Raw genomic sequence first — 72,089 nt, 5'->3', positions numbered from 1 at the left:
ACAGCATTGCATGCTGACTGTGGTCGTTTCCTGCTATGACTCAAGCATTGCATGCTGACTGTGGTGGTATCCTGCTATGACTACAGCATTGCATGCTGACTGTGGTGGTATCCTGCTATGACTACAGCATTGCATACTGACTGTGGTGGTATCCTGCTATGACTACAGCATTGTGATGCTGACTGTGGTTGTATCCTGCTATGACTACAGCATTGCATGCTGACTGTGGTGGTATCGTGCTATGACTACAGCATTGTATGCTGACTGTGGTGGTATCCTGCTATGACTACAGCATTGCATGCTGACTGTGGTGGTATCCTGTTATGACTACAGCATTGCATACTGACTGCAGTGGTATCCTTCTATAACTTCAGCATTGCATACTGACTGCGGTGGTATCCTGCTATGACTACAGCATTGCATGCTGACTGTAGTTGTATCCTGCTATGACTACAGCATTGCATGCTGACTGTGGTGGTATCCTGCTATGACTATAGCAGTGCATGCTGACTATGGTGGTATCCTGCTATGACTACAGCATTGTGATGCTGACTGTGGTGGTATCCTGCTATGACTACAGCATTGCATGCTGACTGTGGTGGTATCCTGCTATGACTACAGCATTGTGTGCTGACTGTGGTGGTATCCTGCTATGACTACAGCATTGCATGCTGACTGTGGTCGTTTCCTGCTATGACTCAAGCATTGCATGCTGACTGTGGTGGTATCCTGCTATGACTACAGCATTGTATGCTGACTGTGGTGGTATCCTGCTATGACTACAGCATTACATGCTGACTGTGGTGGTATCCTGCTATGACTACAGCATTGCATGCTGACTGTGGTGGTATCCTGCTATGACTACAGCATTGCATACTGACGGTGGTGGTATCCTGCTATGACTATAGCATCGCATGCTGACTGTGGTGGTATCCTGCTATGACTACAGCATTGCATACTGATGGTAGTGGTATCCTGCTATGACTACAGAATTGCATACTGACTGCGGTGGTATCCTGCTATGACTACAGCATTGCATGCTGACTGCCGTTGTATCCTGCTTTGACTTCAGCATTGCATGCTGACTGTGGTTGTATCCTGCTATGACTATAGCAGTGCATGCTGACTATGGTGATATCCTGCTATGACTACAGCATTGCATACTGACTGTGGTGGTATCCTGCTATGATTACAGCATTGCATCCTGACTGTGGTGGTATCCTGCTTTGACTACAGCATTGCATGCTGACTGGTGGTGTCCTGCTATGACTACAGCATTGCATACTGACTGTGGTGGTATCCTGCTATGACTACAGCATTGCATACTGACAGTGGTGGTATCCTGCTATGACTACAGCATTGCATACTGACTGCGGTGGTCTCCTGCTATGACTACAGCATTACATGCTGACTGGTGGTTTCCTGCTATGACTACAGTATTGCATGCTGACGGTGGTGGTATGCTGCTAAGATTACAGCAGTGCATACTTACTGTGGTACCTGCTATGATTACAGCAGTGCATACTGACTGGTGGTACCTGCTATGATTACAGCAGTGGAAACTGCTGTTGTGGTACCTGCTATGATTACAGCAGTGCATATTGTCGTGGTACCTGCTATGATTACAGCAGTGCATACTGACTGTGGTGGGACCTGCTATGATAAAAGCATTGCATACTGACTGTGGTGGTATCCTGCTATGACTACAGCATTGCATGCTGACTGTGGTTGTATCCTGCTTTGACTACAGCATTGCATGCTCACTGTGGTGGTATCCTGCTATGACTACAGCATTGCATGCTGACTGTGGTGGTATCCTGCTATGACTACAGCATTGCATACTGACTGCGGTGGTATCCTGCTATGACTACAGCATTGCATGATGACTGTGGTTGTATCCTGCTATGACTACAGCATTGCATGCTGACTGTGGTTGTATCCTGCTATGATTATAGCAGTGCATGCTCACTGTGGTGGTATCCTGCTGTGACTACAGCATTGCATGCTGACTGTGGTGGTATCCTGCTATGACTACAGCATTGCATGCTGACTGTGGTGGTATCCTGCAATGACTACAGCATTGCATGCTGACTGTGGTGCTATCCTGCTATGACTACAGCATTGCTTGCTGACTTTGGTGGTATCCTGCTATGACTACAGCATTGTATGCTGACTGTGGTGGTATCCTGCTATGACTACAGTTTTACATGCTGACTGTGGTGGTATCCTGCTATGACTACAGCATTGCATGCTGACTGTGGTGGAATCCTGCTATGACTACAGCATTGCATACTGACGGTGGTGGTATCGTGCTATGACTACAGCATTGCATGCTGACTGTGGTTGTATCCTGCTATGACTTCAGCATTGCATACTGACTGCGGTGGTATCCTGCTATGACTACAGCATTGCATGCTGACTGCCGTTGTATCCTGCAAAGACTTCAGCATTGCATGCTGACTGTGGTTGTATCCTGCTATGACTATAGCAGTGCATGCTGACTATGGTAATATCCTGCTATGACTACAGCATTGCATCCTGACTGGTGTTATCCTGCTATGACTACAGCATTGCATGCTGACTGGTGGTGTCCTTCTATGACTACAGCATTGCATACTGACTGTGGTGGTATCCTGCTATGACTACAGCATTGCATACTGACAGTGGTGGTATCCTGCTATGACTACAGCATTGCATACTGACTGCGGTGGTCTCCTGCTATGACTACAGCATTGGATGCTGACTGGTGGTTTCCTGCTATGACTACAGTATTGCATGCTGACGGTGGTGGTATCCTGCTATGATTACAGCAGTGCATACTGACTGTGGTACCTGCTATGATTACAGCAGTGCATACTGACTGGTGGTACCTGCTATGATTACAGCAGTGCATATTGCTGTGGTACCTGCTATGATTACACCAGTGCATACTGACTGTGGTGGGACCTGCTATGATGACAGCATTGCATACTGACTGTGGTGGTATCCTGCTATGACTACAGCATTGCATTCTGACTGTGGTGGTATCCTGCTATGACTACAGCATTGCTTGCTGACTGTGGTGGTATCCTGCTATGACTACAACATTGCATGCTGACTGTGGTGGTATTCTGCTATGACTACAGCATTGCATGCTGACTGTGGTTGTATCCTGCTATGACTATAGCAGTGCATGCTGACTATGGTGGTATCCTGCTATGACTACAGCATTGCATACTGACTGTGGTGGTATTCTGCTATGACTACAGCATTGCATACTGACTGTGGTGGTATCCGGCTATGACTACAGCATTGCATGCTGACTGGTGGTATCCTGCTATGAGTACAGCATTGTGATGCTGACTGTGGTTGTATCCTGCTATGACTACAGCATTGCATGCTGACTGTGGTGGTATCGTGCTATGACTACAGCATTGCTTGCTGACTGGTGGTATCCTGCTATGACTACAGCATTGCATGCTGACTGGTGGTATCCTGCTATGACTACACCATTGCATGCTGACTGTGGTGGTATCCTGCTATGACTACAGCATTGCATTCTGACTGTAGTGGTATCCTGCTATGACTACAGCATTGCATGCTGACTGTGGTGGTATCCTGCTATGACTACAGCATTGCATACTGACTGCAGTGGTATCCTGCTATGACTTCAGCATTGCATACTGACTGCGGTGGTATCCTGCTATGACTACACCATTGCATTGCTCGGGGCTGGTGCTGGAAGTGGAATCCCCGTCATGGTTGTTCAAGACCATTGTCATCGCCATCTCGTCGTCATCACCATGTCCTCGTTGTCGTCTCCGTCTTCACCATCCCGGGGTGCGGACATTATTTCCCCCTCTATCAGCCCATGGGGGGCTTCCATTTTATGGGAGTCTGCGATTTTGCATTGATTTCCGCAAGCAGAACACATTTTCTGTGGCGGACGCGTATCCACTCCCTTGGATGGATGACTCCTTTGATGCTTTGTTGTGTACACGGTTCTTTTTAACCCTCGATTTGTTTGTCCGAATTTTGGCACTTGCCTTTGGATGAAGAATCCAAGCCTAAAACCATGTTCCAAACACCCCAAGGATTGTTCCAAGTTAATTGCCTCCCTATGGGGCTGCATTTGGCTTCTGCCACATTCCAGCAGCTTATGGAAATGGTCTTGGCAGGTCTTCAATGGGACTTGTGCCTCATTTACCTGGACGATGGCATTGTATTCGGGGACACATTTCAGGAGCATATTCTTGGTTCTTTTGGTAAAATCACGTAGATAGAAAAATATAAATAAGAAAATTTTAATACATTTTTTTAAAAAATAATAAAAATAATGATGAATTAAATATTATGAAAGCAAAAAAACACAATAAAAAAAAAGTAAAATAAAATTATAAATAAATTAAAAAATAATAAATACAAAAAACCTAAGACGTTTCGATCGCAATACAAGTGGTCTTCATCAGGCAGAGAGAAAAGAGGTGGCAAGCCTCCAAATGTATAAGGGTTCCAAAGTGAGTGGGCGGGGGACGAGAGCTGCGCAAGCAAAACGAGCTGCACAAGCAACACGCTAATGCTTGTGCAGCACAAACAGCATGGGCGGGGCAGCCAGTCAGCCAGCGATAATGTAGGAGCAGACAATGGGGGGGAGGAAAGGGGCAGAGATAGGGGGAGAGGAGGGTGGAGGGGGGGTCAGAAATAGGGGGGGAGAGGGGGGTAGAGATGGGGGGGGGGGCATTTCAACTCGCTCCACACATCCACACTACTGACGGTAAAGGTTGACAAGAAAACACAAGTCATGACCCAAAGTGGTTGATGACATCTTTCCAATGATTGCTGGGTTTAAAACCGTCGTCTCGGTTGAAATTGTGACTGTGTCTGTATATATGGATGGCTTCGTGAACGAATCTTTGTTGATAGTCAGTCGGCTTGGAAAGTACCATTGTCTTAGAGAAATCAATTTCATGTGAGCCAGCTGCATTAAAGTAATGATCAGCCACGACAGAAGTATTGGTCCTGTCGTGTTTGAGATCTGCCTTATGTTCAAGAACACGGTCAGAGACATGTTGCTTAGTTTCCCCAATGTAAGTGCTGCCACAAATACAGCTTAGTTTGTAGACGCCGGGATATTGCATGTCAGGAATTTTGTCCTTCACAGATGGGATCAGGTCACAAATTTTATGCACTGTGTTAAATCGAACCTGGATCTTGTGTTTGTTCATTATTTTGGAAATATTTTTGGTTACCCCTGCTATGTATGGCAAGGTGATGGTTTTGATTGGATCCTCAGATGGCTCCTTCACGGTTGGGGTGATGGCTTTGTGGATAGTGTAGTCAGAATATCCATTCGCCTTGAGAGCTTGGTGTACGTGCTTGAGTTCACTGGTCAGGTGTTCATGGTCGGAGATACATTGAGCTCTATGGTGTAGCGTTTTGATGAGGGCATTTTTCTGGGATGGATGGTGGTGGGAATCAGGTTTACTTTCGTGTAGACAGAGTGGCTCATTGAGCCATCTGGTCTCATGCCATCCTTTTCTATCTCCATAGTGAATTTGTTTGCTGGGTGTATGGAATTGATGTGGTTGAGGAATTATTTCAGAGCTGGTCGGCCATGTGGCCAGATGACAAACGTGTCATCCACGTACGTCTTCCACAAAGACGGGCGTAGAGTGGATGCCTGGATGGCGTCCGTCTAAAATGTTTCCATTAAATAGTTGGCCACAACCGGAGATGAGGGAGAACCCATTGGGGTGCCTTCAGTTTGTTTGTAGAATGGTCCATTCCAAGTGAAGACTGTATTGGTGAGGCAATGTCTCACCAGGGCTGTTACATCAGCATTCAGTCCTTGTTGGACCAAATCTTCAATTATTGCAATGGTATCAGGCACAGGAACTTTGGTGAACAAAAAAAACTACATTGAAACTAACGAGCAAATCACCTGGGGACAGTGAAACCAGGTGATCTGAGTTAAGAATAGAAGAGGTGGTCTTGCCAGTGAATGGCTGCAAGGTCTCCGACAGATATCGGGCCAGTTTGTAGGTGCGTGAGTCAATGGTGGAGACGATGAGATGAAGGGGTATACCTTCTTCATGGATTTTTAGTAAGCCATATTTTAATTTGTAATTAACATTTTATTTTACAATTTTAACTTTTTATTTTTATTGGTTTTTTTGCTTTTATTATTTAAATTTTTTTTAATTTGATTTCTTTTTGTTTCTATATACGTGATTTTACCAATAGAACCAAGAATATGAATTCCTGCAGTCACGAACGTTTTAAGTCAAAGTTTCAGGAGCATTTATAAGCATCTGCGGTTCGTGTTTGTCTCGGAGTCCGTAAAACTTTGCTAATGCTGAAGCGTGACTTCTATTGGCCCGGTATGATGGATCATGTATACTACATGGTGAAATGTTGTACTGACTGCACACGCCACAAGCCACTATTACAACTATCACGGTGTCTCAAATTAACGAGCTAGTCAAATTAGATATTCTCGGGCCATTCCCACTACTCAGAGGGGAAAAAATGTCTCCTGGTCGGGGTGGAATATCTTTCCCGGTGGCCAATGGCATGGCCTCTGCCAGACCAGTCGGCCACATCCATTGCGGACAAATTTCTGCACGTCTACGTACTGGATAAGGGAGCTCCTGAACAACTTATTAAATATCAGGGGTGGAATTTTTCTTCTAAATCGTTATGGGAGGTGTGTGACTCGCTGGGTACAAGAAAAATTAGAACTTCGCTCTACCATCCTCAGACGGATGGGATGGTGGAACGCTTGCACAGGACTCTTATGTCCATGTTGTGCCAAAGAGTTAATGAGGTGCAGTTGGACTGGAATTTGCACATCCCCGGTGTCCTGGCTGCATATAGATTGGCCCCTCATGCTTTAACAGGATTCTCCCCGTTTAATATCATGTACAGGAGGGAGAGTGATCCCCCCATGGAAGCACAGTTGGGCATGGACTTGGGTAAAAAGAGGGCCGTCATGCCCATGCCCATGCAGGTCATGCTTAGGCGTTTGAAGGAGGCGCAGGAGGTGTCTCAGGAAAATTCGGCCAAACGGCAGCATGCAAATGAGAAGCTCTTGGGGCAACGGGAGTCCGGGGCCCCATGACCAACTGGGGACAAGGCGTCGTTGCATTGTCCCCAGGTGTCCCTGGGTATGTCCCCTAAATTATACTGGCCGTTGCAGGGCCTTGTTGAGGTGATCAAGGTCAAGAGGCCGAAGTTTGTGTATATGCAGGTCGGTCGCCGTCGCTATTTTGTGCACCCGTCACGGTTAAAACCCTATGTTCCACCTTATTAGATAGTTCATCTCCATCTCCAGGGTGGCGGGCGTCTGATGTGTCCGACGAGTCGGGGCGAGTGAGCCCAGAAGCTGAAGTCCAGGGATCCCCCGGCAGCGCTTCCGTGTGAAGGACCGTGCATGGAAGCCCAGTTGCCATCTTCTTCTCCCAGGGAGGAGCCGCACCCTTTAGGCCATTTGTGATGTTCCGGTGGTTCCCAGCGCGCAAGTTCCTGCTCGTGGTGGGGGACTGGCGTCGAGCACTCGCTCCAAGAGCGCTTCGTTTGCACTGAACAGCTCCCTTCCCATCATGACAATTGTGTTCCGATGTCGTCCGGCTGGTGGCCACCACCGCAAGCCAGACTGCAGCTTCCGCTTGATCTGGGATCCACCCCAATGCTCGTGACTGCGGCGTGCCTGCGGACGTCATGGATTGTTGCACGTCCCTCACGGTTCTGGTTAAATAATTACGGGGTCTTGTTGCTGATGTCCGCTAACCCCTGTTAAAGTAATTGTGTTAGCCGAGACAGCTGTTTTTTTTCATGGGGGAGGGGTGATGTAGGGGTATAGCTCTGGCTGCTGGTGGCCACCCGCGTGCGCGGGCGAAACAACCGCTGGTTCCCGCGTGGGCGCGGCGGTGGAAGGCGACCCATCTGCCTGCAGCCCCTGCTCTGCGGATCCTCCGGCTGGTGCAGCCAGCCCAATTTGGATGACCAGCTGTGCAGCAGAGGAGAACAGTTGTCAGAGGCACCCGGTGAGTTCGCGTGATCCCTCGTCGGCCGCTGCCTCAGGACACATGGCCGGGTTCCCGGATTCCGGGGCTGTTAAGGGGATAACGTTTCTGTTATCATCGTCCTCTGAGGACACTACAGGTGGGTTCTTCCACGTCGCTGCTTTCAATATCAATATTTTTTTTCTTTCCGTTTCTAGCACCAAATGTAGTGACTCAACTCGGAGACAGTAAGACTTTGAGGCACTTATTTTATTTCAAAAGGACCTTCAGGATAACACACACCTGACGTGGGTGAACACTATTATTATTAAGTCTGTCTATTGTCAGCAACCACTACTCAGTTAGAACTGTTGGTAGACTGTCTGACTAGCAGTGCCCCATGATGGTGAAGATGGAGACGACGACGAGGAGATGGTGATGACGACGAGATGGTGACGACGATGTACTTGAGAAGCACGATGGGGATCCCACTTCCAGCAACAGCCCCGAGGTCCACCACAGGGCCCCTCTTATACTCTCAGCGTGGTCTTGCTCCGACCCGGGTATGCCCCCTATCTGGAACCAACTAGCGAGTTCCCGGGGCTTCCCGATGGGCCCATTCTGTGACCTTTCCCCGAGATGTCTCCCTCTCGTGTATATCATGGCTTGCTGACTTGAGTACTGCCATACACCGCAGTTACCCTTTTTTGCCAGCATCCAGCGCTATGCCACTACACTTGTATAGCCTCTCTTCCCTCCCATTCCTATTGCATGCATGTGTGTTGAACTTCTTTCGCACCCTACATAGCCAACCTTGTTAATCAGAGGTGCGGGGAAAGGACAACAACACAAGCAGTCGTCCTAAGGCAGAAAAAATATAATCCAGCAGTGAAACTGCTGAACCAGCGAGAGAGCAGTTACAACAAGGTTATATATGTGGTGATGGGCAAGCAGACACCCGCTTGCTTACCCATTGCCACATATATAACCTTGTTGTAACTGCTCTCTCGCTGGTTCAGCAGTTCCACTGCTGGATTATATTTTTTCCTCCTGAGGACGACTGCTTGTGTTGCGATCGAAAGGTCGTGATTTATTTAATTTTATACATACTTGACTTTACCAAAATAACCAAAGCGTATGGATTCCTGCAGTCACGAAAACTTCAAATCAAGATTTAAGGACAACAAATTAAACACGAAAAACTCTTCAAAAGAAATGAGTTGTAAATAAAGTTGATGTAAAAGTGCAAAGCTCCAGTGGTTTTCTCATATCGGGAGGAAGAGCATTCCAGACGGCCGCAGAAGCGCATTTGAAAGCGCATGATGTGGTGACGGTTTTTGTTCGATGGCTAGCCAAAAGCCGCTGGGAAGATGACCGGAGTTCGTATAATGGTTTATGGTCATATTTTTTGGGTCCTTCGGTAAAGTCACATAGAACAATTTTTTTTTTTACAAAAAACTACGACGTTTCGATTGCAACACAAGCAATTGTCATTAGGAGGAAAAATGGAGGGGGAAAGCTGCTGAGGCAGGCTGTTTTAAAGGTTTGAAATGGGTGTAGCCCAAGGGTCATAAACGAAGTGGGCGGGGCTAGTGATGTTAATGTGAGAAATTTGCATGTTAATGTAAGATCAAAGGAGGACTTGTACGACGAGGGCGTGGAGGTGGCTATTGTAATGTGAGAGATTAGCATGTTAATGTAGGCGTCATCAGGATGAAATAAGAGGAGGGAAGGCTGCTGAGGCAGACTGTTTTAAAGGGTTGAAATGGATGTAGCCCAAGGGTCATAAAGAAGTGGGCGGGGCTAGTGATGTTAAAGTGAGAAATTTGCATGTTATTGTAAGATCGGAGGGCGACTTCCACGCCAAGGGTGCAGAGGTGGCTATTGTAATGTGAGAGATTAGCATGTCAATGTAAGATCACAGAGCTGCCGCCACGACGAGGACGCGAGCGACGGTGTCTGTGTTAGTGTGAGAGATTTAACCTGTTAAAGTAAAATCAGAGAGTCGAAAATAACAACTAACATCGGAAGGTAGGATGGAAACATCACGGCCAGTTATGACATAAACTGGTTAATAACGTCCTTCCAATGATTAGTCAGTCTGTACCCATCTTCTCGGTTGAAATTGTGTCTGTGTCTATATACAGTGGTACCTCGGTATACAACCGCTTTGGAATACGTCGAAATTGGTATACATCGTGTTTTTACGAGAAAAAAATGTCTTGGGATACGACGTCTTGCTTGGGATACGACGCGCTTGCTAGAACTTGTATGGGTCGGGATGAGTCACCGCGTACAGTACCCGCGTATGCCCCGTTCACGACTGAAACAAAGCGAGAGGGGCGGGATGGCGTGGGGGAGAGGGGAGAGAGGCGGGGGACGTGGGGGAGAGGAGCGGGGGGCATGGGGGAGATGGGCAGGGGGCGTGGCAGATAGGAGCGGGGGGCGTGGGGGAGAGGAGCGGTGGGAGAGGGGCGGGGGGGGGGCGTTGGGGAGAGGGGCGGGGGGCGTGGGGGGCTGCCCCCATGGAGGGTGGAGCCCCGGGTCGAGGCGCGCGCCCGCGTGCGTGGTTGAGGCATGCCACGTGACCAGCGCAGCTGGCAGCAACGCGGTCACGTTGCTTCTGTATGCATTTTAGTAATTAGTGTCTAAATTATTTTATACAACCTCATTAATGTATGATATGCTATATAAAATATCATTTGTTATACTCTGGAACAGATTATTTCCTTTCCCTTCATTTATTATGGGAAAAATGTGTTTGGTATACGTCATTTTCGGTATAAGTCCTACCTTCTGGAACGAATTAACGACGTATACCGAGGTACCACTTTACCTGGATGGCTTCATGAACGAATCGTTCACAATCTGGGTGATCTAGCAGCAGAGGGTTTTAAGGAAAACCGCTTGGTTGGTTCGATTAAAGATGTCGAATCAGTGATGATATTATTTTTTAACGAGGCAGTTGGTGGGATCTCTATTGATTTTTGTATAGCTACCATCATTAAGTAGGTCCTGAATTTTGTTCTTGTGTGTGGTTTTGTCCATGATGTCTGTAGGATTGCCCTTGTCAGCTGAGAGAATGACGATGTGCTCTATCTTTTTGAATTGAGAAAGCTCAAAGTGCTCATCCTTACCGATGTTGCTAGTAGGTGACTTAGCGTTTTTAAGGATTGCAGCGATTTCCGATCTTGCCACGTCTGCAGTAATATGTCCCAAACCCTTAAGGTCTCCTTAGACCTGGGCAATGATATCATCAACTGGGATGTGTTTAGGGGTGACTGCAAAATTCAACCCTTTGGCTAGAACCGATTTTAGGCTGTCGGAAATTGGACTGTTACTCTGATTGATAACAATCGTGTCAACCTCTAACTTTGTTGTAGCTGATGTTTTCACGGAAAAATTTGTCACAGATGCCATCCAGGCATGCACTTTATGTCCGTCCTTGTGGAAGAAGTACGCAGATGACACGTTCGTCATCTGGCCATGTGACCGACCAGCTCTGAACCAGTTCCTCAACCAATTCCATACACCCAGCCATCAAATTCACCATGGAGGTGGAAAAGGATGGCAAGTTACCATTCTTGGATTTCTTAATCGAAAAGAGACCAGATGGCTCAATGGGACACTGTCTACAGGAAAGCCACCCATATGGATGCCTACCTAAAACCTGACTCCCACCACCATCCATCCCAGAAGAATTTCCTCATCAAAACTCTACACCATAGAGCTCGATGTATTTCCGACCATGATCTCCTAGCCAGTGAACTGGAACACGTACACCAAGCTCTCAAGATGAATGGATATTCAGACTACACAATCCTTAAAGCTATCACCCCAACCGCTGAGAAAGAACGATCTGAGGACCCAATCAATACCGTCACCTTACCATACATAACAGGGGTCACCAAAAATATTTCCAAAATCATTCATAATCTGCGAAGGATGTGATCTCTGACATGCAATACCCCGGCGTCTACAAACTAAGCTGTGTCTGTGGCAGTAGTTACATTGGGGAAACTAAGCGACATGTCTCGGACCGTGTTCGGGAACATAAGGCAGATCTGAAACATGGTAGGACCAATACCTCGGCTGTGGCTGATCACTGTTTAAATGCGATGAGCTCACACGAAATTGATTTATCCAAAACGAAAGTACTTTGCAAACCCACCGGCTATCACCAAAGATTCGTTCATGAAGCCATCCAGATATATAGACACCGACACAATTTCAACTGAGAAAATGGGTACAAACTGAGCAATCATTGGAAGGACGTTATTAACCAGTTCAAGTCATAACTGGCTGTGATGTTTCCATCCTACCTTCCGATGTTAGTTGTTATTTTCGACTTTCTGATTTTACATTAATAGGTTAAATGTCTCACACTAACACAGCCACCATCGCTCACGTCCTCGACATCGCGGCGGCTTTGCAATCTTACATTAACATGCTAATCTCTCACATTACAATAGCCACCTCTGTGCCCTCGGCGTGGAAGTCGCCCTCCCATCTTACATTAACATGCAAATTTCTCACTTTAACATCACTAGCCCCGCCCACTTTGTCTGTGACCCTTGGGCTACACCCATTTCAAACCTATAAAAAGTCTGCCTCAGCAGCTTTCCCCCTCCTTTTTCCTCCTGATGACGATTGCTTATGTTGCGATCGAAACGTCATAGTTTTTTGTTTTATAATTTTGTTCTGCGTGACTTTACCAAAAGATACTCTTTGGTTCTTTCGGTAAAGTAACGTAGGTATAAAAATAAAAAATTATATATCACGACGTTTCGATTGCAACACAATCGGTCATTCTCAGACAGAAAAAAAAATCCAGCAATGGAATTGAAGAACCAGCGGGCCATACCTACGTGACTTTTACCGAAATAACCAAAAAGTATGGATTCCTGCAGTCACGAAAGCTTTAAGCCATGGTTTATGCTCCTTAATAAATGAAGACACCAAAACGTCTCGACCGCTTACGACGTATGGTGCCTCGTCAGCAGCATCGGGCTCCCTTGAATCAGTGTTGGTGAACTGCCGATATTACACGGACTCTCGTCTTGAAATGGGGGATGAGTTGATAAAATCTAGAAATCCCCGTGGAGGACAAATAGAGCGGACTTTGAACGTTGGAATGTAAGCTCGTGGATTATTGCATTGCGCGGGTGCATGGGGATATTGCGGCGACAGTGGCTTCCACACAGAACTTCGATGTGGGGTCTATCTCCGTTAGATTATTGGGCAAGTTGTAACACAGGGGCGCGTTGAATATGGAAGACTACATACTCTAATCTCCGCTAACAGATTATATCCTCATGTTTGCGTCAGGATAAACAATTCATACATTACAGCCTACGGTGCTACACATTTCAGGTAGCGGTAGTGCTATGGTTAACGTGCTGTGATACAAACCCGGCAATCCAGGTTCGATTCCCGTTCACGGTCAACACCTGCGATGGTTATCTGAACCGGTCCCGGGCCTCCCCTTGGTCGACTTAGCCTTAAATGAGTACCTAGTGCGGTTTGTAGTAAGCTTCGCCACTGAGGAGACAAAGGCGGCTGGGAATGGTGCTGTTAAGGCTTCAGCGGGGATCTTTGTCTTTGTTTGCTACACAGCATAGGGCGGCCTCTGTAGAGGAGGCAGAGGAGCAGGCTCGTGAAGGACGCTACTGGGCAGTGCCAGGGTAGGTGCACTGAGTCTATTGGGCAGTTGGAGGCCGTCACCCTCCAACAACAGCAGAGGTTGGAGGAGCAACGCTCAGAACTAGCATCATCAGGCGGCAGCAAGCATTGTGTATATATTCACCTGTTTTGGTCTTAAGGAAAATCGTGCAAAATATAGAAAAGGTAAGAAAGTCACAAAACATAAATACATAACCAAACAAATTATGAAGTCCAAATTTGCAACACTGAATGCATTCTTGGGGCAAGGCAGCAAAACAAAAAACAATAGTCCCAGATTTCGATTTAAAGCTTTCGTGACTGCAATGATTCATCTTCTATGGTTCTTTCGGTAAAGTCACGTAGAATGAGAATAAAATAATAAATTGATAAAATAGAAGGCCGATTGTGTTGTGGCCGAAACGTCGTGAGAATATTATTGTGTTATTTTATTTTATCAATTTATTATTTTATTCTCATTCTACGTGACTTTACCGAAAGAACCAAAGAAGAATAGTCCCAGACTTCACCAAAACAACAACACACTGCACATGAACATTGAACTATCGATGCATGAGGGGCAAGGATCAAGGATACAAATCACATCTGCAATTTCTTTTGTGTCCAGTAACTCCGATTATAACGTTTGGCTCCGTACTATGCAAAATTAGTTAAATGTACAACAGTTATAGATTGCAACGTCAAAGGCTTGGTCACCTATTCATATTTTTGTTTGAGGAAGAGTTAAATGGAAATTTGATGGACGTCTTATGTTTCTTGGGTTAATGAATTAGCTAAGTGCAACGCAGATTTGCCAATACGGGTTTTATGAATGACCAGGGCCCACTTTAGATGTCTTCTTGCATCAAGGCGATGTAAGACTGGATTGTAAGATGTTTAAATCGAGGGAACACCTAGCCTGGCATGCAATCGGTGTGTTTGGTAGCTGCACGACTATCTGATGAGCTCTCGGGTTGGAAAACGCGTGGCGCATCGTGCCAATGCGCGACGTTTCGCCTGCCCAGTTCCTCAGGAAGCTCGCTCGCTCCAGGCACGTGGGGCGCAACATTCATGCGGTACAACAAATAAAAGATCCCCCGCGTAGGCTTAACAGACCGTTGGGGCAAGTGCTGTTACGGAGCACCGCCTATGAAGGCCAGCACGGCACGTGGGGTTGGGTGGCCAGCACCACCCCCGGCCGCCTTTGTCTCTCCCGAGTGGCGATGTTTACACATCGCACCAGGTACTCATTTGAGGCTGAGTCGACCTAGAAGAGGCCCAGGACCGGTTCACATAATCGAACTCGGGTCACCAGGATCTTAGCGCAAAATACACTATTTTCAAATGAATATGAATTTTAGTCCATGTTAATTTATGGCCATATGTATGCCTATATATATTGATAAATATTAATAATGTTGTTCATTTACAGAGATGCAGAGTTAAATTGAGACTATATGGATGAATAAAACAAGATACAGAGAAGTCAGCAAAGTGACATTCTATCAGCAATGCCATCCATTCAGAGCATCGGCTCGATAACCGATGTGCCACCGCTCCCCACACGCGGTACAACGCACACCTGTGAACATCGATCGGAGAATTCGTAGCCTCTTTTTAGATGCCATTCCGGATAAAGCCCTCTCTCCATGAGTGTTACTGTGTTCTTTACTTTGCCACGGTTCGGTAAAGGGGTCGGTGCCTCAGGGACCGACCGTTCAAGTACTCACCACTGACGTTAGCGTTGCGCTCTCTTCCTCGTCACTAAGCGAGCATTGGATCCAGCAGCGGATTGACGAGATTGCCGGTGCGCCTCTCATTGCTGCCTCGGGTGTAACTGCTGCTGCATTCCCCATCCCAGTAAAAAGTCATTATCTTTGTTCAATCTATAACTATAGACTTAAAAGTTACAATGTAAATTCTAGATTTAAAGCTTTCGTGACTGCTAGGATCCATACTCTTTGGTTCTATTGGGTAAAGTCACGTAGGTGAAAATAAAATAACAAAAAATCACGACGTTTCGGCCACGACACAAGCGGCCTTCATCAGGTGAAGGGACGAGACTGTCTGGAGGACAGCGCTGGAGTGGAAGAAGCCACGCTTAGATCACGACCTTTAAGCTGTGTGAGAAGAAAAAGACCACGCGCCTTGACAAAGGAATTAGCATATAATTTAGCATTGAAATGGCTCATTGAAATAGCTAAGTTAAAGTATACACATCCGCAGAGGTACCCCTTGACAAAGGAATTAGCGTTGGAGTGGAAGAAGCCACGCTTAGATCGCGATCTTTAAGCTGTGTGAGAAGAAAAAGGCCAAGTGCCTTGACAAAGGAATTGGCATATAACTTAGCATTGAAATGGCTCATTGAAATAGCTAAGTTAAAGTATACACATCCGCAGAGGTACCCCTTGACAAAGGAATTAGCATCGAATTTAGCATTGAAATGGCTGAGTGATTAGCTTGTAACTGGTCACAGAAATAGCTACGTTAAAGTTAGAGCATATACGTTCACCGAGGCACCTAGTACTCATCAAACAGGAGAATTTAGCGAAACACAACCACGCTCAGACATCGGACCTGTGTGCGAGCAAACAAGGTGTTCTGACAAAGAAATTAGCATAAAAATTAGCATTTGATTGTCGGATTTTAGGAAAGAGGTGGTGTACGTGCCGGTGGACTCGCAGTTTTGCGCGGGGGGGGGGGGAAGGGGGGAGGGGGGAGTTTACCTATTGACGGTGTGAAAAGGGGGAATTTATAAGAGCTGCGAAAGTTTGGGGTACCACTACTTGAAAAATATACTGTACCATTGAAATTAGTTTAATGTTTAGTTCGATTTAGAACATCTTTCCAATGGATGCTTAATTTGAAACCATCCTCTCGGTTGAAATTGTGTCTGCGTTTGTAGATCTGAATTTCTTAATGAACAAATCTCTGATAAAAGCCCGTGGGTTTGCAAAGAACCTTGGTATCGGAGAAAATTATATCGTGATCCCCCACAGCGTTGTAACATTGATCAGCCACGGCAGAAGAATTCGTTTTGCCGTGTTTCAAATCTGATTTGTGCTCGCGAATTTGGTCAGAGACATGTCGCTTTGTCTCACCGATGTAGCAATCACCGCAGGTACAACTCAATTTGTAAACCCGGGGTACTGTAAATCAGGAATGACATCCTTCACGGATGGGATCAGATCACGAATTTTGTGTACTGTATTTAACCGGACCTGGATCTTGTGTTTGTTTAGAATTTTGGAAATCTTTTTAGTAACGCCTGCTATATATGGAAGTGTGATGGTTTTGACCGGAGTATCAAGTGGTTGTTTCTGTATGGAGGGAGAGACAGCTTGGCGGATGGTACGGTCAGAGTAACCATTCCTTTTGAAGGCCAGGTGTACATGTTTTAATTCACTGGCCAGGTGGTGTTGGTCCGAAATGCAATGAGCCCTATGGTATAAAGTTTTGATGAGATAATTATTTTGGGCTGGGTGGTGGTGGGAATCAGGTTTCAAGTAGGAATCTGTGTGGGTGGGTTTCCTGTAGACAGAATGCCCCAATGAGCCATCAGGTCTCCTCTCAAACAGAACATCTAATAATGGTAGCTTGCCATCTTTCTTCACTTCCGTGGTGAATTTGATGGCGGGATGTCTGGAATTGATGTGGTGTAGGAAAAGGTTCAGAGCTGGGAGGCCATGTGGCCAAATGACGAAAGTGTCATCCACATATCTCTTCCACAGGGAAGGTCTGAGGGTGGAAGTCTGGATAGCGTCTGATTCAAATTTCTCCATGAAAATATTGGCTATCACTGGTGATAAGGGGGATCCCATGGGGGTACCCTCATTTTGTTTGTAGAAGGAGCCCTTCCAAATAAAGTAGGTATTGTTGAGGCAGTGCCTAACCAGTGCAGGTGTGTCGGGGTCTAGTCCATGTTGGACCAAATTTTCAATTATTTCAATATATTTTCACGGAGAAATTTGAATCAGACGCTATCCAGACTTCCACCCTCAGACCTTCCCTGTGAAAGAGATATGTGGATGACACTTTCGTCATTTGGCCACATGGCCTCCCAGCTCTGAACCTTTTCCTACACCACATCAGTTCCAGACATCCCGCCATCAAATTCACCATGGAACTGGAGAAAGATGGCAAGCTACCATTCTTAGATGTTCTGTTTGAGAGGAAACCTGATGGCTCATTGGGGCATTCTGTCTACAGGAAACCCACCCACACAGATTCCTACTTGAAACCTGATTCCCACCACCACCCAGCCCAAAATAATTCTCTCATCAAAACTTTATACCATAGGGCTCATTGCATTTTGGACCAACACCACCTGACCAGTGAATTAAAACATATACACCTGGCCCTCAAAAGGAATGGTTACTCTGACCGTACCATCCGCCAAGCTGTCTCTCCCTCCATACAGAAACAACCACTTGATACTCCGGTGAAAACCATCACACTTCCATATATAGCAGGTGTTACTAAAAATATTTCCAAAATTCTAAACAAACACAAGATCCAGGTCCGGTTCAATACAGTACACAAAATTCGTGATCTGATCCCATCTGTGAAGGATGTCATTCCTGATTTACAGTACCCCGGGGTTTACAAATTGAGTTGTACCTGCGGTGATTGCTACATCGGTGAGACAAAGCGACATGTCTCTGACCGAATTCGCGAGCACAAATCATATTTGAAACACGGCAAAATAATTCTTCTGCCGTGGCTGATCACTGTTACAACGCTGTGGGGGATCACGATATAATTTTCTCCGATACCAAGGTTCTTTGCAAACCCACGGGCTTTTATCAGAGATTTGTTCATGAAGCAATTCAGATCTACAAACACAGACACAATTTCAACCGAGAGGATGGTTTCAAATTAAGCAACCATTGGAAAGATGTTCTAAATCGAACTAAACATTAAACTAATTTCAATGGTACAGTATAGTTTTCAAGTAGTGGTACCCCAAACTTTCGCAGCTCTTATAAAATCCCCCTTTTCACACCATCAATAGGTAAACTCCCCCCTCCCCCCTCCCCCCTCCCCCCCGCGCCAAACTGCGAGTCCACCGGCACGTACACCACCTCTTTCCTAAAATCCGCCAATCAAATGCTAACTTTTTATGCTAATTTCTTTGTCAGAACACCTTGTTTGCTCGCCCACAGGTCCGATGTCTGAGCGTGGTTGTGTTTCGCTAAATTCTCCTGTTTGATGAGTACTAGGTGCCTCGGTGAACGTATATGCTCTAAATTTAACATAGCTATTTCTGCGAGCAGTTACAAGCTAATCACTCAGCTATTTCAATGCTAAATTCGATGCTAATTCCTTTGTCAAAGGGTACCTCTGCGGATGTGTATACTTTAACTTAGCTATTTCAATGAGCCATTTCAATGCTAAATTATATGGTAATTCCTTTGTCAAGGCACTTGTCCTTTTTCTTCTCACACAGCTAAAAGGTCGTGATCTAAGCGTGGCTTCTTCCACTCCAGCGCTAATTCCTTTGTCAAGGGGTACCTCTGCGGATGTGTATACTTTAACTTAGCTATTTCAATGAGCCATTTCAATGCTAAATTATATGCTAATTCCTTTGTCAAGGCGCGTGGTCTTTTTCTTCTTACAATGTAAAGTTAAATTTTAATGTGCAACGTCTGGCACTTTTCTTGCTGTTGTTTAAACCGAGCTTGGAAATTTATATACTTTTGAAATATGAACTTGTATACTTTATCTATGTTATATATTCATTCTTGGTGCTTTGCTTACCTTTCCTCTACTTTGCACTCCTATTCGTGTTTTTGCATTGTTGTAACTTTTTGACTGGCCCCTTTGGGACACCTTTGAAAAAGAGCTTGAGAGCTCATCGGATTTCTCCAGGATAAATAAAGATTCTGATTCTGAACTAATTTCACCACAAAATGTATTTATATGAAAAAAATACCGTCGAGGCCGTGAAATCGTCGTGCCTCCTCGTAATGCGAGAAACTGAGATTTACCTGAGGGGGGCCACGGTGACAAGATGTTAACTCCCTCGATTGGTATACAGAAGACCGTGGGTTTGATCCCGACTGTGACGCCTGCTGCATATTTGGAGTTTGCATGTCTTTCTCCCTGTGGTCGAGTGGATTTTTCTCCGGGTCCTCCAATTTTTCCCTCCACATTTAGAATCAATATGCCTTTAGAGTATTTGACTGCTATAAATTCGCACGTGATAAGTTACTTCGTTGTGCTATAATTTGTGGTCAGCTCATTTATAAAAAGAGCTGTACAGCTTAATGGGACTTACCAGGTAAAATAAAAAATAGTGAGTCAGTTAGATTAGTCCCGACAATGCTCCTATCGGGTGCACAGGGCACAGCGAGGCAACCAGAACAGGTGATGAGTCATCACGCGAATCTGATTCTCGTCTACTCTTGCATATGGCAGCAATCGGCTCGGGAGCTCAGGAACTGGATGCCAATGTCAAGGTCTGCTAGCCACGAGAGGACTGCAGGAGAGAATTTGTGTAGTGTTATTCCTCCTCCATTGAAGGAGTGCAGACAACAGTGGTTTAATAACAGTCAGCACAAAGCATTACACTACTAATAATACTCATCTACAATTAGCTCGTAATCCACAGGAATTAGCAGTTAATCCACTTTAAATTTCCTCGTAATCAATAGTTACTTATATCCAGGAAAGCCACATTTGAGTGGAAAGACTCATTTTAAGGAGGGGCTTGCTGATGCTACATTGAGTTTTTATTTTAAGTTGTTCATAGCCAATAAATGATCAGCTGTGTTTATCATTATACGCCAGTGGTAGCAAACCCAAGAACCTGGTGAAAACCCACGTGTTGCACTAGGCAACGTTCAATCCCGGTTCAGATTGAAACAGATGGCGATTAGTCCACTTGATGTATCGCCCTCTCCTGACGAGCCAGGGTAAGGCATTTCCTCGAAGCCCACGGGAAGGGAGTTTCACGACATCATCTGTGGGTGATCCACCAACCCTCCCTGCTGCCTCTATAGTGCTGGATTACCGGGGACGTGCGAAGCCGCCACCACCCGGTTCTCTCTCATATGTACGATGTTACATATGGACACAGTCATCGTGGTAATGTTTATTGCAGGGCAGACCGGTATCCATCAACATCACGAACCCACTGCGTGAGGCTATTTCAGCAAAAAGACCGTCCCTCTGCAGAGCAAGGGTCGTGCTCATCAAGATGCTCCCCGTGACTCATCGCCTGCTGAGGAGTTCCCACTCTGTGACTGTGCGCCCGATAGCAGCATCGCCGCCGGGACTCCTTTGGGGTGAAGTATCTAGCAATGTAAAAGGAAATGGTGTTTCCCTGCCTCAAGGCCATCTCTGTGAAACATAATAAACACAGATTGGGAATTGTGACTCGGCTCAGGTGAAACATTCACAGATGGCATCTTTATTCAGAGCAGGTGAAATACAACGATCATAGGCGATGCTGACAAGGGCAGCCCTTTAAAAAGATAGATTTTAACAGCAAGACTTAAAAATATTGGGAAATATACAACATAATTAGGTGTTTGTTGATCTTCTTTGGCACCGTACGCAGCCAACCGTGCTAATCGGAGGTGCGGGGGAAGGACAACAAACTACCTAAAGAACCAATAATATATTATATGCATTGTCTTTGAAACTGGTTGGTCCACACCAGAGACAGCTTTCTTTGGAGCCTAGTCTCAAACAGTGTTAATGCAGACAAGATTCCTTGTACAAGGTTTCACTTTGGTGTTTTAACATCTTAACACCTATATTCTTTTTGATTTAAAGCTTTCGTGACTGCAGGGATTCATATTCTTGGTTCTTTCGGTAAAGTCACGTAGAAGGGAAACAATCAAATAATAAAAATATAAAACAATAAAATTCTCAAGACGTTTCGACTGTAACACAAGCAATTATCATCATGATGATTGTTTTATATTTTTATTCTTTTATTGTTTCCCTTCTACGTGACTTTACCGAAAGAACCAATAATATTAATCCCTGCAGTCGCGAAAGCTTTAAATCAAAATCTTAACACTTGTTTTGTTGCCAGATAAAGGGGAAAACCTATTCTCATATTTTGGTACTGGCAAAGGAAAAAAAGCAGTTCTAAAGAAATTCGCTTTTAATCTAATTTATGATTTAAAAGTGCATAGCTTCAGTGGCTTCATAATATCGGAAGGAAAAACGTTTCAGACGGTGGCAGAAGCGCATGGGGAGGGATATTTAAACATGCGTTTAGCTTATTAAGATAATTTGGCTGCTATAAATTTGGCTGCTTTTCATTTCCACATGATAAGCCAACTTCGTGAAGCTATCATTTGTGGCCAGGTTGCTTCTTAAAAAAGAAGCTAATACTTCAATGGGCTTTACCTGGTAAATTAAATATTGTTTATTTTCCTTTAAATTTTTTTGTAGTGATTTGTTTACCTTTCCTATACTTTGCACTCCTATCGTGTTTTGTATTGTTTGTTGATGTAACGCTTTGACCTACCCCTAATGGACATCTGTGAAAAAGAGCTTCATAGCTCATCGGATTCCTCCTGCAATATACATAAATATTCGGATTTTGATGTGACAGGCACTCGTGCAGAAATTGGTGAACGGCAGTGAATTGATGAGAAGTTAAAGGCAGATTGTGAGAGCATAACGCGAGAGACACAATATGGCGGGAGACAGAGAGAGAGACACACGCAAGACAACGTTCTCCCATACAAGCTTCAACAGACTGTTGAAGGTTGTATGGGTGAAGGCTGGCACGAGCAACACCACATCCGGCCGCCTTTGTCTCACCAGTGCTGATGTTTTACACACCGCACCCGATACTCGTTTTAGTCCGAGTCGACATAGGGGAGGCCCAGTACGGGTTCAGATATTCGTCACCCGATATTGGAGGTGAGCGGAAATCGAACTCGTGTTCACTGTTCCGCGGCTCCAAATGCATACAGACATGCGCACGCACATACCCACAGTAGAATGTGAACTCAATTCGTCTCACGTGAACGTGAATGGCTAAGGGGATGTTGACTTATAAACAACCTGGCTCGGTGAGAAGCCTTATCGAGGTGATTAGAGGAACGTGATTTGATTATCCCTGCAACTGCAAAGCTCACAAAGTGTATCGATTGGGATGAAGTCCGCGCACCTGCCTTGACATTCATCCCGCGATAGCGTTCAGCCACAGCAAGGGGCAATCCTTAATTGCCTCATCGTTGTTTAATTCCGCAATCGCGGTCGGGGGTAGGTGGGGAGCGTGTTGGACTTTGACCATTCCTAACCACGTTGGTGAAGGACAACGGTGAGTATAGGTGAGAGGGCGAGTTGCACAGTCACCCAGGGCCCCCGTGGTCCATGTCCCTTCTCAAAGGTTTCTCGAAGGTTCTGCCACCACCTCCTCCTGATCCAAAAACAGTGTTCTTCACTCATTTTCAGAGGGAGGCTACTTCAGCCAATATGACATCAGTCTGAGAGCCGCCACACCGCCTCACCTGCAAGGGGTGTTTTCATATCCATGTGCTGTCAGGGGTCACACTGAAGGCCACCTGGGGCCGCCATTGGCCCGTGGGCCTTGAAATGAAGAACACTGCTCTAACCGATCCTAATCGTCCTACTGTGACCGCCTTAGCGGGGCGGCTGCCCATAGTAATTGGCACGTTTTGTTTAGGTGACAAACCTTGCTGATTAGCTGTGTCGGGTGGTGGTGGGTTAACGACACATTTATATTTACGCGAAATAATCCAAAAAAACCTTTACTATGCGGTACACCGTTGCTTCGCAGCTAAAAATGCCCCACGGTTCAGTGCGACTCGTATGGATAAATAAGAAAGCAACAAAAACAAATGAATCGGTTCCATCTTCTTTGGTTCTTTCGGTAAAGTCACGTAGAATGAACTGTCCTACCAGACAGTCTCGCCCCCTTCACCTGATGAAGGCCGCTTGTGTTGTGGCCGAAACGTCGTGAGAATATGATTGTGTTATTTTATTTTATCAATTTATTATTTTATTATCATTCTACGTCACTTTACCGAAAGAACCAAAGAAGATGAATCATTGCAGTCACGAAAGCTTAAAATCGAAATTTAATCGGTTCCATATTTCCCCATTATCCCGTTCTCCCCGCGGGTCCCTCAGCCCTGCGGAGCGCTGACGGCCTGGCAAGTGGGATGACGAATCGCCTGTGAATCACCGCACACGCGGCAGGCTGTGGATTCGTCTCGCAGGTCACGAAGCTCAGCCACGCAAGCAAACGACAGGTGTCCGTGTTCAGACTCGTCTCTTAGTCCTCCTGCGCTCGGAGCACAAACAGTAATCTGCACGAGGTTCGTGGGTTAGATCCCGACTCCATCGAGCGGAGCGCCGGGCGGATGTAATGCGGCAAGTTGACAGTAGGGGGCACAGGTGGTACATTTGCCAGTCATCTAATTCAGTCAGCCCATGGCCCCTGGGTCTGTCCCGTGACCTTCAGTATATTTTGAGTTTATGTCTCACTCTCTCGCCTCGTGGTCGCGTGCATTTTTTTTCGGGTCCTCTGGTTTTTCCCTCATTCAGAATCAACAATGTGCGTGTAGTGTCTGCCTGCAATACAATGTCCACACAATAAGCCACTTTGTTGAGCTATCATTTGTGGCCAAGTCTATTCTGAAAATAGCTAATAAGTCAGTGGGCCTTACCTGGTAAATTAAATAGCTTTTTTTAGTTTTTCATTTATTGATACATTTATCTTGAGTGATTTGCTTACTCCTATCGTTTAAGTTTCTGACCCATCCCTACTGGACATCTCTGAAAAATATCTTCATAGCTTATCATATTTCTCCAGGATAACTAAAGATTCTGATTCTGATAATAAAGCGAAAAGACTGAGGTTATATATATATATACATACACGCACATCTAGGAAATAAGCATCTTGGCAAAATAATTACGTTGATAGGAGCACATTTAAAAGTTAGAGCGATTTTAAATGAGCCGTGGTCAGTCTTCTCTATTCGTTATTTCCACCTTTTCGGTGTCGCTATCTATGCAAATTGATGATTATAATTATTACTATTATTAGACGTCTGCCGGACTTCCGTTTAAGCCGTTTAATTTCATTTGTTCGACAAATAATCCCGCATAGCCAGTTATGTTATCCAGCTAGTTTCTGTAGCAACGGCCTACATCAGCCACTAACAGTGGAGTAATTGTGGTTGGAGTGGAGAGGCGCCCAGCCAGCAGCCAGCCAGAAATCTCGAGGTACGGATCATCATTAATCGTGCTTTTGGAATGATTCACCTTCATCCAAGGTGTCATCACTTCGCCACTGCAGATGTTAGCCGTGTCTTGCTATCTAACTCGGCTCGGCGGGTTGTTATTTTAATGTGCCAGGCGCGGCACCACCACTCCAACATCCTTCTCCATTCTACCGCGGTCTACCGATTCTGAGACGCACATTTGGCTTGTGCATTTTAAAGGAAAAGTTATAATCCTGGAGACGTCCACATGTAAGAGCACGACCCGCAGCTTCGTGTAGAGTGAGCGAGGAGGCTCGTTAAGGATGCTACTGTGCAGTGCCAGGATACGTGCACCTAGAAGACGCTATTGGGAAGTTTGAGGCAATCGTCCTCCAACAACAGCGGAGGGCAGAGGAGCAACGCTCACAACAATGAGCGGATGACCGGGTCGAAAAAAATACAGGAAGTTGGCACAATCGGGGGCACAGGTGGTGCATCTGTCAGTCATCTCAGTCAACCCATGGCACCTGGGTCTGTCCTGTGACCTACTGTTAGAGGGTCTTCGACAATTCACGTGGCCTCAAAGTGCACATCGCCTGGCACAAGTGTCATGGTAACGTCACCACCACTTAGTGGCGAATGGCGACTTTTTGTTATTGTGAAGAGCAGCGCTCGGCGCTACGAACTTGGTGACCCGAGTTCGATTCCTGCTCACGGCCTCCCCTAACTTCGACTCAGCCTCACATTATTACCCGGTACTGTGTAATGTGTTAACATGGCCACTGGGGAGATAAAGGCGTCCGGGCGTGGTTCTGGCCACCCCAACCCTCGTGTGCTGTGTCAGCCTTCATTGGTGCTCGCTTACAGCACTTTCCCCAACAGTCTGTTCAGGCTATACGGGCGATCTTTGTCTTGTGTGAGGCCAAATATGTATGTTTTGGGATTCGTCTTATAATTTGGAGAAGCATGCAATACGTTGAAAGGCGTTCGTCAAGGATGGACCTATAACGACCTGGACCTCAGTGCAATAAAGGTCACAGAGACCGTGGCGCAGTGCACAAACCACTGCAAAGACAAAGACTCATGTATAGCCTCTATCAGGCTGTTGGGACAAGTGCTGTTAGCAAGAAGTACCAATAAAACCCGGTACGGCACGCGAGGGAGTGGTTGGCCAGCACCACACCCGGCCACCTTTGTCTCTCCAGTGCTGCTGCTTTATACACACATACACCGTACCATCCTACTCATTGGAAGCTGAACTCTGTTCCACCGTGCATTAACAACAGCCGCCATCCGCCATTAAGTGGTGGTGACGGCACCACGGCGCTTGTCACAGGCTAAGTGCACTTTGAGTCGACTTGCAGTGTGGGAGGCTTGCTACTGGTAGGAGTCCCAGGACAGGCCCAGGTGCTATGGGTTGACTGCTGTGCCAGCTGGGTGCAGGAGGAGTTCACGGGACAGACCCAGGAGCGGTGGGTTGACTGAGATCACTGGCAGAGGCAACGCCTGTGCTCCCCACTGTATGCGTATGAATTCAAATATTGTACCGTACTTTCCTTCCTCTCCACGTTTATACAATGTTCACCTACCTCCACCAACCCGGTTTGGTCAGCGTGGTGAAGTATGGTCAATTAACCTCCTCTACAACACACTCGTTAACAACAATGCATTGAAAGGACATGTATATAATTGTCGACGTTTCGAGCAATGCTCCTACTTCATAGCAGGTAAACAGATATAGTGGGCACCGAGGGTTTGAGACCAGCGCTGGCTGACACCATGGGGGCCTCGTGACAATCACACAGCACAGTACAGCATTAGAACACGTAATTTGTCAATTGCATGAACGTGAAATTTCGTAAAATCGAACTTTGTAAATAAAGAGATACTTGAACATGAAGCAGGCCACCTCCATAACCTTCTTCCATTCCTCTCTGAAGGCCTCACCTCTTTTTAATAGCCCATCCCCTTCCTCTTCCCTCCCCACCGTTCCATTTTGTTCCGTTCCTTCCCTATATCTCTTGCATGAAGCCACATGTCCTCTGTTCGGGACACTCATTCCTCGGCCCTTGCACTGCCCTTGCCATATAAATCACTTTGTTTTTGTTACAGCTTTTAAATGTTGGAAAGCGTGCCTTGACCAAAGGTGCTCTATAAATATAGAAAAGGATAGGATCCCAGCTATGACCACATCCAGCACCTACATCACACAAATGTACTATCCCCATGTTAACAATAATTAGTAACTATATATGACCACAAACCTATTGAGCAGAAGTTATTTCTGGGCAGTATTCGGGTTACGAACCTAGTTCGTTCCTGAGACCTGCTCGAAATTCGAACGGTTCGTAAGTGGCAGTTCAGTTTGCAATTGCGAGTTCGCATTTTAAATCAATATTTTTCTTTTTTTTATATATATATTTCATGGAAGCGGGCGTTCGTAAGTCGGACACTCGCAAGTCGAGGACTGTCTGTTTACTTTGGGTTAGATGGTTTGAGTATAAAGGCAATATTCAGATATACTCTCCACCATCCGTCAGAGCAAATTAAATCAAGTGGTCGCGTGGGAACCAATACCAATTAATTTGTTTTTTTACAATCCGTCTTTGAATCGTTGGTGACCGGGCTGAGGCCATCAGCTAACTATACCGGGAGAGCCCTGCCAGTCACAGGCAGGGTGCCACGGTGACTAGGAGATGTTAACTACCTCGCCTGCTATGCCTGTTGTATGCTATGCCTGTTTGGAGATTGCATGCCTCTTTCTCTTCGTGGTCGCTGGGATTGTTCTCCATATTTGTAATCAAAGTGCGTTAAGAGTATTTGACTGCTGCTACAAATGTACACGTGATTAATGATCCACTTCGTTGAGCTATTATTTGTGGCCAGGTCGCTTATTTAAAAAAAAGCTGTATATCTTAGTGGACTTTACCTGGTAAAATAAAAATTAAAGTTTAGTTTCAGTAGCTGGGGTTGGACCCAGCTTCTCAATGGTACCAGTCCAGCGCTGATCTTTGAACAACCTGGCTACCTCTCTAATTGTCGACACGACGACTATGCGATGTGGCATTATTTCAAGCGGTTGGTGCATACGCATTTATTTATTTGGATGTGGCAATGCTAAAGTGAGTGGTGCAGTATTGATTAGCGCGCTAAACTGTGAACCCAGCGATATGTAGATTTGGAGGTGGTTTACTCCAGATAAGAATGCAAATTACACCAACGACCGAGTTCAAACGGCTGGAAGTCGTGTGGGGCGCTGTTGCGCAATCTGTAGGTGGAAGGCTGTCTCAATCGCCCGGAGGGGTGATTCATTGCAGGGCTGCGCCACTATCTCTATGCAAGCAGTCAAGGATACATGACTGATAACGGCTTGCAAAAGTTCAGTAAACTATATTTGTGCAAAGTAAAAAACAATAGGCAATAAAGTGTATATAATCATTACGTGCCGTGTTACCACATTGTATGTTAATTTACTTAAATAGCATCGTGCAAATATGTTCTCCTACAAACGAACTCTATTCTCATTGCCATGAACTTAAACGTAATCTTGTCAAGTTTAACAAAAGCTATAAATCGCGACGTTATAAACTAAAAATAACCTTTGGGATGTATTGTCAAGCAGAGGAGTGTAACCTACATTCATCTGGGGGGGATGGGGGAGGAGTGCACGTTTTACCGCTCACCACCAACGCCTTCGTGCTGTTCCACGTTTCAGACACCATGGGACCAGCCCGACAACGCATCCACCAGAAAGACACAGAGCTTAACGTGTGCGTAACCACTATACGCGCCCAGCGAAGCGTGGACCTAAAAGGTTTGGATCGATCGTTAAGCGTTTGGTAAGTGACCTGTTGACCAAGACACTACCGTCCTCAGAAGGTGCAAGGGAATTCACAGTTTTATTTACCAGTTAAACTCAACTGTGCTCTTAGCTCTTGTTCATAGGCGAGCTGGTCACACGTAATGATAGCTGATGATCGCAGTAGCTGATATCACCACACGTGAGAATTTATAACAGCAGTCTAATCATCTGAACCAAGGAACCCGGATAAAAACCCAAGCTCCGACCACCACAGCGAGAGCACACGCCGACTCCAAAAGTATAACAGAGGCACCGCCAGAGTCCAGCATTGAACCCATGACCTCCTGTGTACCGATCAAGGGAGATAACATCTTCTCAGCGGCAAATAGCAGCGAAACATTGCCTTAGCATTAAAATTATGGATTCACATCTCCAATAGAATATTTTGGGGAAACTATCTGAACGTGGTGCTCTGGATGGATGACTGCTTCTTCTCTGTCTTGTTTTATTTATCCACACAGTCTCAATGTAACTCTACATCTCTGTAAATAAACCACATTATACATATCAATCTAGCGTCCACGCAACGATCCCCTCCCCCTAGCCCACACACCCCCTCTTTCCCCCCCCCTTGCCCCGTCCCCATTTCTTACCTAGAAACCTCTTACCATGGCATCTCTCACTTCAGTAGAAAAAAACTTCTTGCTGTTGGGTTTCCCACCTGATGATGATTGCTTGTGTTGCAATAGAAACATCGTGATTTATTTTATACCTACGTGACTTTACCGAAAGAACCAAAGAGTATTATAAATATCAATAAATATATGTTGGCATATATATCTGACCATCAGTGAACATGAAATAAAACTCGTGTTCATAGCCCTGCACAAGTATCTGAGCCTTGGGACGCTAGTTCGACTCCCACTCATGGCCACCAACAATAGTGTTGATTATCTAAACCGGTTATGGGCTTCCCCTAGGTCGACTCAGCCTCAAATGATAAAATGGTGCGTTAATGCAGTTTGAATTGGTGCTGGCCACCCACCTTGTGTGCTTTGCCTGCCGTTATTAGGTGCTCACTAACAGCTCCATAAGTTTATTAAAGCGATATGGGGAATCGTTTTCTGTGTTTGGTAGATAAACCTTTCTAAAAACAAGATTTCCCATGTGGGTCGCTCGACCTATAAATTAATCAGGCGTAAAAATGTGATTTGATCAACTTCTATGGTTAACGGGACAGTCTATGTGTGGGTGATGTTTACATCCACGATAGCATGGTTGGCTAAGTGCAGTGCAAAATAAATTGAACATACAAACAACAACAGGACGTTTCCTTCATCTGACCACTGCTACATAGAAGTGACTTCTCTGTCCGTGGCCAGGAGCAGCTTCAAAGCCCATACATTTACTTTAGCCGATGATATCACAAGTGATGTCCACCGTTGTTGTACAGCAGCCCTTTTGACTGCATTACATTGTAATGAGAGGCTGCCCTGCTGCAATTAACACATCACCACACTTGCGATCTAGAGGTCGATCCTTAGGCCTGGCATTTGGAGCGACGCTGCAAGCTTCTTAAATCTCACTGCCTCTGTCCACCCAGCTGCGTAAATGGATACAGCACAGTTGGTCGATCGGCAGGTCGCATGCGGTGGTGGGGTAAAGCGTGGGTAACTCCCACCTCTTCCAAGACATCTGGCCAGAATGGAAGAGTAGGCCAAATACATCACTTGAGACGGGCTCTCTCTAGAGCTCCGTGTAGCAAGAGGCCCTTCTGCCGGTGGTGGCAACAAGGGAAGCATCTTGCAGGGCTGCACCTTTACTGACCGCACCGTCATTGATAAACCACGACGTGCATGGGTCCACGTATGACATGCGAGTAGGGGGTCCACGTGCAGCGTGCGAGGATGCGAGGAGGGGATTCACGTGCAGCGTGCGAGCAGGGGGTCCACGTGCAGCGTGCGAGGATGCGAGGAGGGGATTCACGTGCAGCGTGCGAGCAGGGGGTCCACGAGCAGCGTGCGAGGAGGGGGTCCACGAGCAGCGTGCATGGAGGGGGGGCACTTGCGGCTTGTGAGGAGGGGGTCCAGGTGCGCCGTGAGTAGAAGGGGTCCATGTGCTGTGTGCGGGGATGTGACCCACGTGCGGCGTGTGAGGAGGGGGTCCAGGGATCTGTTAGACAATCTCTCTGAGACGGCGCTGCTGCGCGTCATCGTCGTCTCCATCGTTGACGAATGCTTTGTTGTCTCGACCAACAGCACCCCTCTTTGACTGCTGGCCCGACGACGACGACTCCACGTAGGAGAGCACGTGCAGGAGCGTGAACAACCTGAACGGGGGCAGAGGGGGGGCACGGAGAGGAAGGGGGAGGGGCACGGGGCGCCACGGTGGCAAAATGTCAGGAGGTAACGGGACAGACCTAGGAGCCAATGGTTGATTGACTGAGATGACTGACAATGCACCAGCTGTGACCCCTACTGTGCCAAATTGTTGTGTTTAGCTGCCCGGTGCTCTGCTTATGGATGCGAGCATCGCTCCTCTGCCCTCCATTATTGCTGGTGGGCGACTGCCTCCAACTGCCAAGTAGCATCTCCTCAGGGGTGGCCGATCTTGACACTGCTGGTACCAGTTATTGGCAAGTCCACTCATCTCTATATATCCTCTTGTACCATATCATTCCTTTTTTTCCCTAGCTGCTTTGTCATGCAGTGGCTGGGCATGGGGGCTACATGACCCAGCCAACACAGCCACGCTTGTGAGAGGAGCTCACCAATGGGAATGTGTCTAGATCTTTTAAGAATCTGTGAGCTCCTGACACAATCCAGTCTGGTTAAACCCAGGATGCATTGTAGGCAGGGTGACCTGAATGTTTCTAACCGGTGCAGATGTTACTTTAGTCACCTCAACATCCTTCTCGAAATAATAAAGAAGGGAAGATATCAATGTGGTCAAAGAAAATCCGGAGCTTCGCATGGAATGACAAACCAAGTAGTTTCCACCCAGTGTTACACAGCCGATGAAAAGAATGCTGCCCGACTGTTTCAGAGTGAGACCTCGGGTGCGAAACCGGAGCTGGTCATAAGCACACTGCCCACATTCACATAAAGGCAAAGACAAGGATCTCCTGGATAACCTTAAGATACTGTTTGGGGCAAGTGCTGTCAGCGAGTGGCACCTATGAAGGCCGGTACGGCACAAGGGGGGAGGTCCAGGACCATTTCAGATAATCGTTACTGTTGTTGGTCACTGAGTCGGCATGCACACACACCCCCTATGGCCACGCATGGGTCGACCCCCTCCCCTCCTCCTCACCTGTGATACAGCATGGCCAGGAACTGGACAATGAGCATGCTGGAGAAGGTGATGAGGAACATGAAGGCGAGGGGCGGCACGTCGATGACCGTCCCCTCGTTCTTCGTGCTCGGGATCTGGATGTAGAGGTCGGCTCCCACGAACTGCAGTGCCAGGGTCGCCACCAGCCACAGTGCATTGATCATGAAGTAGACGAAAGTGCCCTGCACGTTGGGACAGACAGACCAGGCCTGATTTACATTGCATTGGCCGAGTGGCGGGGGGGATGACCCCGGGCTGTTTATGGATCCCCTCTTTGTGCGTTCATTTTCCTCCCCCACTGTCCACTCTCGACGCAAAATGGTCACTTCTGTTGTTATTGTTTTATTGTTCATGTATTTTACAGGATTAGCGGATTATTGGAACAATTAACAATTTATTCGTAGGAATAATAAGGCATAGGTAATTCAATGTCTTTTAAATCTTCTTCTACCACATGCCAAGTACGGTAAGTACTCGCTTAACGCCTGCTGTTTGCACAACGCGTTGTCGCTGGAACGCAATTTTTCTGTTATCGAAGCATCTCTGGTACTCGCGATGACGCGTTGCCAGTACCTTGTTTCTTATCTCGAAGAGTTCCTGCTTCACGCGTTTCCTGTGATCGTCATCTTCCTCCAGAGGCTTGAGGTAGTCACTGATCATGCTCTTCCAAAACTCGTCTTCCTCCTATACATTTCCATCGACGGGACAGAAGGTTCACTTTGTGCGATTGTCCAAATAACAACTTACTCCGATGAATAATATTAATATTGTAATAGTAATAGGTTTTACCCTTTTAACTGGCACAAAAACTGACAACTTTATTTAAGGCATCATGTTTGCAATAACCACAACACATGCAATCAAAATGCAAACAAAAGAGACAACTCTGATAATAATATGCACTGTCCTTGAATTTGATTGGTCCACACCCGAGACGGCTTTTCTTAGAGCCTAGTCTCCACTGGTGTTAAATGCTCACCCCGAGCCCTCAATACTCTGATAGTCCGCTGTTTTTGAGTTGTACGCCTTTTGGCGTCTTCTGGTCCAACACCAGTGGAGACTAGGCTCTAAAAAAAGCCGTCTCGGGTGTGGACCAATCAAATTCAAGGACAGTGCATATTATTATCAGAGTTGTCTCTTTTGTTTGCATTTTGACTGCTTGTATTGTGGTTATTGCAAACATGATGCCTTGAATAAAGGTGTCAGTTTTTGTGCCAGTTAAAAGGGTAAAACCTTTTACTATATCTTGTTACTGGCAAAGGAGGTCTCATAATGTAAATGCTCACCCCGAGCCCTCAATACTCTGATAGTGCGCTGTTTTTGAGTTGTACGCCTTTTGGCGTCTTCTGGTCCAACACCAGTGGAGACTAGGCTCTAAGAAAAGCCGTCTCGGGAGTGGACCAATCAAATTCAAGGACAGTGCATATTATTATCTGAGTTGTCTCTTTTGTTTGCATTTTGACTGCTTGTGTTGTGGTTATTGCAAACATGATGCCTTGAATAAAGGTTTCAGTTTTTGTGAAAGTTAAAAGGGTAAAACCTATTACTATATCTTGTTACTGGCAAAGGAGGTCTCATAATGAAATTATTAATATTCTTGGTTCTTTTGGTAAAATCACGTAGAAGGGAAACAATAAAATAATAAAAATATAAAACAATAAAATTCTTACGACATTTCGACTGCAACACAAGCAATCATCATCAGCTGTGAAAACCACATCAAGAAAATTTGAAACAAGTGGCGGTTTTATTAATGTTAGCACCACGTAGAGCAATTTTACAGTTTGTTCAGATGGACGAGTCCATCTATGTTCAGAAAAGATGAGGGGGGAGACGAACATAATGGATGCGGTCTGAAAGCCACCGTAAGCGTGAACAATCAATTAAGACCCGAAATGGTTTATCAAATCCTTCCAATGATTGCTAAGCCAGAATCCATCTTCTCGGTTGAAATTGTCTCTGTGTTTGTATATGTGGATAGCCTCATGAACGAATCTCTCATGGTAGCCAGATGGCTTGCAAAGAACCTCTGTCTTGGAGAAGTCAATGTCATGTGAGCCTACTGAATTATAACAGTGATCTGCCATGGCCGAGGTATTGGTCCTACCGTGTTTTAGGTCTGCTTTGTGTTCACGAATGTCGTTTGGTTTCTCTAATGTAACTACTACCACAGATAATTTTGTTGTTTTATATTTTTATTATTTTATTGTTTCCCTTCTACGTGACTTTACCGAAAGAACCAAGAATATGAATCCCTGCAGTCACGAAGGCTTTAAATCAAAATTAATATTAATGGCAATTTGTAATGCCCAATCACTGCACAGTTATTTGCTCGCTTTCGACGAGAGACATAGGGAGGGATTCAGAGACACGAGGAGGAATCACATATAGATGGGAAGGCAGCAGCAATGCACACCATGAGACGGTGCTACCAACAATTGCCCAAGCTCTGCAGTCCTTTGCATATAAATGTGTTCTCGGCCAATTAATGATTTTTCACATGTGGCAGAAAACCGGAGCAACCGGAGAAAATGCAGGCGTGTGAGAGGGCAACATTATATCCTATACAGACGGAACAGGTGGATTTTACATTTGCTGTACCACCCGCTCCTGGCAAGCCATGGTGCGGCTCCTTTCTGACGCCCACTGGAACTGAAATTCACGGCATCTTCTCAGTGTGTGATCCACCAACCACGTGTAGCACCAGCGTAGCCACCACCACCTCCAAGAATCATGACATCACTTCCTGTCCACTGTCCAGAATTGTTATACAAATTGCACTGTCCTTGCACGAGATAAAAACTGCGAGTGGAACTCTCCCAGAACAATGCAGTGAAGCCCTACACGATAACTAGTGCTAAGGTACCTTTTTTCAAAGTTTAAAGCCACACATTAGAGGAACGCGCCACTTGTTTGATTGTCACAGAAAACGACACTCAGTCAACTGACGGAAATATTTGGACATCTGGCCAATGCGTTGAACAATTAAGCGAGACAGGCAGCCGGGGGAGGGGAATGATGACTTCTAAATTAATTGAGTTGCTTAGTACAAGAACCCCAACATTAATGTAAAATCTTAAACGTAAACATCTCGATATTATTTTGATAGATTTACTTATTTCAGTAGGAAGAGCCCAATTAGCTGCCAGGCAGTTTCCCGATATATTTTCTTCATTAAAGTTGGTTGTTATCTTCTGGGCACTTATACACGAACTAGGACAAAGATCAAAGATCCCCCGTGTAGTCTTAACAGACTGCTGGGGCACGTGCTGTTAGCGACCACCTCTGTAGGCCAGCACGGCACACGAGGAGGTGGGTGGCCAGCACCACGTCCGGCAACCTTTGTCTCTTCAATTTGGGATATTTATACACTACACCAGGTACTCATTTGAGGCTGAGTCGACCTAGGAGAGACATAGGACCGGTTCAGATAATCGTCACTGGTGTTGGTGACTGAGCGGGAATCGAACTCAGGTCGCTCGTTTATAAGCGCAGTGTGTTAACCACTGCGCCACCACTCCCCACAACGTATATGTAGCACATGTACAAAGACCGACACAGACATAAAAACACACAGACATAAGGACACACAGACACAAGGACGTACCTGATCTAGGCTGCACCTCTGCGTGATGGCGTAACCCTGAGGCAGGACGTTCTCAAACATGACCTGCATCTTCTGGTGGCGCTGCCACACGAGGTCATGGCGCCCTGCAAGGGACAAAGGAGGATAGCGATGTGCGGTGCACTCCGACAGAGGCTCGGGAAAAAAGTTTACCGTGACTCAGCGAAGAGAGCTGCGCAGACGGTAGTGATTATTCTCATCGTTAGGCTGGTTTAGCCTGCAACAAAGTCTGGCTGAGTCGCAAGGCTCTGTGTTCATGAGGGTCTTACCAAGTTACCGTAGTAGAGGGGTGATGTTGCTGCTGAGTGCGGTCCAAATTAAGTGCTTTGCAGTTATCTTTTTCAGAAGCGTAAAATTTTGGCCAATACCAATGACACATCGGAGGAAACTGGAGAAAAAGATGCCCATGCAGAACAGGGGGAGAGAATTCATCAATCTCCCACGCTTCTACTGCAGCAGCAGCAACATGCCCTCATTACAGAGTGCTTGCCAGAAATGAATCACAATAGCTTGCTAATCTCGTCCAGGAGCATTAACCATCACCCACACTTCGTTCATCCATTCATCGAACAAAGATGGTCACCGCATCGCGTGATTTCAGATGCGCGGTCTTGTTTAACTGACAAGCAATGACTTCGCCTTTAATTTTCGATTTAAAGCTTTCGTGACTGCATGGATTCGTATTCTTGGTTCTTTCGGTAAAGTCACGTAGAATGGAAATAAAATAATACAAATAAAACATAATAAAATAAAATTCTCACGACGTTTCGGCCACAACACAAGTAGCCTTCTTCAGGTGAAGGAACAGAACTGTCGGGACGACAGCACTTCAATGAACGCTGCTTAGATTCGCAGCGTCTTTTAAGCTAGGTGGGAGAAGTAAAGCGCCTTGACTAAGGTGTTTACATATCAAACAATATAATTTAGCATTGAAATAGCGGTGTTAAAGTGTTGGATCAGCAGGGTGATAAAGTCAGAAATTAGCTTGTAACTGGGAGATTAGCATGATGTTAATGTGAGGGATTAGCATGTGACTGGTCACGGAAATAGCTATGTTAAAGTCGAAGTTTATATATCAACAGAGGCATTTAGTATATGGACGCTAAAGGACTGCAACTACCCAACTATCATACAATAAACCGATGTGAAAAACTAAGTATAAACTACATCAATGTTATCAATAAACTCTATATACTCTCCAATCAGCTGAGCTACTAACAATAAGTCTTATACATTACAATTCCATATGGCGAAAAAATGTGTGGCGGTTTTTTCTTTTCAACGTTAGCACCACGGAAAGCGACGAGCTTTGTTCAGACGGACGAGTCCATCTATGCTTGGAACGGAGGAGGGGAGAGAAACATCCACGATGCGCTGCTCTGTCCTGTGTTGCGTTACAACTATTTTATAAACTAGACTACTATATATTGCAATGTTATACCTTCCACATATACAAACACAGAGACAATTTCAACCGAGAAGATGGATTCTGGCTTAGTAACCATTGGAAAGACGTTATAAACCATTTCAGTTCTTAATTGATTCTATTTTACGGTGACTTTCAGACTGCAGTCCATTCCCTGTCATTGCCTCTAAATACCGTTCACACAACGGTCAAAGGTATAGCATGTTGTATAATAAATAGTATAACATTGTAATGTTTAACATAATTCATAAGGCAATATATGGTATCGTAATTATATAGTGAATATACAGCAGTGTGGTATACAGTAGGGTTGGTAGAATAATACATAGTGTAATATTACAAGTATATTTTACAGTCTAAAGTATAGGGTAGTGTATAGTAACGCATTGTATAATTTAATGGTGGGTTTGTCTATGGCAGTGTATATTATGGTGTATAGTCGTGTAATGTAGAAAAAAGTTTAGTTGGAGACATATCAATATAATGCATAATGTTAGAGCTTACATTGGGCGTATACGATATTATACAGTGTAGTTTAGATTGGAAGGTATAACATTGCAATGTATTGTAGTCTAGTTTATAACATAGTTGTAACGCAACATAGGACAGAGCAGCACATCGTGGCTGTTTCTCCCCCTCCTTCGTTCCGAGCATAGATGGACTCGTCCTTCTAACAAAGCTCGTCGCTTTCCGTGGTGCTAACGTTGAAAAGAAAAAAACCGCCACTCATTTTTTCGCCATATGGCATTGTAATGTATAACGACTGATTGTTAATAGCTCAGCTGTTTGGAGAGTAAATAGAGTTTATTGATAACACTGATGTAGTTTAAATTTTAGTTTTTTATTAGTTTACTATATGGTATTCATTATATAGTGTAGTGTATACCCAGTTACTTTATGTTAATAGCTCAACTTATTGAAGAATATATTGATTACATTTATTGTATTGATGTAGTTTATACTTAGTTTTTCACATCGGTTTATTGTATGATAGTTGGGTAGTTGCAGTCCTTTAGCGTCCATATACTAAATGGCTCTGTTGATTTGTAAACTTTGATTTTAACATAGCTATTTCCGTGACCAGTCACATGCTAATCCCTCACATTAACATCATGCTAATCTCCCAGTTACATGCTAATTTCTGACTTTAACACCCTGCTGATCCAACACTTTAACACCGCTATTTCAATGCTCAATTATCCTGTTTGATATGTAAACCCCTTTGTCAAGGCACTTTATTTCTCCCACCTAGCTTAAAAGACGCTGCGAATCTTAGCAGCGTTCATTGAAGCGCTGTAGTCCCGAGAGTTATGTTCCTTCACCTGAAGAAGGCTACTTGTGTTGTGGCCGAAACGTCGTGAGAATTTTATTTTATTTTTATCATTTTATTTCCATTCTATGTGACTTTAACGAAAGAACTAAGAAGGCTTTGCCTTTGTTTGATGAAAATATTACCTTTGGTATGGAGGGCGAGGTCTGTGTCTGATTGCTCTGGAGGTCGACTTTTGCTCTCTACTTCTTCTGGATGCTCTGTCTGAGTGATCGTGATGTCTTCTAGTCTCGTCTCTGCTCCTTCTGAATGCTCCATCTGAGTGTTTGCGATGTCCTCTTCTCTCGACTCGATCTCTGCTCCTTCAGGATGCTCCGTCCCAGTGCTCGTGATGCCCTGTCGTTTCTTCTCGCTCTCTACTCCTACTGGATGATCTGTCTGAGTGCTCGCGATGTCCTCTGGTCTCGTCTCTGCTCCTTCTGGATGCTCCATCTGAGTGTTTGCGATGTTCTCTCCTCTCGACTCGATCTCTGCTCCTTCATGATGCTCCGTCTTAGTGCTCGCGATGCCCTGTCGTCTCTCCTCACTCTCTACTCCTTCTGGATGATCTGTCTGAGTGCGCACGATGTCCTCTGGTCTCGTCTCTGCTCCTTCTGGATGCTCCATTTGAGTGTTCGCGATGTCCTCTCCTCTCGCCTCGATCTCTGCTCCTTCTGGATGCTCCATCTGAGTGCTCGTAGTGTCCTGTTGTCTGGCCTCAATTGGACGCAGCTTCATCTCTCTGTCGAGTTCCACCGCGCACGACTCCACTCGGCTGGGAGGGACGATGATAAACTATTAAACTAAACCATTATTTTTATTTTACCATGTAAGGCCCACTGAGCTATAAAGCTTTTTTGTAGAATCGACCTGAATGTCACAAATTATAACTCAATGAGCGGCTTATCACGTGGAAATTACAGCAGCCAAATACTCTTATCACATGATGATTCTAAATGAGGAGGGAAAAAATCAGGGGACCCGGAGTAAAATCCACACCAACATGGGGAGAGAAAGGAATAGACGCAGACTCCATATAGGCAACAGGCATCGTCAGGTTTGGGATCGAAGCCACTACCTCCTGCATACCAGGGGAGGTAGTTAACATCTAGCCACCACGTCGCCTAAGATACAAGCACAACTAGAATCACAGTTGATAAGTTGAGACAAGACTCAGTATTGACTTGAGTAAAATGTTACGTTGTAAATCCTCCTCCACCCGACACAGCCAATCAATAATCAGAATTTGTATTTCTACTGCAGGAGGAGTCCGATGAGCTATGAACGTCTTTTCACAGATGTCCAGTAGGTGTAGGGGATTAGAAAGTTAGAAAATAAAAGATAGCAGTGCTAAGTATAGGAAAGATGAGAAAATAAATAAGTATATGAGTGCAACTTGCATGAGTACATCACTTACTGCCAATTTTTCAATACTAAATGCATAATTTGGGGCAAGGCAGCAAAACAACAATCCCAAACCACACCAAGATAACACAGTCCTTCAATAATATTGGACATAAACATTGAACTATCGATACACGAGAGGTAAGGATCAAAGTTAAAAGCATGGCTACAGGCTCTCAGTGAGGTGGTGGCACCTTGAGCTGTCATCCTCCTGACTCAGCGCCGAGTATTTCTTCGGATGGACGCTGATCCTCCACTGGAAGCAGTCCCACTCGAGTGGCAGTATACAGCATTTCGTTCCATTCAAACGATGCTTGCGTTCCTTCTTCTGCTGGGACAGGAGGATGGGCATTGTGCTGAAGGCAGGGTCCTTCAATTATATCAAACCAGTGGGAAGCGCACACAAGCTGGAAGGCAGTTTCAGCTGCTCAGTGGACTGGCGCCAATAACTGTCCAAGCTCTGCGGTCCTCCATGTATGAAGATTTTATTGGCCAACAGGAAACCAAAGCACCATGGAATAGACCCACAAATGCGAGGGGGAAACATTGCGTTCTATTCAGATGGAACAGATAGAGTCCATAATTGTCATACTGCATTCTCCTGGAAAGTCAGTGAATGACTCCTCCTCGATACCCACCGTGTTGGATTAATGGACACGAGTGGCACAGCCACCACCACCGTTCTTGTCAAGAAACATAAACGATAATTTTGCAAACTCCGGTCATCCTCTCATCAGTGGATTTTGGCTAACCATTGAACAAAGACAGTGACCACATTGCGTGCTTTTGGGTGCGCTTGTGCGTCCATCTGGAACCCTCTTCCTTCCAATATGAGAAAGCAATTGGAGCTATGCACTTTTAAATCATTACATTGAAAACTAATTTCTTAAAAACTGCTCTTTGTGTTTAGAAACTTTCCTTCCTTCGCACCTCCAATTAGCACAGTTGGCTACACATGGTGTGAAAGAAGTTCAACATACATACATCTGGACCAGTCCTTGGCCTTCCCTAGATTGGCTCAGCCTCAAAAATAGCCAAATGTGGTGTAGTAAACATGACAACAATGGAGACAAAGGCGGCCGGGCATGGTGCTGGCCACCTACCCCCTTATGTGCCATTCCGGACTTCACAGGTGCTACTCGCTAACAGCACTTGCCCCAACGGTCGGTTAAAAGCTACATGGGGGATCGCTGCCTTCGTCTTGGCGGGGGTTGGGGGCATATGTTACACTTTTTTTGCAATGTACGTAGCCAATCATGCTAATTGGAGGTGCGGGACGGAGCAACAGAGGAGAATGGAGCGACACTCCAAATAACGTTCGACCCAAAAACAACAACGACAATAACGATAACACACAAAGTAACTCACCTTCTTGGGGGAGGGCTCAGAAGGCGCCTTGGTTTCACGCGTGCCCCATGATACGTTGTACATGTTGACCAATGAGTAGATGAGCAGCAGCAGGTATCCCGTGGGAATGCAGATGAGGTACAAGAATCCGTGCACGATGCAGAAGAACTCGCGCGGGTGCAGCACCGCGGCGATGAGATGGATGCCCGCGAGAGTGATGAAGAAGATGCCGCTGGGTGTGAGGATACCGTTCTTGACAATGTCGCCGACCATAGCGAGCAGCGTGCCCGTCATGAGGAACATGTAGATCACGGTGAGCACCATGGCCACCTTAAAAAATTACCAGGTATAAAGCTCTTTTCAGAAGCCACCTGGCCACAAATGATAGATCAACGTAGTGGCTCATCACGTGGTAATGTATATCAGCAACCAGATTAAATGTGGAGGGAAGATAGAGAGAACACGTGGACTCCAAATACATAACAGGCGTTAAGGTCGGGATAGGGATCGAACCCACGACCTCCTGTATACTATGCGAGGGAGTTAACATCTCACCATCGCAGGAGGAGACCTTAGCCATCGGCGTCACCATCGTCCTTTTTGTCCAACCACCACCACTTCTTGGGAGTTACTTTGCATTTATTCCGCACTTTTCCACAAAGTACTCAATACCCTGCACTTTGCAAACAACAACAAAATAATGATAGCTCATTGTTCTTCTGGGTTCTTTCGGTAAAGTCACGTAGAATGGAGATGAAATAATAAAAATAATAATAACAGAATAAAATTATCACAACGTTTCGGCCACAACACAAGTAGCCTTCCTCAGGTGAAGAAACAGGACTGTCTGGAAGACAGCGCTTGAGTGAACCCTGCCAAGCATGGCAGCGTCTTTTAAGCTGTGTGGAAGGAACAGAACACCTTGACAAAGCAGTTTACATATAAATTAGCATGTAACTGGGGGATTAGCATGATGTTAGTATGAGGGATTAACACCACGGAGAGCGACGAGCTTTGTTCAGACGGACGAGTCCATCTGTGTTCGGAACGGAGGAGGGGGAGGAAGAGGAGGAAACAGCCACGGTGCGCTGCTCTATCATGTGTTGCGTTATAACTATGCTATAAACTAGCAGTTCACATGGTGATGGGGTCGCACTAACTCACCGTGGAGAAATCTGCGTGAAAGTCCTGAGCGACTCATTAACAATCACATAATTCAAGCTGCTGCTTGTGAAAATAACGAACAGCATGTGGGGGCTTATGCTAGCTGTCGTCTATCGACCGTCGACTTCACAGCTGTCAGAATTATTTTCCTAGCTTTCTGGTCTGCGAGACTGTGAGACATTTGGCTCTCGCTATATCATCTGTGGTGACCAGAACTGTCCCGGACCGACTGGTTTTTATGGTAAAATCAACAGTGATCTCGCCGAAACGTTCGACAGTCAGTTAAACCCAGCACGTCAGCGGTGCAACATGCCGCTCAGGAAGTATACTGGATCACACCTTCACATACGTCGTAACTTTAAACGACGTTCTTATGTCACTGTTGTATCGAAGATAAGAACGTCAGATCAGTCTTGTGACGTGCAAAATGGCATTACAAATTATTTGCCCACCCATCACAACGATATCATACAGGAACTGAAAACGACTAACCCACGATGCTTTCAGTCAGAAGATCCGGTCATCATTGGCGAGTCTGAATAATGCATCGACGGTCTATTCATTTGCAGCTCAAGTAGAACATGACATCATCGCTATCTTTGATGAACGTGTGTCCATCCAAACAAGCACACAGAGAACGGGAAAGCACGAAGTGACTTACTGTCACTGGAGGCGATACTGTGAAGAAGACGCGGAGGAGGCTGGGGTGTCTTTGAAAGAAAACTAGTTTTCAGATTGTCCGACTTGCTTACAGAGCCGCCTACAGATTTGAAAACTAGCTCATTATTGAGTCTCGCAGACTGTTCTATGGTCTGTGCATCACTGAGTCAGTTTCCGACCCCGTGCTCTGTGGCGCATTGTGAAGGGTCTGTTGCACTCCAACCACATCAACCAGTCAGCCGGTTCTGTGCACAGTACTTGCAACGTTCTTCGCCAATAAAGTGATGATTAAGACGGCAGTTTCTAACTTGCAAGCAACGCATTCTCCTGGTCTGTCATGTGAGTTTGATCAACCTGATAACCAACGCAAAACTTGAGACCCTGGCACCATCGTTAGTAGCAGAGGTGTCAATGTTTATTGCCCAGCTGCCAAATAAGACATCGCCGCTCGACTCCGTCCAGATATAAATTCTCAAATAATGCTTGGACGTACTTGCGCCGCTGATTGTCCACTTGGCAAATATTTCATTCAGTGAGGGCTGTTTTCCAGACCATTGCAAAATGGCGCAGGTAACACTGCTTCTGAAAAAGTTGGCTTGAGCCATAGTGACCATCCAGACTATCACCCGATCTCAAACCTGAGTACAATTTCAGAGGTTATTGAGCGCCTGTGTCTGAAGCGGTTAATTCCCTACGTCACTGGGATGGGCAAATTCAACCCATTCTAGTCGGTGTACCGACAATTCCACAGTCCTGAGATGACTCTACTAGATGTCACTGTTGACCTCTAAAAGATCATGGATGACCGGTGCATTGCAGCATTGGTTGGCCTCGATTTCTCAGCCACCTTCGACACCATTGACCATGAGATACTCATTGAGCAGATAAGGTCAAGGTTCGGTGTATCGGGTATGGCACTGAAGTAGATTGAGTCATACCTGAATGGTGGATTACAGTTTGTCAAGCCATGCCTAGTCGGCATACCACAGGGTCCGCCTTCGGGCCCTATTAATTTTCAATATAAGTCTCTCCGATCGCCGATATCATCTCAATATGAAGTTCTATATATATGCTGATGACTCACAATTGTACACCGCAATGAAGTGCAAGTTAAATGTGGAGAGCATCGGCAACCTCGAAGATTGCAAGCGAGCGGTGCACGTGTGGTTTGCATGAAACGAAATTGTGCGAGGATCAGGTGTGGCAGTCGCAGACTCAAGGATTCAGATTGTGATTAAAATAGCCTCGGCGTAACTCGACCAGAATATGTCAGTTGATCACCCCATGCAAAATGTAGTCAATTTCTGTGATTTTCATATCAGGGCTCACGACACATTCGACCACTATTGAGCAGTGACATAACCACCGCGGTGATGTGTAGCATAGTATCGATAAGGCACAATTATTGCAACACAACGCTTTATGGGACGTTGGCACGTGTTGTAACGGGCATTGCAAGACCTGACCATGTTCATCCAGTGCTCGCCGAGCTGCTTTAGCTTCCAGTTGCCGACCAAATACATTGTTATAAGGTCGTACTCGTAACACAAAAAGAGCGTGCCACAAATGAACTACAATACCTTGAAAACCACGTCAAGGAGCATAAACAATCACGCGATCTCCAGCTATCCTCGCAGTGGCTTTTGGCTAGCCATCGAACAAAGACCGTTACCGCATCACAAGCTTTCAGATGCGCTTCTGCGGCCATCTGGAACGATATTCCTTCCGATGTTAGGAAGCCACTGTAGTTTGCACTTTTAAATCATGTAGATTGAAAACTAATTTCTTTAAGACTGCTTTTTGTGTTTAGTTTTTTGTACGTCCCCTGCACCTCTGATGAGCAAGGTTGGCTACGTACGGTGCCAAAGAAGTTCAACATATATACGTGCATTGTGTTTCATTTGTGGCAAGCACGCTGTGTGTAATGAGTGCCACGTGCTTCTGCAGAAGAAGCGTGGGTGCCCACCTTGATCTGCGTGTCCGGCTTCGTTTTGAAGCAGACGGCGATGTATAGAGCAGGCGGAACGATGGAGATGAGAAGTGCCCAGTTTTGGTCCATTTTGAAAACGAAGGTGAAGCAACCTGAGCACCGGCACGCGACAAAAACCACACGAGCTGAATACCATCATTAATACATTCCTGCGGAGGGAGCTGGTAGGAACGTTGGGTTGCTCGGTCAATGGCCAGGGTCAACGGTGGCGTAGTGTATTCCGCAAATATGCCTGACTGTGAGGGCAGACACAAGCTGGTGTGAGTAGGTTAAATGTTGAGTTTTATAAGGGCACCACGGAGTGACCAGCCCCTCCCCACCCCTCCCACCCCCCACCCAGCCCCACCCTCCCCACCCCCCACCCAGCCCCACCCTCCCCACCCAGCCACACCCTCCCCACCCAGCCCCTCCCAGCCCCTCCCCACCCAGCCCCTCCCCACCCTCCCCTCCCCACCCAGCCCCTCCCAACCCTCCCCTCTCCACCCAGCCCCACCCCTCCCATTTTATTCGGGTGTCCGGATACAAGTGAACAGACATCCACAGACATACACAATTAATCCCCTGCCTCCTGTGAATTAATCCCGGTTGGGCTTCCAGTCCACTACGTTTCCTATCAGTAATGCCCACTAGGAGCGCATTTGTTATATATACGGGTGTCTGGATACACGTGGACAGACATCCACAGACATACACAATTAATCCCCTGCCTCCTGTGATAATCCCGGTTGGGCTTCCAGTCCACTACGTTTCCTACCAGTAATGCCCACTAGGAGCGCATTTAATATATATATCCGGGTGTCCGGATACACGTGGACAGACATCCACAGACGTACACAATTAATCCCCTGCCTCCTGTGAATAATCCCGGTTGGGCTTCCAGTCCATACAAGGACACCACGGGGTGACCAGCCCCTCTCCACCCAGCCCCACCCAACCCAGCCCGAACCCTCCCCACACAGCCCCTCCCCACCCTCCCCTCCCCACCCAGCCCCTCCCCTCCCTACCCTCCCCTCTCCACCCAGCCCCACCCCTCCCACGTGGACAGACATCCACAGACATACACAATTAATCCCCTGCCTCCTGTGAATTAATCCCGGTTGGGCTTCCAGTCCACTACGTTTCCTACCAGTATCATCTCATCACCACAACCACCACCATCATCACCACCATGATTGACAACGACAATCGTTCAATCAGCTGTAAAGAAAAGAGTGCACTCAGATGAACAGAATCGTGCAGCCTGTGTGTATAGAATTTTTGGCTGAAAGAAACATGCAGCAGTTTGAATACCCTGGTACACAAGCAATACGACTCGAAATATTTTTAAAACGCAAGCAGTGCGCATACGTTATGATGAGAGGATTAACACGACCACTCACTTTGAAGTTGTGTGCGTTACACACCCAACGATGGCCAATTGTTATCGTAAAATATTTGCAATCAAAAATCTCGTGAAAGGAACAACTCTGAGTGACGACTTGAAGCCATGCACGACTGTGAGCAGAAGTGTTCCAAGTTAACTTTTTTTTAAAACGAAACTATTTTTAATATACCAGATAAGGCCCACTGAGCTATGTAGCTCTTCTTCATAAGCAACTTGGCCACAAATTATAGCTGAACGAAGTGGCTTATTACGTAGAAATTTATAGCAGCCAAATACTCAACGCGTGATGTTGATTCTAAATGTGGAGAGAAAAACCGGAGAACCCGGATAAAAATCAACACAACCACGAGGAGAGACATGCGAACTCCAAATATACAGGCGTCAGGGTCGGGTTCGAACCCATGACCTCCTGTATACCAGGCGAGGGAGTTAACGCCTCTCCACCATGGCGACGTCTCTTTTGATGTAGTCCCTGCATCAAAAGAATGAACCCGGGTAAATAAAAAAAAAACCTAAGACATATGGAAACCCGAATTCACCTGCAATCATGAGACAGACGGTGGCCGGACCCATGATGGAGGTGGCCGTGTAGATGATCTGATAAAGAATATAGAGCCGAGAGATGGACGGGTTCTTCTTGGCCATGCGGACGCCATTTTCCAGGATGCTGAAGGTGTTCGCCATCGTGGATGGGCCCCAACGCCTCCGCTGGTTGAAGAACTCCTTGAATTCCTGCGGGGCGTTGGTGTAGGCGTCCGATCCGGCACAGTACTCGACGCGCCAGCCCTGCTGCAGCATCAGCGTGCACAGCCAGCGGTCCTCACCTGCACCAACGAATGGAAGAGGGGACGTCCGCGAGGCAGAGGGTAACCGGCTCATAATACCCACAGCCGGCACCAGCTCCTGGCCGAGCGGCATATCTCTGTAGCTGCACCGGCAGTAGCTGTCTGCAATTATCTCTCTCTGCATCTCCCACTGCTGCATACGCAGGAGCCACAGCAACTACATCCAACCAGCATCATCCACCTTCAAGAACCCGACTCTCATCTCAATGCTCTCACCTTGATTTGAAGCTTTCGTAACTGCAGGAATCCATACACTTTGGTTCTTTCGGTAAAGTCACGTAGGTATAAATAAAATAAAATAAAACAAATCACGACGTTTCGATCGTGATGCTCTCACCTGTCTATGGTCTCAACCGTCCAGGCTCTCAACTAGTTCATAGTGGTATATGAGGGACTTTGACCTTTCGTCTCTGAGTTCTCGATGGAATATTATGTCCAGTTTGCGTAGTGTGCATGTTGCATTAATCATGAATTGCTGCTGTAAGTGCGTCTCTTCCCCAGCTTGCTCACTCCACTGCTGGCAAAGGAGCTCGGAAACATTCCTTCACTCGTGGCATTTTTGGCCTCCTCTCTACAAGCTCGCCAGACGTCTTCGAAAGAGATCTGAATACCCACACCTTAGAGTCGCCACACGCGACCTCCCGATCAACTGCGTCGTGAACCCATTCATACAGAGGGCGTGGTGGGGAGGGGAGCTGTGCATAAAAGTCAGACTCAGAAGGCAGAGAGCAACGTTGTAATGATTCATGATTCGCTCATTGTGAGTCCGATCATCGTGCAGGTATTATAATATCAGAGTCATTCAAGTTGTCAATTGGAAGAATGTCAATAGATTGTTTTTTTTATAAGTGAAATGTAAATAAATAAAATATTATTTATTAATATTTACGTAAACATTTTTTTATATTTTGCTTACCTTTCAATATTCGGATTTTGCTAATTAAACCAAAATCGACGTAGTTTCCCCATGACCTAACAACCTTACCCGATTGGCTCTGTCGGGTGTTGGACGCTTATAGTTAAAACAAATTTACACTAAACCTACACGACAATCTAATCCAGCATGAATGAATTGTGAATCATGAATATTGGTCGTGAAAGTCTACGTATTAAATTGATGTTGCGGGGTCTTTGCCCAAGTATTACCACGATACAGTGAGGGAAAAAAGTACTTGATCCCCTGCTGATTTTGTATGTTTGCCCACTGACAAAGAAATGATCAGTCTATAATTTTAATGGTAGGTTTATTTGAACAGTGAGAGACAGAATAACAACAAAAAAATCCAGAAAAACGCATGTCAAAAATGTTATGAATTGATTTGCATTTTAATGAGGGAAATAAGTATTTGACCCCTCTGCAAAACATGACTTCGTACTTGGTGGCAAAACCCTTGTTGGCAATCACAGAGATTCTAAGCACGTGATGTTGCATCTAAATGAGGGAAAAACTACAGGACCCTTAGAAAGTCTACGCAACCATGGGGAGAGAGACGCAAATTCCAATATATGCGCGTCAGGGTCGGGATGGAACTTACGACCTCCTGTATACCAGGCTTGGGAGTTAACATCTCGCCAGCGTGACATGTATACATGTTGAACTTCTTTCGCACCACACGTAGCCAACCGTGCTAATAGGAGGTGCGAGATCCAAACACACGTCGACGCTTACCTTGGTCGTACTGGATGTACTGCAGGGCCTCGGTGGCCACTGTGGTGTAGGTCTTGAGGACGTTGTCGTCCATGATGGCCTTGGCTCGGAAGAGGCTGAAGCAGCCAGGGCTGCAGAGAACGCAGCCCATCACGTGCTCGGCCGTCTTCTGTAGCCAGTGGCCTACCGCGTACTCGAACTTCTGGTACCAGACGAGCGGCCCTGTCGGTGTATAAACAATTGTGGTTAATTGGCTGAACGCAACTCAAAGTGAAAACCCAATGGAGCAGTCCTACGATTCAGGTGTGGCTTTCTTGGATACATTTATGTTGTACGTATGTTGTTTATATATGTTGTATGTGGGTTATATGTTGTATTGTGTATTGTATTCATGCTGTATGTACGTTGTATGTATATGTGCTGAAAAAGGACTGTGGGTTTTGCATTGGAACCACAACCAAAGGACGTTTTTTTGTAAGTATGGAGAACGAGGTTAAAACTTTGAATTCCGAGATTGGGAGGAAAATGTAATTGCGGACTACGGGGGATTAAGGGCGAGTCAAGAGGAGGGGTGGGGAAGTACAGGAGGAGGGAGAGGGAATAGGCAGGTGGGCAATGGAGGGGAAGATCGGAAACATTTGGGGGTGGAGAGGAAGGGAGGGGTTGGATGAAGAGTGGACGGCTAGAGGGTAGGGAAGGGAATGCTGGGGAGACGAAAGGAGGGGGTTATGAGAGAGGGCAGGAGTTGAGGAAGAGAAGCAAGCCGGGAAGAGCGATCCAGGAGGCCACGGTGGGAAAGCGGGAGGGCAGGGAGCAGAGGGATGGGTGGGGTCAAGTAAAAAAATACATGCTCTTTGAATTATTCTCCTGTTTTAATTGCGTATTTGTTATTTATTAAAAAAATGTGCATTCATAAATAGATGTGATTTTTGTTATAAGAATGAGTCAAGGAGTGGCTAAATCTGTGCTCTCCGGTTCCTGGGTGAAAAGTGGGGTTTGTGTCCTAGCCGGTCCTGCCTAGCTTGACCACTTAATAAACGAAGGACATTTGAATTGTGCCGTTAAAGCATCGAGATTAGATATTAGTGCGTGCCATGTAGTTTGATTTCGTCGTAACTATTGTTGGATATGAGCTTTTTCCAAAATTGATATTAACAATAATATCTGCCGATATATATTTTTTAATAATAAAGAAAAATAATGCATAAAACACACAAACCCAAAAACACGCAAACACAGATGGAAATCGTAAAAAGGACATAAATGTATAGAATAATAAACTCCAAGAGAGGGCAGAGGTTATTTGCGAAATCTCCAGACTGCCACGGAAGGACAGTGAAAAAGGGGTATCTGTTTTCTCTCACTCAAGGGTTGGAGAGAGAAAGAGATCCCGGCCGTCTTTGTCTCTCCCCGCAGCACGAGAAAAGAATTTAACACCCTAGTGAGGAATGGCTTGTTGTTACAAAGAGGGTCGTCCCCTCCGCCCCCCAGGATCGTATAACGCAGATGGCTTGTGGAATGCCACACACACGCACGTACACACACACACACAGGCCACGCCCCCCCTCCCCCCCCTTTCACTGCGCAGAGCGAATATTTTTTTTTATATAACGGTCCAACCATTTTTTCAAAAGTTCAGTCAAGACAGATCAACAGTTCAAGAAGTTCGACAAGACACGAGCAGTCGCAGCGAACGGCTGGCTCCAATGAGTGCGAGCCTCGCTGAGTAGCGAGGATCGCTGAGTCGCGATGTATCAACGAAAGTGATTTCAGAGCCGAAGGGACGAAGTATCACTCAACTTTATTCCTACATCAAGTGCCAGCTTCTAGCTGCAGCGTGGCCAGCGCTGCCAAGCAAGAGCGTGCAGCTCAGTCATCCAGCAGTGAAGAAGCCGGCTGCCAACGAATCAACTGAGAGTGCTCGGGCATCTCAACAGAGAGAGCGCGTGCGACTTGGCTTATCCAGCAGCGGAAAGAGCCTGACCAGCAAGAGTGTCAGCGCCACTGCGCGCCACTGTTCGGGCCACCAGCGCCACCACTGCACGCCACTTCAGAGCGCGCCACCAGCGCCAGCCAGCGCTACAGCGCGCCACTGTTCGCGCCACCAGCGCCACTGTTCGCGCCACCGCGCGCCACCAGCGCTGAGAGCGTTCGAGCAGCACCAGGAGAGAGCAGCGGGCCTGCACTCAACACCCATCGGCGCGACGATGGCGAGCGTCGTGCCGACTCTTCCAGCCAGCTGTGGACAGAAACTGTGTACCGTGTTCATATGCCCCCTCCCCCACACGCTCACCCTCACACCCCCACTGCTCCGCAGGGAACAAACACATTTTTGACACAAGAGATGCCAACCTCGGCGTCTGCTTTACGCAAAGAATTGAACCAGTGATAAAGAAGACACACGATACGCATATCGGGATAATCAAGAAGGGTTGCCACTCCAAGGCGGTGCATTAAAAATCAATTGATAATGAAAAACACTGCTGCCATTGAGTTACCTGGATAAGGTCATTTAGAAGCAAAAGAGTCGTACCTTTTTCTTTTCAATGGCATAATCTTGCCAACGAATCCATTAACGCACATTTGTGCCTTTAGGAATAATACGTGTTTAATTGTTTTTCGTATGAATATCGTGGCATAATTTTAAGGACTCTATTCATATTTCTCATATGTTCGTGTTACATTGCATAACAATTAATTGCCGATACCCAAAGTGAAACAACGTGATAAGAATTGACTTGAAGGTCTATGAAGGGATGTGGTACTGTCTGGCAATTTTCAAATATGAATTTGCATATTATAAGGTTAAGGTTTTTGTTAGGATAGCATATGCATGTTCTTAGCATCTCTCTCTCTCTCACCAACTGCTCGTGCTACGCGGGGGGGAATGAATGAAAGTGAAACGCAATCGTGATGGTTACTGTGTTAATGCTGTGTTGAAATTCCGAGATTGAGCATTCTCATATTATCCAAAATTAAAGTTTAGCTAGAGAATAAAATTGATTAAAGCAGAAGGGTTATGTGTGATTCTTTCTGAAATTCCGCATAAGAATTGTTCTGCGATTGAGATCTGAACCTGGTGGACCTATCATAAGCACACTAACACACATAATCAATGAATGTTAAAGCGAGAAAAATTGTATCCTTATTGCTAATAGAGAGTTAAACAACGAAGCCAAATTGACTCTCTCATTCACGCTCACAACACGTGCATAACTAAATGCGATGAATTGTCTCATCCCAATTGATAACCAACCTTCGTCACCGAGGCTGGGCCCGATTATCATAACGACCTGCAGTATCATAACCACACCCACTCGCATAATTTAATACGATTATATCTCGAATTAGCATAATTAATACGCATAATTACACAAATTCACGTAATTTTGAATAAATTATGCTAATTTAAAATTTCATTTGATTTTCATTATTTTCATCAAATTTTCATAACCCACATATACAACACTGTTTGGTGTTAGTCATACTCTTTGGTTCTATTGGGTAAAGTCACGTAGGTGAAAAAAATAACAAAAATCACGACGTTTCGACCACAACACAAGTGGCTTTCATCAGGTGAAGGGACCAACCTGTCCGGAGGACAGCGTTGGAGTGAAAAAAGTCAAGCGCAGGTCGCCTCATTTAAGCTGTGAGTGGGTAAACAGAAAAGACGCCTTGACAAAGGAATTAGCATACAATGTAAAGCTGTGCAAGCTCGCAAATAGAATCAAAGATACATTAGCACCACCGTGAGAGTTTGGGATGCCACTAATTGAATGAATATACTGTACCATTAAAAATTCCTTTAACGTTTGGTTAAATTTAGAACATCTTTCCAATGATTGCTTAATTTGAAGCCATCTTCTCGGTTGAAATTGTGTCTGTGTTTGTAGATCTGGATTGCCTCGTGAACAAATCTCTGATAAAAACCCGTGGGTTTGCAAAGAGCCTTGGTATCGGAGAAAGTTATATCGTGATCACCCACAGCGTTGTAACAATGATCAGCTACGGCAGAATAATTCGTTTTGCCGTGTTTAAAATCTGATTTGTGCTCGCGAATTCGGTCAGAGACATGTCGCTTTGTCTCCCCAATATAGCAATCACCGCAGGTACAACTCAATTTGTAAACCCCGGGGTACTGTAAGTCAGGAATGACATCCTTCACGGATGGGATCAGATCACGAATTTTGTGTACTGTATTGAACCGGACCTGGATCTTGTGTTTGTTTAGAATTTTGGAAATCTTTTTAGTAACGCCTGCTATATATGGTAGTGTGATGGTTTTGACTGGAGTATCAAGTGGTTGTTTCTGTATGGAGGGAGAAACAGCTTGGTGGATGGTACGGTCAGAGTATCCTTTCCTTTTGAGGGCCAGGTGTACATGTTTTAATTCACTGGTCAGGTGGTGTTGGTCTGAAAAGCAATGAGCCCTATGGTATAAAGTTTTGATGAGATAATTCTTTTGGGCTGGGTGGTGGTGGTGGGAATCAGGTTTCAAGTAGGAATCTGTGTGGGTGGGTTTCCTGTAGACAGAATGCCTCAATGAGCCATCAGGTCTCCTCTCAAACAGAACATCTAAGAAGGGTAGCTTGCCATCTTTCTCCACTTCCATGGTGAATTTGATGGCGGGATGTTTGGAATTGATGTGGTGTAGGAAAATGTTCAGAGCTGGGAGGCCATGTGGCCAAATGACGAAAGTGTCATCCACATATCTCTTCCACAGGGAAGGTCTGAGGGTGGAAGTCTGGATGGCGTCTGATTCAAATTTCTCCATGAAAATATTGGCTATCACTGGTGACAAGGGGGATCCCATGGGGGTACCCTCATTTTGTTTGTAGAAGGAGCCATTCCAAGTAAAGTAGGTATTGTTGAGGCAGTGCTTAACCAGTGCAGGTGTGTCGGGGTCTAGTCCATGTTTGACCAAATTTTCAATTGTTTCAATGGTATCAGGTACTGGGACCTTGGTGAACAAAGAGACCGTGATCTGATCCCATCCGTGAAGCATGTCATTCCTGACTTACAGTACCCCGGGGTTTACAAATTGAGTTGTACCTGCAGTGATTGCTATATCGGGGAGACAAAGCGACATGTCTCTGACCGAATTCGCGAGCACAAATCAGATTTGAAACACGGCAAAACGAATTCTTCTGCCGTAGCTGATCATTGTTACAACACTGTGGGTGATCACGATATAATTTTCTCCGATACCAAGGTTCTTTGCAAACCCACGGGTTTTTATCAGAGATTTCTTCACGAGGCAATCCAGATCTACAAACACAGACACAATTTCAACCGAGAAGATGGCTTCAAATTAAGCAATCATTGGAAAGATGTTCTAAATCGAACGAAACGTTAAAGGAATTTTTAATGGTACAGTATATTCATTCAATTAGTGGCATCCCAAACCCTCACGGCGGTGCTAATGTATTTTTGATGCTATTTGCGAGCGTGCACGGCTTTACATTTTTATACTAATTCCTTTGTCAAAGCGTTTTTTCTGTTTACCCACTCACAGCTTAAATGAGGCGACCTGCGCTGGACTTGTTTAATGGTACATTATGTTCATTCAATTAGTGGCATCCCAAACTCTCACGGTGGTGCTAATGTATATTTGATTCTATTTGCGAGCTTGCACAGCTTTACAACTCTCACGGTGGTGCTAATGTATCTTTGATTATATTTGCGAGCTTGCACAGCTTTACATTTTATGCTAATTCCTTTGTCAAGGCGTCTTTTCTGTTTACCCACTCACAGCTTAAAGGAGGCGACCTGCGCTTGACTTTTTTCACTCCAACGCTGTCCTCCGGACAGGTTGGTCCCTTCACCTGATGAAGGCCACTTCTGTCGTGGTCGAAACGTCGTGTTTTTTTTTTACCTACATGACTTTACTCAATAGAACCAAAGAGTATGGATCCTTGCAGTCACGAAAGCTTTAAATCTAGAATTGGTGTTAGTCAGCCTGTGGTCTGACTCAGCTCAGCATTGCACGTGCCAGCTCATGCCCACTGCTACCTTCTCCTGGCAGATTTCATGGCCATCTATTTATTTATTGTTTGCGATCCAGCTGGTCAGGAAGGTTGGACGATTACCAAGGTTGGCGATGTGTTGGATTATTACATCGGCGAGTCGTGAGAAATGGCGACGACTTGGGGGGAGGCCTTCATCCCGCAGTGTATGGACCACGGCTGATAATAATGATATTGATTTTGTTTTCACTTAACAATTCTATAGGATTTGCGTAATTTACTCCGAAGTCTTTGCAGTATTTCGGTATTTAATTTGAGTTATGTAAAGTTAAACTTCCATTACTAGCGGTGGTAGTGGTCTTTCTCAGACCACTTCATGATATACTAATACTGCTCCATGTCCACTCGGTATTGCTGTGGTGGATGCGTGTTGATTTAATTACAATCCTTCCACCGTGCTTACGTGTGTGTTTATTTAACTTTATTTAAACATCCCGAGTAGTTGTGGTAGCAACGGCGTTCTGTGATTCACAATAAAGGTTTTTGGGTTAGATCACGTAAGTATAAATGTGTCATAACTCTCCTCCATCCGACACAGCCAGTAAGCTTGATTTGGAGCTTTCGTGACTGAAGGAATTACTTTTTGGATCTTTCGGTAAAGTCACGTAGAAATAAATAAATTAAATAATAGAATACGACGTTTCGATTGCAACACAAGTAATCATCATCAGGTACGAATGAATGAGAAAAAACAAACCTGGTCAACTTAGAAATATAATGCAATACAACGTAATCAACCCTACCTGATTGATTACGTTCTTCCAAAGATTGCTAAATTTGAGAGACAAAACACGGACACGGAGACACATATACAGACACATCAGCAGAGAGAGACACACACATAGGCACACAGAGAAACATGGCCTCTGTGTCGAGGACTTAAATAGAGAGAGAGGGGGGCAGAGAGAGGGGGTGGGGTAGATAAATTAGCATGTCAATGAGAGCTTTGGAGCTTTCGTGACTGCAGGAAATACTAAAGAGAACATAGAGACACAGAGAAAACAAACTGAATAAAAAAACTTAGTAAAATTTGGGAAAGTAATGCAATGCAATGCAACACAGAGAGTCGGTCAACACACAATTAACGCATAGCCTAGTTGATTACGTTCTTCCGAAGATTGCTAAATTAGAAGTTAAGTGTAAAATTTGAGAAAGAGACAATACACAAACACGGAGACACAAAGACAGACACAAGCAGAGAGAGACAACACATTTACAATTTGAGTACGAGGTTTTGCTGGTAATTGCATTCAGCATCATCGGGCGATTTCGCAAATCGTACTCGAATTGTAAATGTTGTAGATTTACTCTCCAATACACGGGTGGGCTGAAGTAGTCATTAATTGGCGCATTTTGTTTAAGTGACAAACCTGACTGGATGTGTAGGGAGGTAGAGGGTTACTAAACATTTATACGTATGCGAACTAACACAAAAACCTTTATTATGAATAATATTGCTTGCAAAAGCCTACGTGTTAAACTGGCGTTCTGTTAGTCTGCTGAAACAGCGTGTGCACTGAGGGTGAATCTTGCGTGAGGATTGCATCAGGGACACCCTAGGCCACTGCAATTTGCATGTTTTCCAATTACTTCAACGATAACCTGATGGGAATTAATTGTTGAATGCTTAATTCCGACCTGCAACGGTTGTGCGTAATCTGATTGGGTTGAGTGCCATTTTACTGCAGGACTTTAACAGAGGCGAAGGCGTTCAAGGTGCTGAAGTTAATACGCCAAGCAATAAAAAGCCGAGCAATAAAACGTGCGGGGCGGGCATGCGGTTCGCACAGTTAAATTGTGTGGCACGACCAGGAAGTGGGGGTGGGGGGGCCGTTGATTTCCCCACCCAGAATGCGAAATCAACAAAATCAGATCCGATCCTAACGTTAATCACTGTCGCGGGTTTCACATTTCCATAACCTGTAAACAATTAACACATTCCTGTGGAGGGAGCTGGTAGGAACGTTGGGTTGCTCGGTCAATGGCCAGGGTCAACGGCGGCGTGGTGTATTCGCAAATATGCCCGACTGTGAGGGCGGGCACAAGCCGGCGTGAGTAGGTTAAACCTTGAGTTTTATAAGGACACCACGGGGTGACCAGCCCCTCCCCACCCAGCCCCACCCCTCCCACCACCCAGCCCCACCCTCCCCTCCCCACCCAGCCCCTCCCCACCCAGCTCCTCCCTACCCTCCCCTCTCCACCCAGCCCCACCCTACCCTCCCCTCTCCACCCAGCCTCACCCCTCCCACGTGGACAGACATCCACAGACATACACAATTAATCCCCTGCCTCCTGTGAGAATTAATCCCGGTTGGGCTTTCAGTCCATATAAGGGCACCACGGGGTGACCAGCCCCTCCCCACCCAGCCCCACCCCACCCAACCCAACCCCTCCCACCCCCCACCCAGCCCCACCATCCCCACCCAGCCCCTCCCCACCCTCCCCACCCAGCCCCTCCCTACCATCCCCTCTCCACCCAGCCGCACCCCTCCCACGTGGACAGACATCCACAGACATGCACAATTAATCCCCTGCCTCCTGTGAATTAATCCCGGTTGGGCTTCCAGTCCACTACGTTTCCTACCAGTAAAATCACGCTGTACACATCTGCCATCCACACGCACCCATTCTCAAGCGCTGTCCAGGCTCGGCGCTGCTGATATCTGTTGACATCCCGCACCAAAGACAAAGAACCCCTGTGTAGCCTTAATAGACTGTTGGAACAAGTGCTGTTCACAAGAAGCGCCTATGAAGGCCAGCACGGCACACCGAGGGGATGGGTGGCCAGCACCATGCCCGGGCGCCTTTGTCTCCCCAGCGGTGACATTTAAACATCGTACCAGGTTATAATTTGAGGCTGAGTTGACCTAGGGGAGCCGCTGTACGGGTTCAGATAATCGTCATTGGTGTTGACCTTGAGCGAGAATCGAACTTGGGTCGCCAGGTTCATAGCGCAGTGCACTAACCACTGCACCACCACTCTGCACCACACACGCGCATCCTACACCACGCACACATCATACACTACACACATCCTGCACCACAAAAGCATCCTGCACTACACACATCCTGCACCACACACATCCTGCACCACACAAGCATCCTGCACTACACACATCCTGCACCACACAAGCATCCTGCACCACACACACACATCCTGCACCACACACACACATCCTGCACCACACACATCCTGCACCACACAAGCATCCTGCACTACACACATCCTGCACCACACACATCCTGCACCACACAAGCATCCTGCACTACACACATCCTGCACCACACAAGCATCCTGCACCACACACACACATCCTGCACCACACACACACATCCTGCACCACACACACACATCTTGCACCACACACACACATCCTGCACCACACACACACACATCCTGCACCACACACACACATCCTGCACCACACACACACCCTGCACCACCACACACACCACAACTGTCTGCGCACCCACGCCCGTCGGGTGAATTCTCCCGCAGGCGGCGCCAACTGTGGAGTCCCTCGTGAGTCGGTCGACCAGCATGGAGAGCGCCGAGGGGTAGAAGTCCGTGTCTCCGTCCAAGGCCAGCACGTAGGTGTTGCGCTTCTTCCTCTGCGGCGGTGAACGGGGAGTAGTGGCATGGAGACAGATCAGCAACAGCGGTGGCATTACAGCCGTGACCTCGTACAGAGCAAGCAAAGCAACCCGCTCACTTAGCTCCTCAACCCCAACGCTCCTTCTCCAATCTCTAACAACCAAACACACAACGTATGCATGTTGTATGCAAGGAGGATGTCTCCCCCAATATTCAAATATGCTCAAAATGTCCCCCCCAATGTATTGCTATAAAATACATTTCTGTTTATATGATTGTGGTTATGGTTGTACTTTATTAATCCCTGATCTCTGCCATTACATACAATGAAACAAGAAAAGGTAAATAAGAAAAAACAGAGCATTGGAATACAATACACTATTAGACATTATTGTAAAAAAAAGTCCTATGTGTTAGTGAATATTTTTTATATATTTTAGGCAGGAAATGGCAGGAAACGAGTATTCAAATTAAGATTTTTTTTTCTGGGGGAGACCCCCTGGAAGACTTAGTCCCCCCCAATGTTGACTCCATGGCTACGGCCTTAGCTGTATGTATATTGTATGTATGTATAACTTCTTTCGCATCGTACGTAGCCAACCATGTTCGTCAGGAAAGGATACAAACTAAACACAAACTGCTTTTCACAGAAATGAGTGTTCAAATAGATTATTTAAAAGTGCATAGCTCCAGTGGATTCCTAATAACAACCACGCGAGTGGAGAGTTCGTTTCTATCTGCAGCGCTACAACCTCTGGAAACAACCTCCCTGAAGCGGTGCGCACACTCGACTCCATCGTCACTTCATTAAGTGACAACTCAACAGCAACAACGTGGCTCTTTTCGCTTGCGTACACCAACAACTAACTCCGGTCATCCTCGCAACAGCGGCTTTGGGCGAGCCATCGAACAAAGATGGGTACTGCATCTCGCGCTTTCAGATGCTCTTCTACGGTCGTCTGGAACACTCTTCCTTCCGATATTAGGAAGCAACTGGAGGTTTGCACTTTTAAATAATCAATTAGATTGAAAACTACATTCTCTAGAACTGCTTTTTGTGTTTGGTTTGTTGTCCTGCCCCCACACCTCCGATTAGCACGGTTGGCTACGTACGGTGTTAAAGAAGTTAAACATAAATACAACTAAATTTCAGCCGCAAACCTATTTTACACTTCTATTTTAAACAACTGTAATAAGTGTATATATTTTTTTATTTTTGTATAGAAAGTTATATTGCTATTGTAGTGACCTATATTGGGTCACTACGGCGTTTAGCGCCAGTGCCTGACAGAATAGGGGAACTGTGCGTGTTAGAGCCTCTCCCTGGCACCAGAGTATGTTTGGCATGGAAGGGTGCCCTACGGGGCATGCTTCTGGTGACTATCAGAGAGAGGGCAGTTGAGGACGTGACAGTCTAGGTGAACCCGAGAGGGCACGTGACCAGGACAGGATAATGAGGGGGGCCAAAAGGTGGCGAGAGGGACACGTGATATTAGGCCCAGAACCTTCTGGTAATATCCAGAAGGGTGCGTGGCCGAGGACGGAGCCAGGCCACGCTCAGGGGCATAAAAGGGAGGTCCCCAGAGCCGATCCAGGCTGTCTGTTGGAATGGAACGCGTCGGTGCTACGCCTCTTCGATCCTCGGTCGTCGGTCTTTACGCTCGGCATCGTGGGTCAGGCAGTGTGTTACTTACTGACCCGGTTATGTAGTTACCCCGTTGTGGTCTAGTTACCCGTTGTCGTCTAGTTAACCTGCTGTATGTTTATGTAGTTACCCTGTTAGGGTGTAAGAATAAACGTGTTGCCTCCGAGTTCAAGTGTGTGCCTCCGTGGAACCCACTACACTATTTTGAGTATCAACGTGATGATGGCGCGTTGAGTGACAGATTGTGCCATAAAAGACAACCAAAGATTAACTTCTAAATGTGCCGACTCTGCGTGCAGAGACACGCATAGTGCACGCTATGACTGGGCCTCGACCCGGAGGGAAAGGACCTGAGAGAGAGAGAGACCCTCTAACAAACGAAACAATTTAAATTCACTAGGCAAGACCCACTGAGCAATTAGCTCTTTTCAGAAGCGACCTGGCTATCACAAATAATAGCTCAACAAAGTGGATTATCACTTGGATATTTATAGCAGCCAAATACACGAAATGCGTGATGTTGATTCTAAATGTGGAGGGAAAAACCGGAGGACCCAGAGATATATCCATGCGGCCAAGGGGAGAGAGACACGTAAACTTAAAATATGCAGGCATCAGGGTCGGGATCGAACGCAGTGCCTCCTGCATACCAAGCGAGGTAGTTAACATCTCGCCATGGCGGTACCCTAGCAGGGTGTATTTGGCCTACACTTCCACACTGCTCCCACGTCTTGGGAGAAGTATAATTGGATGGGCAGCTTGCGTGCGGTTCGCGTGCGGTGGGGTAGAGTGCGAATACTCACACTCTACCCCACCGCATGTAGAACTGCCCATCCACGGAATGTGCAGGGCCTACCCATTTATACTGCTAAGTTGAAAGTGGCCTCCCCTATGTCGGCTTAGCCTTAAATGAGTAAACATTAGCACTGGCGAGAAAAAGGCGGATGGGCGTGGTGTTGGACACACGACCCGCTCGTGTGCCATCCCACCCTTAACAAGTGCTCGCTAACAGCACTTGCCTCAACAGTCTGTTAATGGATATATGAGGCGTCGTTGTCTTTGCAGTTTACAAAATCCTTACCTCTACCCATTCCTCTTGTTCATCTTTCTTAACTGTGTGGATCTTGCGGTAGATCTTCCAGCCAAGGAGGTAGTACAAGTACATCACCTGTACAGAACACGTCAAGGGGTTTAATAACAACAATCACCATCAGCAGCAGCAGCAGCCGTGATTGATCCACTACTGGATTAAGACCTACCCAAGTCGTCGCGATGTTTCATGAGATCCTGAGTCGTTATCCACCCAGAACCTCTATTACCGACTGATTCCATCGCTCCATCTCCCCAGTGGTCACTTCTCTGCAATGAGTTCCATTCTTTGGCTGCCGCTCCGTTATTATTCTCGACCCAATGGCCATGACAGCGCGTGCTGCTCAAGTGTAACTCAACAGCGCCACCAACCTTCCCCCCCCCCCCCCAGTCGTGGATAGAAGGCAATAGAACAACACGCAAATGAGTATCGGCGTGAGATTGCTGTGATACATCGATAACAACCCTGGTGCAGTCATCATCATCATAGCACTCAACGGGTAACACCACGGAACACCAAATCAATCGAGTCGGGGAACACTCGGTCACGGACAACACTGCTGTGTGCAACTCGTTTACAGCACTTGCCCCAAAAAGCCTGCTGAGCCTATACGGGGTATCTTCGTCTCTATGGTGTGCACTGATTCGCACGTGAAACGAATTATTAATCATCACGTGATTTAATTTCAATATGAAAGCATGACTCTCGAGGTAGCATACAGATGGCTTCAATAGATGTGAGCTATTGCCATCTGCTTCTTACGGCTGATGCTGATGTCGACTCGTAGAGCGAGCTGTAAATTTACATCGAGGTGGTTGACGATCCAGATGATTGCGTCAGAAGTAACGGAGTGGCGAATCATCGCTGCTGTGATGATGCCTCTCCCTTCATTCGTGTTGTGAATCGGGTCTTGAGTCGTTGTGTGTTCAGTCGCTCTGTTCCAGGTGGTGACCACTGTCGATGTTAGGAATGCACCGAAGCTGTGCACTTTTAACTCTAGATTGGATACTAATTTATTTAGAACTGCTTTTTGTGTGTATTTATTTTTATCTTTCTCTGTACCACCAATTAGCATGGTTGGTGAGGTACAGTGCGATAGAAGTTCAACATACATACGTATCGTCGCCGGACACTGACCGGAGATATTTACTTTCCCAATTGTGCATAATCGTCATCATCATGTATAAGCACATCAGCTGTTGCTGTTGCTACTATGCTCTAAGTGTGGATGCGGTTGTAGGGTTTGTGGCCCAATTAGATTTGGGGCAGAAGATCTGAAGCCCAGGGATGCAACAAATACCTGGGACCAGCGCTTGCGGTGGCGGATCATCTCCTTGTCTTTGAGGTGCACGCACAGCGAGTTGCCGTGCGGGAGTTTGTAGGAGAGTCGCGCTCCGTACGGCGTCTGAGTCCTCTCCATTGAGGGCGCCTCTTGTGGAATCTTCGAGTTTTTCTCAAAATACCTTCACATCAGCAGCAGCAGCACAAGCCAAAGAGAAGACGTGCCCCAATTACTATGTTCCATTGCTGCTACTGCTGTCATATCTGGGATGAAGTCCCAGTTGCCACCTCACTGCTGCACTCGAATTTGTTTTAAATAATTTTAATTATTTTGCTGCTATAAATTTCCACATGATACGCCACTTCGTTACGCTATCATTTGCGGCCAGTGCGATTCTAAAAAAAAGATTATACCTCAGTGGGTCTTACCTGGTAAAAAAAAGAATAGTTTCGTTTTATTTGTGATCTGCTAACCTGTCCTATACTTTCCACTCCCATCGTGTTGTTTGTTGAGGTAACGGTCTGACCCGCCCCTGCTGGACATCTGTGAAATAGAGCTTTTAGCTCATCGAATTCCTCCTGCAGTATAAATACATATTCTGATTCGGAATTGAGTAAAGCAGCAGCAGTCGTGAGTGACTGATGATCCAGCACTCAAAGATTATTTCCCAGTAGTTTGCTCGCTCTCTGCCAGTCAGTCGCCTGCGTATCTCACTTCTATCGCTACTACTCTACAACCATTGTTACTGTTCACACGAACTTCGCTGCTCGATTGCTCCACCCACGGCGAGGGCCTCGGTCGCCCAGACTGAGTCGTCTCGTTGCCCAAATTCTTACCAACGCACGAACAAAAGACAAAGATCCCCCCGTATAGTCTTCAACAGAGTGTTGGGGCAAGGGCTGTTAGCCAGTAACACCCATGAAGGCCGGCCCGGCACACAAGGGGGTGGGTGACCAGCACCACACCCGCCTGCTTTTATCTCCCCAGTGCTGCACCGTTTGTGTAAATTATGTTAAGCGCCTAGTCTGCTCTACAGCAAGGTTGGCTACGTATGGTGCAAAAAATAGTTCAACAGATGAGGTTTCTGCTCAATTCAACACGCGCGTGAACGTCTATCTATCACACCGCCCACCATAGTGTCTCTGTTTGCCGGCCAATTGTCAGTTTGTGCACCTTCGGATTTGCACTCAACAACGGTGATGGTGACGCAAGGAAGGCATTGGTAGCCCTGTGATCCGCACTCACGACGTTCATCTGCGTGACCATCACCAATCATCGTCATCGTTCACCATGATCTATTCACTTCTGAACGAAGGCATCGGCGCAACCTGTTGCCATCCTTCCCGTGGTCTCTCGCACCACGAGATGAGCTTAACCACCCCGTGTCTTCCCGTGCTTTGTTATTACAAGGCCCGTGCCTCTATCCATCCATCCCTCCCTCCCTCCACCCACCCACCCAGCTCATCACTACCACAGAATAACATCCGGTGCACTGACCGGCACACTTCAGCGATGACGTCCGTGAGGCTGGTCACGAACTGGTTGAGCACCATGCGATCTCCCTTCCTCTCGAAGGCGTCGTCGAAGTAGATGTGAGCCGAGAAGTCGTACGGTTCCCGCTTCACCGTCTTCCCCTCCTCCTCATGATTATTCTCCTTGTCCCTCTTCTTTTCCTCCTTTTCCTCCTTCTGCTTCTTTTCCTCATTCTCTTTCTTCCCCTTCTCTTCTTTATTTTTCTCCTTCTCCTCCTCCTTCTTCCCATCCTGCCCCTCCTTCCCCTCTTCTTTCTCCTTCTTATTCTCCTTCTTCTCCATCTCCTTTTTCTCATTCTTCTTCTTCCCTCCGCCGCGGGAACCGACGTTGAGATCCTTTGGCTGACTCCTGTCCAGCCTGGCAGCAACAAGGGGGAAGGGTCGTTATTGTTATCCCGCCACACGCTCCCCATCGAGTCAAGGTCATGGTACAGCATCGCTCTCCTCTGCAATCGAGCGCTCTCCCAAGGTCTCCCACCGAAACGTTTCCTACACCTTTCTCATCCCACTGATCACAGCAAACTTCCACTGCATCCTACTGAGTTCAACTCACAACGACCTCTACCCATCGCCGGCACCGGCTTCTGGATGAGTGCGTTTCTCTGTAGCTGTACCAGTCAGCAGCCGTCTGGAGCTCTCTCTGTATCTCCCACTGGTGCACACGCAGCAGCAACCAAGAACCAGACTCTAACCCATCCAGGCTCTCATCTGTCCAGGATCTCACCTGGTTGAGGCTCTCACCTGCCCAGGCTCTCACCTGTCGACGCTCTCAATATTAGCATGCATCATAATAATTTTTGTTGCGGGAGCCCAGACGTGTTAACTCAAGAGAAGTTTACAGCTTGCACAATTCACAAACATCGTTCAATGGTCACATACAAAGAACGGTCCGCGTTAAACACGATCAGCTGATTAGTTGCGACGTTCGAAGGAGGGCAAATGTTATCGAGGTTAGTAACGCGCTACTCCATGTGAAGATGTCATATTTACGAGCATCCAAAGTAAATTGAAAATACACCACCCACAAATACTGCACTGCGTGTAAGCGGTTAAATGTCCAAGGTCGAAATATGACGGTCGTATATGCGACATGGTAATATGGCATTGCTGTAGATTGTCCAAATAAGAGCCACAGTAATGTGGTTCTATTTTGTTTAACATTTTTTCACCTGCATATGCATTGCTGCATATATCACGATATATTTTTTTCAGGACACTTTAAACGTGCAGTTTAGATTAATACCCTCAAATCTCGTTGAGCTGAAGGGAGGGACGCGGTAGCATGGTAGCCTGACTGGTGTGGTGCCTTGCAGAAATGAATGTACGTATGTGTGGTGGACTTATTTCACACCATACGTACCCAACCAAGATAATCGAATGTACAGGAGAAGGACAACAATCTAAACACAAAAATAAATTCTGAAGAAATTAGTTGTCAATATTTTTTAAAAGTACATAGCTCCAGTTGTTTCCTAATATCGGAAGGAAGAGTATTCCAGACGGCCGCAGAAGGGCATTTGAAAGTGCGCGGTGCCGTGACCACACCTCATCTGCATATTCGCGAGGGACCCCCACTGGCCCTTGGGATCCGGCCGCTTGATGGAATTGGGCGATAGGGAATATACCACCTCAGGATGGACGAGATGATCTTCGTCATCTCCTCTTTGGTCTCGTGCCACATGGTTGCGCACAGGTAGATCTTCACCCTCTCTTGCTTGTGGTTGCTAGAGGATACAACGAGAACGTGAAATCATGTTCAGATTGAGAGAGGGAATCGCAGAGCGCGGGTTCTCTGTTTTATGCATTGGGCATATTGTGGGATGGACATATTTCAGTCTGTAGAACAGAAGGGCAAACGTCACAAATCATCATCATTATGAAATAAATTCAGAAAGAAAAAAATCCTGCTTTGATTACAATGCTCATACTTAACCTCCGACACTCAAAACACGTAACATAGACAAAGGCATCGATCAGACTAACACAAACTAAAAACAAAGATCGCCCATAGAGCCTTGAGAGACTGTTGGGGCAAGGGCTGTTAGCGACTAGCACCGATGAAGCGGGAAACGGGACTTGAGGGAGTTTATGGCCAGTCACACAGACACACACCTAGTCACACAGACACACACCTTGTCACACAGACACCTAATCACATTTACACCTCGTCACATAAATACAGCAAACAAAAAGAGTTCCCCTGTGTAGCCTGAACAAACTGTTGGGGGACGTGCTGATAGCGAGCACCTATGAAGGCCGGCACTGCACACAAGCGGGTGGGTGGCCAACACCACGCCCGGCCGCCTCCCCAGTGGTGATGTTTACACACCACACCAGTTACTAATTTGAGCAAGGGGAGGCCATGACCTATTCACACACACCTACTCACAGAGACACCTAGTCACACACACACTCCTACTCACAGAGACACCTGGTCACACACACACACACACCTACTCACAGAGACACCTAGTCACACACACACACCTACTCACAGAGACACCTAGTCACACACACACACCTACTCACAGAGACACCTAGTCACACACACACCTACTCACAGACACACCTAGTCACACACACACACCTACTCACAGAGACACCTAGTCACACACACCTACTCACAGAGACACCTAATCACACACACACACCTACTCACAGAGACGCCTAGTCACACACACACACCTACTCACAGAGACACCTAGTCACACACACACACCTACTCACAAAGACACCTAGTCACACACACACACCTACTCACAGAGACACCTAGTCACACAACCGCCATTCGCCACTAAGTGGCGGTGACGTCACCACGACGCTTGTGCCAGGCCATGTGCACCTTGAGGCCACGTGAAGTGTCGAATGCCCGCTGGCAGGAGGTCACGGGGCAGACCCAGGTGCTACGGGTCGACTGACTGAGATGACTGGCTGATGCACCACCTGTGCCAACCTGCTGTGCTTTAGCCACACGGCGCTCGGCTCGTTGTTGTGAGCGTCGCTCCTCCGCCCTCCGTTGTTGTTGGAGGACGACTGCCTCCAACTGCCCAGTAGCATCCTTCACGAGCCTCCTCCACAGAGGCCGATCTTGACACCGCTGGTACCAGTCATCGGCAAGTCCACTCAGCTCCACGTCCCCCTGTACCACATCACTCCATCTCTTCTCTAGCCCGTGCCGCGCCCGCCTAGCCCCCTCGATCCGGCCGAACAAAAGCCGTTTCGACATGCGGTGGCTGGGCATACGGGCTACATGAACCAACCTAGTCACACACACACACCTACTCACAGAGACCCCTAGTCACACACACACACCTAATACCTAGTCACAAATTTCTCATAGTCACACACGCTCATAGTCACACAGGCAAGTCCAATACACCGCACCAACACCAACATACGGACCTCCTCTCCTCCAGCACCACCTCCTCCTCCTGCTGCTGTTGCCGCCGGTTGAGCAGCAGCCCCGCGACAAGACACGCAGGCTGCGGGGTGCGGCGCACAAAGAGCTCGCGTGTGCGCTCCATGCGCGTCGCGTCATCTGGGCGCAACGCGGGTGCCGCCGCCAGCAGCAGCGCCGCCAACCACAGAGCCCCGGCGCCGAACGTGGCCACGGCGTCTACTGCGGAGTCCTCACCGGCGCCTACGAACGAGCAGACGGCGGCGGCCGTGCGGTCGTAGAAGAGTGAGGCGGTTGCGGGCGTCGTCCGCTCGGAGCCGTTCCACCGTCGGACCGACTCGCAGTCGTAGCGAGAGTCGCCCGAGGCGTCGAGCGCGAGGTGGAGGGCAAAGACGACTGCCAGGGCGGCGGGCGTAGCGAGGCAGAGCGGCACGGCGAAGCAGCTCCCCTGCTGGCGGATCTTGCAGGCGGCGTTCGCGAGCCACTTGCAGAGGATGGAGGCGCCCACCTGCACGCCCAGCAGAGCCAGGGCGAGCGCAATGCTCTCGCGGTGTTCCGCGATGCCGCCGATGGCGCTGAAGCTCCTCCACTCGCCCTCGACGCCCGCGTCCAGCAGCACGACCGCCACAATGATGAGCGTGCGCACGAGCGAGCCGTAGAACTCGGCGAGGTTCCGCGATTCGCCGATGGCGTCGCGGAATTCCCGGAGCCAACCGGCGGGCAGGAAGTTCTCCCACCACGACAGGGACACGAGCAGCAGGCTCAGCAGCAGCAGCGCCAGGTGCGCGAACCTTCTTGCCTCCGTGGAGCCATCGTCGGGCGCCACCAACGCCGCCTTGGCGACCGACAGCGCTAAGGCAACGAGACAGCAGCAGAGGGAGGCCAGACTCAGGAGCTTGGACGTCCGGGGCGGCTTCCTGCGTCCCGTCCACCTACCGGCGAACTGCAGCGCGCTCGGCACCAGGGTGACACCATTGAGGAGGAGGATGCTGCTGAGAAGGTTCGCCGACTCCGCCGGGAGGACGACGATGGCCATGAGCGCCGCTCCGAGGCCGATGAAGCCTTCCAGCAGGCAGTTCTGGGTGACGCCCAAACAAACGCAAGGACATTGAGACATAGAGAGATTGAGGATTGTTGGAATGGTGAAGCACACGCCAAACAAACGCCGGCGCTATTGTAGGTTGTTTTTTAAAGGCCTAATTGTCCTCTTTGTACAAAACAGGTGACAACTGCGCTGGCCAACGTTGGTGACGCTTGGGAAAAAATCAACCCCCACTGATGGACATGGCCCAACGTGGATTAACGACAACAACAAGACCTCCTTTAAAGGAATGCATACATCAAGGCCCCGCAGAGTTTGTTATTAAGGTTGTTATTGTTTCTAGATTTGAAGCTTTCGTGACTGCAAGGATCCATACTCTTCGGTTCTATTCGGTAAAGTCACGTAGGTAAAAAATAAAAACAAAAATCACGACGTTTCGGCCACAACACAAGTGGCCTTCATCAGGTGAAGGGGACCGTACTGTCACGAGGACAGCGTTGGAGTGAAGACAGTCCAGCCCAGGTCGCGTCCTTTTAAGCTGTGTGGGAGGACACAAAACGCTTTGGCAAAGGAATTAGCATAAAATTACCGTAAAGTGCAATAGGACCGGCAAGAAGGGGGGGAGAGGGGGAGGGGAGTGTGAAGGGGAATGACCGTAACGTAGAGGACCGGCACGGGGGAGGGGGGTTTACAAATGTGGTGTGAAGTGAAATAAGCTGCAATGAAAGTTCGGTATATCACTACTTGGATAAATATACTGTACCATTGAATTTAGTTTAATGTTTGGTATGATTTAGAACATCTTTCCAATGATTGCTTAATTTGAAACCATCTTCTCGGTTGAAATTGTTTCTGTGTTTGTAAATCTGAATTGCCTCGTGGATAAATCTCTGATGAAAACCCGTGGCTTTACAAAGGACCTTGGTATCGGAGAAAATTATATCATGATCACCCTCAGCGTTGTAACAGTGGTCAGCTACGGCAGAAGAATTCGTTCTGCCGTGTTTGAGATCTGATTTGTGCTCGCGAATTCGGTCAGAGACATGTCGTTTCGTCTCCCCGATATAGCAATCACCACAAGTGCAGCTCAATTTGTAAACCCCGGGGTACTAAATCATACCAAACATTAAACTAATTTCAATGGTAGTATATTTATCCAAGTAGTGATATACCGAACTTTCATTGCAGCTTATTTCACTTCAAACCACATTTGTAAACTCTCCTCCCCCCCCCCCCCCCCGTGCTGGTCCTCTACGTTACGGTCATTCCCCTTCACACTCCCCTCCCCATCTCCCCCCTCCTTGCTGGTCCTATTGCACTTCATGGTAATTTTATGCTAATTCCTTTGTCAAAGCGTTTTGTGTCCTCCCACACAGCTTAAAAGGACGCGACCTGAGCTGGACTGTCTTCACTCCAACGCTGTCCTCGTGACAGTACGGTCCCCTTCACCTGATGAAGGCCACTTGTGTTGTGGTCGAAACGTCGTGATTTTTGTTGTTTTATTTTTTACCTACGTGACTTTACCGAATAGAACCAAAGTGTATGCTGTTATTGTTGTTAATTGGCCTTGGGCACCACTGCCAACGCAGCTGCAGCATCCCCAACATACTCTTTCCACATTTTGTATGTCCGGCAATGGATTGTCAAATTACTCCGTGAATGATATTCATTGTTTCATTTTTGTTAGCGACATAGACGCGGTGTTGCTGCTGCGAGGTAATGGTCAGCACAGTCGACGTGCAATTCCTTAGGCCGCCGGGTCTATCTCCCAGTGTGGCAGCTGAAATAAACGGGTGAGTTTGTGACCTCTCCTCGTTCTGTCCACCCAGAACCAAAGGGGGTCGGGGGGGTCTAGCAGAATCACTTACATTTATACTTGAGGAATGCAATGAGCTATACAACTCTTTTTCTTAGATGTCCATTCGAGGTTGGTCAGATCGTTACAACAACAAACAATACAAAAACACGTAAGTGTAAAGTATGGGAAAGATAAGCAAGTCACTTATAAACAGAATTTACAAAAAAACTTTACTTTAGCAGGTAAAGTCCACTGAGCTATTAGCTTCTTTTTCAGAAGCCATAAACGATAGCTCAACGAAGTGGCTTATCACGTGGACATTTATAGCAGCCAAATACTCCACCCAGGGAGAATATGCACACTCCAAATATACAGGCGTCAGAGTCCAGATCGAAATCACGACCTGTATACTAGGATAGGAATATAACATCTCGCCATCGTGGTGACCCATTCGCTTCCTCTTCCCTCCCCTCGCCCCTCAACTCCATCTCTTTCTTCTTTTTATAGCTCTTCCGTTACCCCTAAGTATGCCTCTATCACTCTCACTCATTCCTCAATCCTTGTAACACGTCCGTGTACACTAGATCATTCCATTATGTAAATGTTATGCAAGCTACATCATAGAATGCATTGGGAGAAGGCGCTCTGTGGAAATATAGCTTAGATTAGACATGGGCTTGCAGCGTGGACAAGTAGGGAGCACGCGTTGACAGAGCAACTTCAAGACTGCACCTTTGCCTTGACCTCTGTCCGTCTTTATCTCTAAGAATCTTACCAGAGCGATCATCTTCCGATTGGAGACATCGGAGTTCTTGAAGGCGAGCCGGAGGCCGCAGCGGATGGAGCTGAAGATGTTGGGGAGGACGAGAACGAAGGCGAGGACCCAGGAATAGAACTGGTTCTGGTCGAGCTCGCCGGCCTGCCTGGCGACCTTCTTCATCTCGGCCAAGTACACCAGGCTCAGCTGCATTTCACCACATTGCGCACGCGAGACAGAAAAAAGCGTCACGATACTCTGCGCATCCTATCTATATAGGGAATCCTCGTTGAGCGTGCGGAATTCACTCTCCGCGTCTTCTGCTTTCACGCAATTTATATTTTATGGAAGGTTTTTCGTTAAACGCACACTGCGCCTGCTATAACGCGAGTCTAGTATGTGACAGACTTCTAGCTATAACGTGAATCTTGCTTGTGGCACACTGCTCGCTATGCATGTGCAGTTAACCCTCCTCAGATTTCTGGCAACTGCCTGGTGATGCTGGCTGTAACTCAAAGCGAGGCGTCCATACCCAGTTGGTGAATGTGTGTGGATCACTCTCGAACAACAACAACAACAACCACACCAATGGTGCTCAATGTAAATCAATAAATCAATGCTCCTGCTGCTGCTGAAGCAGTAATACACATTGATTGGCTGCAAATTTGTTCAGTGACAACCTCATTAATTAAGTATGGCTTAAGTGAGATATATCTCGTCTATGTACACGGGTGTGCATGTGTGTATCCGCAACATCTGAAAGGCATTGCTGTGTCAGCGGTTATGGTGAGGGCAGTGTAAAATATTTCATGGCATGACAAAAAAATAAATATGCTTACAGAATACAATAAAACCCACAGACCGAGACGTCCCACAGGTTGTCGTCGATGAGACTAAGAATAATAGCAACTGAGATGCCGACTACATGAACACGATGTGAGGGTTGAGGTGACGAGATGTTATCTCGCTCGTCTGGTACACAGGAGCTCGTGCGTTCGATCCCGTCCCTGACGATGCCTATTTTATATTTAGAGTCTGCGTGGTCTCTCTCTCCCCGTGGTCGTGTGGATTTTTCGCTGGATCCCCCAATTTTTCTATCCACATTTAGAATCAACATCACGCGTTCAGAGTATTTAACTGC

General features: G+C 46.6%; 1 protein-coding gene across 2 annotated transcripts; it reads right to left on the bottom strand.

Moving 5' to 3' along the window:
- Positions 1–29,290: 29,290 nt before the first annotated feature.
- LOC116957729 (uncharacterized) lies at positions 29,291–68,534 on the bottom strand. 2 transcript variants are annotated; one of them, XM_076058203.1, is made up of 16 exons: positions 67,357–68,534; positions 65,583–65,678; positions 63,920–64,312; positions 62,441–62,603; positions 61,132–61,218; positions 58,281–58,422; positions 48,806–49,006; positions 46,831–47,115; positions 44,884–44,999; positions 41,115–41,423; positions 39,941–40,077; positions 38,489–39,117; positions 35,590–35,693; positions 32,556–32,666; positions 31,962–32,164; positions 29,291–30,978 (listed from the first exon to the last, which is right to left on the bottom strand). In XM_076058203.1, the coding sequence occupies exons 1-16, from the start codon at positions 68,466–68,468 to the stop codon at positions 30,825–30,827; spliced, it is 4,242 nt and encodes a 1,413-aa protein (XP_075914318.1). In that variant the 5' UTR covers positions 68,469–68,534; the 3' UTR covers positions 29,291–30,824. The 2 variants fall into 2 exon arrangements, with proteins under 2 accessions (XP_075914318.1, XP_075914319.1); XM_076058204.1 differs by having other exon boundaries at positions 39,941–40,074.
- Positions 68,535–72,089: the final 3,555 nt, after the last annotated feature.

This window comes from Petromyzon marinus (assembly GCF_048934315.1).
Source record: "Petromyzon marinus isolate PM22_M1 ecotype Great Lakes invasive population chromosome 68 unlocalized genomic scaffold, UKy_Petmar_22M1.pri1.0 chr68_unloc.1, whole genome shotgun sequence".
Taxonomy (NCBI): Eukaryota; Metazoa; Chordata; class Hyperoartia; order Petromyzontiformes; family Petromyzontidae; genus Petromyzon; species Petromyzon marinus.
This window is presented reverse-complemented; position numbering and strand designations above follow the sequence as displayed.

Bases quoted from the DNA above. Each gene is read 5' to 3' on its own strand.
- LOC116957729 (XM_076058203.1), bottom strand. From the start codon at position 68,468: ATGTCTCAATGTCCTTGCGTTTGTTTGGGCGTCACCCAGAACTGCCTG. The intron at 62,604-63,919 runs GTCAGTGCACCG...GCTGATGTGAAG, and splicing joins GTCATCGCTGAAGTGTGCCG to GTATTTTGAGAAAAACTCGA. The intron at 41,424-44,883 runs GTGGGCACCCAC...TAATTTTTTAAG, and splicing joins AGCCGGACACGCAGATCAAG to GTGGCCATGGTGCTCACCGT.